The 72,089-nt window shown below is 38.9% G+C and overlaps 1 long non-coding RNA gene and 1 other non-coding gene across 2 annotated transcripts; one reads left to right on the top strand and one right to left on the bottom strand.

Moving 5' to 3' along the window:
* The first annotated feature begins 32,381 nt into the window (after window positions 1-32,381).
* Window positions 32,382-46,163, top strand: LOC143684265 (uncharacterized). The gene is made up of 3 exons (XR_013175944.1): window positions 32,382-32,518; window positions 45,609-45,735; window positions 46,096-46,163. It is a non-coding gene; the product is annotated as an uncharacterized LOC143684265 (long non-coding RNA).
* Window positions 46,164-48,312: 2,149 nt separating this feature from the next.
* LOC143652487 (U6 spliceosomal RNA) lies at window positions 48,313-48,419 on the bottom strand. The gene has a single exon (XR_013160719.1). It is a non-coding gene; the product is annotated as a U6 spliceosomal RNA (small nuclear RNA).
* Between the last annotated feature and the right edge of the window lie 23,670 nt (window positions 48,420-72,089).

The raw sequence follows: 72,089 nt of genomic DNA, 5'->3' as shown, positions 1-72,089 counted from the left end.
TCAGAGGAAGCACGACGCTGCCAATGCCTTGATTTTCGACTTGTGTCCCTCCAGAACTGAGAGATGATAAATTCCTGGTGTTTTATCTTTGTTATGATAAAGTTGTTCTTATCTTTGGAGGGTTTTTCTTCATAAAAATTGAAATGATCTAAGAAATATAGTGTATTTCTTACACTATACATATTGTGTCCACATAAGGTGCTCTTAAAGCATCAGGTTGGAGATAAATTAACTTTTCTTTAAGCTGCTAATACATCCTTATGGTAATAATAAATCACTTGAAAGAAATTATCTGTTATTTTTATAAGATAGTACTCTCTGCACCTTGGCTTGCACTGAAGTGAAAACAATTACTGGGAAACAAAATGGAACACTTCTATAAAAATTTAATAATTCTAAATTTGTATGTACCTAGTAAAATATTCCCCAGAGAAATATATTTCCAGAGGATTGGAGCCTTAAATTTAAAATGAAATCTTTAAAACATTTTGAAGAATATCTTTTATAATTTGGGGGAAGGAAGGCTATATTAAATAAGTCACAAAAGGGCTAAATTGTAAAAAAAAAATATGGACAAATTTGATTACATTAAAATTAAAAACTTCTTGTTATCAAAGATGCTATAGGGAAAGTGAAAAGGCAAAGCACAAACTGGAAGACGATATTTGCAAGATGTATCACTGAAATAGGCTCAATATTCAGAATACATAAAGAATGCCAACCCAACACAGCAATAAAAAGATACAAATAACTCAAGGGGAAAAGGCAGATATTTTATGCAAGAGGAGATAAATATAATAAAAATTAAGAAAATATACTTAACCTGATTAGTAATCAGTGCTGTACCAATTAAGACCACAATATAATGATCTTTTAGTCCCATAACACCATCAAAAATAGAAGTTTGGTTACATCAAGCATTATAGAGGAAGCAGAGTAAGGGCATTCTTGAACACAGCAATTGTGAGTATGTATCAGTACACCACTCTGAAAAACACATTTGACAGTGAATTCTAAAGCTTACATGTGCATATGCTATGACCTAGTAATTTCATTTCTAGAATTAGAAAAACTCTTGCATATGTGCAACTGGAGGTTGCAGCAAGAACATTCACAGCAGTGCAATAGCTAATAGCTCAAACATGGAAACCATGCACATTTCCATCAAACAAAGGGCAGCTCAGTGACATGATATATTTGCACAATAAAGTATAAGGCAGTGGTGAAGTTCAGCTTTTGCAGCAACTGAATGAACTGAAAAAAACAAAAAGCTAAGTCAAAAAAGCCAGTACAGAATATTATATATAGTATGATACCCTTTTAATAAAACTCAAAACTAAACAATATGTGTTTAGGACTATATGTATAGGAGACAAATTATTAAAGATCTCAAGGGAATGATAAACACAGAATATAGAACAGTTGTTTCCTTGGAGATTGAGGGAATATAGGTTACAAAAGGAGGAAAAAGTCAATGGATCAATATTAATAATAGCTTAATATTAAATGGAGGATGGGTTCATGGGTGGTTAGTGTTATGCTATCATATGTTACACGTCTTACATACAGGCTACATATATTCTGTTGTATGCATCAAATATCACATATTTTAAAAGTAAAATGAACCTAGTCACCATTTCTTTGCAATCTGCTGTCAAATGTAAAATAAAATAAAACACAATGCAAGACAAAAAAATCCCCTATTTTGCATTTAAAAAGACTAATTAGTCTTTAGAAAATGAATTCAGTCAATGGTTTTGGATGGAAGCCTTATATAAGACAACAAAAGAGTGCTAAAAAAAGCAGAAAGAAAAGAAAAAGGAAGAGAAGGGAGGAAGGGAAGAAGTGGGATAGGAAGAGAGAAGAGAAGAGAAAAACACAAACTCTAAATGTTGAAGTGATAAATGATGCCTTTTGGCTCATTTTTGTCCTACATGCTTCCCTCAAATGATAAGGGGAGATTCAGGTTGGATTAGAAGCATTCTTGGCATATGCTATTCTGAATGTATTTTTTCATCTTGAAGTTACTGTGCATGAAGCCAGGAGCAATTACTTTTCAAGTGGATATACTGTCACCACCTTTCAAGGTGTCATTGTCCTGCATTTCATCAGAACTACTCGAGCCAGCTAGAGGTTCATATGCCAGACATTACAAAATAAATAGAGAATTGGAATTCTTTCCATCAGCAAAGATGCAAAATTGAATTCTGACTAAAGGGGCACTCTCCCTCTTTATGGGCAAAGCATGCATTACAAGTTTTCTGGTGTAGCTGGAAAGACTCATTTAATAAGGGTCTTTTGCTCTTTATATTTTATTGGTAGTCCAAATGACTTTTTTTAATCTCAAAAATGTGAGCTAATTTCCAACTAAATTTCTTTGGGTACAGAAATAACCGTGTTAACTTTTTTTTTTTTTTTTTTTTTTTTTACTTTCCAGTGCTTTTGATTAATAGCTAGTGGTCAAAAGCTTGATTTACTAGGTCTCATGGTAGATCAGCTGGGCCCAAGGGCAACCAGCCTGAACTGGTGGCTTCACAGTCAAGAGTGTTTCTGGTGTGTGGACACCTGAGTGCTGTCACATAGAAACACTTTGATTCATTACTCACAGAGAATTCAAATGAACTTTCAGTAATTTACATATTTATAGATATTGTCTCTTTCTACCCCCACCTCTATCTTGGTCAAAGAAGTTTGTCTCCAAGGGGATTGTTGAACATATGATTCTTAAAAGGATCTTAAATGCCCCTGAGAATGCCAAACTCCCAGCAAGTCTCAAATTGAAAACCGGCTCCAATACATCAGCCACTTTCCATAAATACCTGTTTCAAAAATAAAATTATTGTACCATCACCTTTGTGGGCTTTAGCTGAGGTGCAGTGTTCACAATTGAATACATGAAAGCAATTATCAAACTATACACTATTCATGTTGCTTTGAAAGTTGAACAACTGTCCTACTTTACACACACGCACACACAAATACACCACTTAATCTATTTAAAATCTGTCCTAGCTTCTAAATCTCTCAGACCTTAGGGAAATAAAACTAAGGCCATAGCTATATAATTGCAAAGACCCAACTGTGTCCTATTAACCCAGACATTTCATGAGCTAATTCAGGGTCCATGTGTCCACAAACTTCAATGTGTTTAAGATTTATAATTAAATTTCAAAACTGAAAACTCATCTTGCCTGACTTATTTAAGGACCCATGAGTCTTTAAATAAGTGCTTGGATATCACACAGATTCTCATGGACAGACTCTACCTTTCTTAAATCTAGTCTTTTCTTTGTATTATGCCAGTTTGCAGGAAAGAATATGGCATTGCTTTCTAAAGACACATGCCAGTCTAAAACTCAAGAAATTAGTAAAATCCTGACAGTGCATTTGAAGAAATTTCCTTGGATTTCTTTATGTCCCTGAAGAACCAAGTCCAAAAATGCAGACAATTTCTATTTATGAATATCTGTAATTTGAAAATGCTCACCGTGGAGAGGATGTGGAGAAACTGGAACTCTAGTGCATTGTTGGTGAGAATGTAAAATGGTGCAGCATTTCTATTTATGAATATCTGTAATTTGAAAATGCTCACTGTGGAGAGGATGTGGAGAAACTGGAACTCTAGTTCATTGTTGGTGAGAATGTAAAATGGTGCAACCACTGTGGAAAGTAATATGATGGTATCCCAAACTGTTACATATAAAATTACCATATAATCCAGCAAATCTACTTCTAGGTTTATACCCAAAGAAAGTGAAAAAAGGGCCTTAAACAGATATGTACACCAATTATAGCAGCATTATTTCCAATAGCCAATAGGTGAAAAGAACCCAAATGTCCATCAACAAATGACTGGATAAACAAAAGTGGTATCTACACACAGTGGATTATTACTTGGCCACGAAGTATGAGACATGCCACAATATTGAAGAATCTTGAAAACATTATGCTCAGAGAAATAAGCACAGCACATATTATATGATATCACTTGTAAGAGATGACTAGCAAGAGCCCATTCTCAGAGAAAGAAAGTAGTTTGAAGACCAAGGGAGGATGGGTTAAGGGAAGAAAGGGGAATATTTTTTTTTGGAAAAAAAGTGTCCTCCCTGAGACACTGTTTATAAGTCTGAAACAATGAAGGGATAAATGACATGCTAGTTCAAGTACTCTGAGAAACAGATGCTAAGGCAGGATTAAACACATACAAAAATTTTAAGAAGATACCTATGGAAGAAAACGGAGAGGGAGCCAGGAAAAGTTGAAAGAGCTGTCAGGCTCCAAGGCCTATCTGCCTTTGACAGAAAGTGAGCAGAAGGTAAGTTAGGGCAAAATCATCATGGAAGTCTAAGGAAGTTTCAGGGAGGGCACTGGGGAGTCTTTGAGACAAAATCAGCCATGCAAACAATCTTGTGTCTCTGAAATGGGCCTGCCTTAGCATAATCCACATGGTGCTCAAGCATTGGTTAGAAGCAGCCCACAGGGAGGTGTGTCCTCAGTGAAAATGCATATTAGATTTCAGAGCACAGCAACTGGGGCCCTTGGAATTCAACTTTATGCCATAAACGTCTTCACATGCTATTAACCAGACTGAATAATTAAATATTTGGGGAAGATGGCTTCTTTATAAGTCAACTTGATGCTTTGAAATGCTGCATAACAAACATCTCCAAAATCTCAGTTGCATGCAAAAAAAGCATTTATTTCTCATCCATGGATCTTCAGGTGTCTCAACTGGACTCAGACTTAGGTTGCTTCCATATTTTATCACTCCAGGACACAAGCTGAAGAGGAAGCACTATATAGGGCATGCTCTTCTCATGGCAGAAGGAAAAATATGAAAAAGGACAAATCAATTCATGTAGGCACAATTAAAGCCTCTGTTCACATCACATCTGCTCACAGTCCATCACCAAAGTGAGTCACTGCACCAAGCCCAAAGTCAACGGGGCAAAGAAGCATAATCCACTTGCTCTACTGGGAAGCTTTGCAGAACCAAATGGTAAAGGGTATGCATATATAGTTCTAGTACAATGAGGGAATAAAGGAGTGGAGATAATTTTCTATTCCAAACTAACGCTGTTCCCAGTAGAGTAGAGAAAACAGCATGGAGTTGTAAGAAGTAGTAGTAGGAACAAACTGGCAGGTTTTATTAACTATCTATGCAATGTATGTGTGTGCGCGCGCGCACACACACACACACACACACACACACACACACACCCTTCTACAGCTGGAGCATATGGAAAAGCTAGAAGAATACAGAGAGAGCAAAATAGCATGTATCACATGGAATCACATGTCAGTACCTTGAATAAAAATAAACCAGAAAAGCTGTTAAGTCTCATCTATTTTTCCTCTCTTCTTATGCAGAGCATAAGAGGAAGAAAGAGTAATCCACGGAAAATGTTGATCAAGACAAATATTTATTTTGAGAATAAGTCATAGCTTTAAGTCCTTCCACTGCTAAATGAGAAAAAAGATAAAGAGCAAGTGAATTAACCCCAACTCCAGAAGTTATAAAGGGAGCAATATGTTAAACTAAGGAAAGCAAAAGAATGACATAAAAAATAAAGGGCAATGATCAATAAATTATAAACATAAAATTATAATAAAATACATATTTTATATATATAAAATATACATTTAAATATGTACCAGTATACAGATATATAATTATATATTATTATAATTACTATATATACATATGTATGTATATTTGTCTCCACAAAATAAGTATACCAAATATATCATGAGCAAAGGAAAATGTATAATTTGCAGGAGAAATGTAGAAAATTGTGAGGTTAATTAGTAGGTCTTTATGCTAATAAATTGGAAACTTGAATGAAATGGATGATTTCCTAGGAAAATTTAAAGTCTAAATAATGCAATAATCACATGGAAAATGCAGTAAATAGCTAACCACCTGCCCCAAAGGGAAAGCAAGCATGGTTTCATAATTAATAATATCAAGTATAAAAAAAAAAAAGCAGAAACTTCCATTCACTTTGTATAATTTTAGAAAAAAGAAAAAGAATCAAAGTTTCTAGGGAATTAAAAAAATGCAAGTTATTATTGAAACCAAATGCTAAAATAACAGAGAGAGGTGGGGAATAGGGATCAATTTAAACTACTCTGGGAAAAAAACAATGGCCAACTGAAATTATACTCAATGAAGAGGTGCAGTATAGATAGAAAAACAGCAATCACAGTGCTCAGATGAGGTTAATGTTAAAAACGGAGGATGTTTAAATTTCTCAAGATCAAATAACAGACTAGCTATATTAATAGGTCAAATAAAAAGAAAAGAACACAATTATCATCATATCTACCAAAAGGCATATAATACAATTAAAACATATCTATATTTGAGATATTTCAACACTATTTAGATATTTATATCTATATTTATTATAGATAAAATATATCTATAAAATGCATAACGGTTTTAATAAAATAGCAATAGAATAACACTATTAAAAAGCAATTTCCATATGTTCATATATGTATGCTTATATATGCCTATATATGGATATGTTTATATATGTATTTATAGCAACAAATAATACCCAGCATTTTGATTAATATTTAAAACCTAGGCGCATTCCCATTTAAACTTAGAACAAAGGAAGAACAATTGCAATCATCGCTATTCTTTATAATTGTTCTAAGAATATGAGATATAAACACTAGAAACAGAAAGGAAACAATTATATTATCTGCAAATTATGTGATTATATATTCGGGAAACCTTAGGAAAAGCAACTGCAATTAGAATTAGTGGGAGAATTCAGCAGTTGGGACAATCACGAAATAATCAAATACAGTGTCTTAAATAATGATAATCCTTTAGAAATTGTAATAGAGCAAATTATTGCATTCACAATGGCAATATTGTAAATACTAACAATGATATTTCAAAAATGTAACATTTGAAGGAAAAAGTATCAATAAATGAAAAGGTATAAAGAAATATTTAAATCTCTTTGTGTAGGAGATAGGATTAACATAAGACCTGCGGAACTACTTGGGAGTAGATGGCTTTAGGGTGGTGGCGGCAGTAAACTGTGGAGACTGTTATGTAGAGCAGTCTGGGAGGAAGAGAATGTTTACCCCAAATGGTTATGTTAAGTATGAAGGAAGAGGGCACTGAAAAATAAACTCTGTTCTTTCAAGAAATGGATGCATGCCTTTTGTCACCCTGCAGTATTTAAGCAGGATCTGGATAAGAATAAAGTTGTCTGAAATCCGTCTGATGTAAACTTAAGCTTCAGACCCCCTGAGCCAGTCTGTGTGTCTTTCTTTCTTTCTCTCTCTCATTCCCTCTCTCTTTCTTTCTTTCTTTCTTTCTTTTTCTTTCTCTCTCTCTCTCTCTCTCTTTCTTTCTTTCTCATCATTCCTTAATATCCTTCGAGCTCCATTTCATAGGAAGCAACATCTATGCAAAGATTTGTCAAAAGAATTGCATAAATGGAATATTATATTTTATATGGCTAGATGATCAAATATTATAAGTAAGTCAATTACCCTAAAATTGAGCAACACATTTGATGCATTTCATAAAGAAAATATCAAAAAGATTTTTTCTTTCTTTTTTTTAGAATCTGACAAATTTGTTTTTAAGATTATGTGGAAAAAAAAATGCAAACATGTCTAAGAAAAAACCTGACCAAAGGAGAAAAACAAAGAATTTGGTTTACCAAATATTAAAAGACATTTTATAGCTAAAACAGTTAAAAGACTATGGTACTTGCAATGGATAAACAGATAAGAGGGAACAAAATTCAGAATCCTATTACAGATCAAAGCCTAATGGAAGAGGTAAAGTAAAATAAAGCAGAAAATTCTAGATGGATGAAACCTAAGGAATTATTCAATATATTATGGACCCAGTAGCCTTTTGAGGGAAAAATTTAAAAGTTGGATCATTTCCTCACTCTTGATTTCAAGTCTGGAATGAATAAAAAACTTTTGAAGTGTAGATAAAAAAATGGATTCAATAAATTACGGGTAAATATATATATATATATTTGTGGATGTGGTAAGGCTTTCTAATATAACTCAATACTAGACATAATTAGATGAATAAATCATTTTAATGGAATATTTTAAAATCTGACACTTAAGTGGGAGAAAACAGTAACAATAATCTAAATAAGGTTATTACCTTAAACAGAAAATTTGAAAAAAATCTTAGCAGAAAATACAGGCAAATTATTAAACTCTTTAATTTACAAAAGTGGGCATAAAGGGTCATTCCAACAAGAAAAATAGATAATGAACAAAATTATCTCCTCAAAAATGAAGCAAGACAAATGAACAACAATCATGAGAAAAAATGTTTGCCTTACCCAGAAACAAAAGAAATGCAAGTTATATTTACAAAAATTAGTTAATTTTTACTTAATCAATTTGCAAAAGAGATAAAGTATTGTTGGTGATCATAAAGAAACTGCTGCTACAATATACTATTTGGTTGTGCAAATTGGTACATCTCTTCTAGAGGAGAATTTGGAAAAATGAACAAAATTCAAAATGTTTGTCCTCATTGATGCAATAATTCCGCCTCTAGAAATGCATCTGGATAAAATAATACAACTATTTTAAGACTAAATAAAGTTGAAATAAGATACATTGTCCATAATAGAAAAAGGAAAAATCAAAAATGAGAAAAAGTCGATGTCCATGAATTCATCCCCTTCATTTTATTAGATAACGTACCTCAAATGATCTATTTTGTTTTCCTCTTGGTTTTGTCTGGAGGGGCTCAGAATTTTTGTGGGCATAGTTTTTCTCAGCCTAAATGAACTCATAAAATCATCACTTGCTGTTAATGATTTTTCAGCATCTATGCTTTTATATAAATGACTTTAGTTCATTTTAGGAATTAGAGATGCATAATTAAACGTGCTAATCTCACGAAGTGACTGGTATTTATGCTTTGCACTATTTTGGCTGCCTTATTTGTTAATGGACATTTCAAGGCTGTCCGAGAATGTAAGCTTTAGGCGTTCATTGTTTCAATGGGGAAAACCAACAAAATCCCTGTCCAAAACCACCAATTTATGCTCAGAGATTTCAGTACGACACACTACGCTGATGGGGACCTACATATACATATATATTGCCCTCCAAATATTCTGTAAGTCTGTTTTCAAAACAGGATTATAAATTCTTCAAGCTGGGATCAGTGGCTTTGAATGTCTCGCCCAATTCCAAATGCAGTAATTTCATTAAGAGTAAGGCCTTGGTCAATACTCCCTGCATGGGCTGAACAAAGGCCTGTACTGAACCACAAGCACCCAGCATTAAACTATTCTTGGACTGTAAAGTGGTTATCTTTGGAGATTGAATTATTTAATCTCTAGACCTAATTTGAACATGCACCCTGAAAGTTGCCCATTTCTTCCATTTCTAGCTTAAATCAGGAAAATAAGTGTATTAAAGGACTGTCTATTTTGCAGTGGACACTGCAGGTAAGGGCTGGAAGGCTGATCCAAGACACTATATATATATATATGTATTCCTAAACTTTTTTTTGGCTTTACCAATACTCTTGTTATGTATACATGGCAAAGGAAAGCAAATCTCAGAGAGGGTATAAGCCTTTTCCTGCTTCACACGTGGTAAATTGTGCAGATGAGACAATAATGCAGTTGTTTAAATGCAAATGCCAAGCCTCATTCTATTTGGAACTCATGCCTCAATTAGAACTCTGCCTAGGGCAGAGTTGGTTTAAAAGGAGTCCCCAACAGGTGTTTGTCCTAGTCCAGGCCTCTGTTCCTGTGATCCTCTCTAAATCCAACATGGCAATGGTTCTCTCTGGTCTTGTGCTCATGAAAGTCATTGTTCTTATGTCTTTTCTCCAAGACATACTCCACCAAGCCCCCTTTGATAATTTAAAGAATTGTGCAATTCCAGACACTTTCATTTACACTCTTGAAGCAAATTGTCACAATTTACATCCAGATACTTAGGAGCAATCTGGGACAGAGTACAGATCAGGCACCTTGTCTCCTGTGACAGCAGCTCCAGGTAAGGACCTATGTACTCATTCCTCAGCAGACCCAGCTGCCTTCTCAGAAAACAATGAACAATACACCTGCACAGTGGATGCCCTTATTGTGCTCCTGGTTACACAAATATGACCCTTGACCTAAAGACTGTCTATGCTTCACTCCAGAATGGGGGAAGAACTTTTTTCCAACTGGACTTTTTTTGCCAGACACTTCATCCGGATCTTCAACTCTGCTCCAAATTGCAGTATGACCGTCTTTCACAGACTTATCAAAGATAAACCCAAATAGAGCCATGCATACCTTGGTTTTCTCCTGAATGAAGCTGAATACAAAGATATGCTGTCTTAGTTTGCCAAAGCTGCTATGGCAAATACTACACAATGGGTTGGCTTAAACAATGAGAATTTATTGGCTCATGGTTCTAGAAGCCAGAAGTCCCAAACCAAGGCATCAGCATGACTTCGCTTTCCCATATGAAGTTGTTAGTGTTCTGGTATTGACTTGCCACAGTCCTTGGTGTTTCTTATCTTGCATCTCTGCCTCTTCTCACAAGGCAATCTCTCTCTCCTTGTCTTAGTTTTCTTACTGCCAAAACAAATGCCATACAGTGGGTTAGCTTAATTACAGGAGCTGGTTGGTTCATGGTTCAGAGGCTAGAAAGCTTGCTTCTTCCTGTATATTCTGACTGCTGGTAATTTTGGGTTTCCTTAGCTTTTCTATCACATGGTCATGCACATAGCAGGATCTTCTCCTTTCTCTTCTGGGTTCCATTGACTTCAGCTTCTTGATGCTCCCTGTGGCTTCTTCTTCTGTGTCCAATGTCTTTTGCTTATAAGGACTTCAACTATATTGTAATAAGGCAACTTAAATTCAGTTTGAGCACAACTTAACTGATAACAGCTTCAAAGGTCCTATTTATAAATGAATTCACAGCTACAGAATCAGAGGTTGGGACATGAAAATCCCTTTTGCTGGGGCATAATTACATCCCCAACACCTTGTGTCTTCTCTTCCAGTTTCTGCTGACTCTTATGGGTTTCTGGTCTCTCTTCATAAGGCCTCCAGTAACTTGGAATAAAGCTTGACCACACCTAAATAGGATCTTAGAAGTTCCCATTCACAAATGAGTCCACATCTTAACTGATAATACATTTTCAAAGGTTCCTGTTTACAATTGAACTCACACTCTAGGAATGTGGATTAAGAGTAAGAATGTGCCTTTCATTGGGGTACATGATTCAATCTACTACATATGTATTGAGCATGCATGTCACAGTAGAATTCCTGCCATCTTGTTCCTAATTAGCCCAATGGCATCTCCCATGCGAGATATCATTCACTCTCGGAGCTGACCTCTTCAGGGAAGAAAAAGAATGGACAATTGTCAGTGGGAAAAAGTGGCCATGGGATTTTTACCCTTCCTCTATCTATAGATGAAAAAAGACAAAAAGAAAATCTACTCTTCAGATTTCTCCAGTGCAGCGAAGTGCAGCTATAACTTGGATTAGTAAAGTTCCTTGTAAAATCGTATGGAGAGAAAGTCAAGGGGAAAAAGGCACAACTTTTCAATTTTTCTGTCATCTATAGCTCACAGGTCCCCATTTCTATTCCTAACATTAGTCTTCCCTCCTTCTATTTGTCAAGAGCCCTAGGAGTAGAGAATCATGAACAAGCAATGCCTGCTCTCACCTCCTAGTCTTTGCAACAGCTGTTCCCCTTCTCCAGAATGTTCTGCCCTCCGATATTGGCTAAGCTAACTTCTTCTCTTCTTTCAAGCATTTGCTCAAATTCACCTCCTCAAAAAAGCCATTTTAAATTCTGCGCACTCCCCTTCATCTTGTACTTAATTCTTCTTCATCAAGCTCTATTCCCTTCCTCACCCCTCTCCCCACTTTGAAATTACCACTTTCGAATATACTATAGAGGTTATTTATTTTGTTCATTGTCGATTGTTTTCCCCACAATAGAATCCTCTTAATGAACAGGCTCTTTGTTAATTTTGTTCTCTTTAATGATTGCTAACCAGCATGTCTACACAACCTTCCTACAAATCAGACAAGAATTTCATGGTATAACAGTCTTCATGTGTTCATCAACAATATTTATTAAGCATCTATTATGTATCAGCTGAGGACACAGCAGTGGATTAAAAACACAGACTCACTTCCATATGTATCTTATTTATACTCTCATGGTAGAAAGTAAAAAATGTATATAATATAAATGATAAGAGCCATGAGAACAGATAAAGTAGGATGGGGGACAGAGAGAGGTGGGGTGGAAGTGGTATTTGAAATTGGGTAATCAGGTAGTCCTCTCTGATGAGGTGAGATTAGCTAAGAATAAAGTTAAATGAAGGAATAAGCCACACAGATACCTTAAGAGTGTTCAATGGTGAGAAATAGCATGTGCAGATGCCCTGGAACAGAAATGTGCTTGGTACTCTGAGGTAAAAGAAAGGAGGCTTGGCTAGAGTAAGCAAAGCAGAGAGTGTCAACAAAGCAGTATGTATGGAGAGCAATCAATAATACATGCATGGCCGTTGAGAACTATAGAAGTTATTCTAAAAGTAATGTGATGACTTTGCAGGGTTTTGAGCCGGAAGGTGGCATGACCAGATTCATTTTTTAAAGAAATCCCATTTTCTCTAACTGCGCATGGCAGTTTTTGATGTTGACCTATATCTTGCCAAGTTGTCCCGTGGTTCATACCGTCATTATTTAGTGAACGCTCATAGGAGAATGCCTCTTGATAGCCTGCAATTTGGTATCTTTTGGTGCCATTGGCTCCTTAGATATACTTAATTTTTAAAAATAATTTTTAATTGAGATATAAACATCTAAAGTGCACAATCAATGGTTCACAGTAACATCGTAAAGCTGTACACGCATCACAATTTATTTTTGAACATTTTCATTACTGCAAAAACAGTAGAAATAAAAGTAGAAAAGAACATTCCAAAACATCCCCAAATCTCCATATCCACTATTGTTTGCTTATTTTTTTTGTCTAGCCTTTTTTTGTTTTTTGGCTTTTTCTTTTCCTCCCTCATCTGTCCACACACTAAAGGGACTGTGTGGATAAAGGGAGTGTCAGTTACACGATTTTCACACTGACACGTTCATACCTTAGAAGCTCTATAGTTATTAAATCATCTTCAAGAATAAAGGCTATTGGATTACAGTTCAACAGTTTCAAATATTTCCCTCTTGCTACTATAATACATTAAAAACTGAAAAGGGATATCTAGATACTGTGTAAGAATAACTTCCCGAAAGACCTCTCAACACTATTTGAAATCTCTCAGCCACTGAAACATTATTTTGTTTCATTTCCCTTTCCATTTTTGGTCAAAAAGGCTTTCTCATTCCCATGATGCCAGGGCCAGGCTCATCCCTGGGATTCATGGCCCTTGAAGGGGGGAGGGCAGTGAGTTTACCTGCCAAGTTGGCTTAGAGAGACAGGCCACATCTGAGCAACACAAGAAGTTCTCTGGAAGTGACTCTTAGATGTAATCATAAGTAGGCTTAGCTTCTCTGTTGTAGGAATAAGTTTCATAAGGGAAAGCCCCAAGATTGAAGGCCTGGCCCATCAAATTGGCAGTCCCCAATGCTTGCAAGAATATCAAATCTTCTCCAGATGGGGAAGTTTAATATTTTCACTTCTTTCCACAGTCCCTCAAGGGGACTTTGCAAATTTCTGCCTGACTTATTCTGGGATGTATCAGGGAATCTCACCAACCTGTACAAACCACTGAAGTTTCACTGCCTATTCATGGTCCTATGTAATTATGTTGTTCAAATAAACTGATCATAAAAGTTAAATTAGATAGTGTGCTACTGAAAACATAAATTTTATACCAAAAAAACATCCCTTCCTTTGGTCTCCACAGGAGTTGAAGGTTTAAAATACAGGCAATGTCATCCTTTACCCTTTACTTTGATTTACCCTAGTCCTAAACAAATTAGCTTCATTCATATCTCTAAATGAAATCTGATTATTTTTTCAGTGTTTTTAACAGTTGCTGTATTGGGTAATGCTGACTTTCATAGCTACAGATTTCATCTCTGAGCCCCAGGTATCACACCTGAGTGTGATACCCAAATACCCAAAGTCCCAGAGAATGACCAGATTATACACAAAGAGCTCAGCATCTCAGAATTTAGAAATAACAGTTACAACTCCAGAAAAGATGTGACTCCTGTAAGAGTTCACAATCTAGGAAACTTTGCAATAGGCCTTTACCTGATAACCTATGCTCTCGAGTTCAATTCTTAGAGTTTCCACATTATAGTTATTCCGTATTAGTGAGGCATTATAATATTTGTCTTCTTGTTTCTGGTTTATTTCACACAGTAGGTGTCTTCAAGTTACATTCACCTAGTTGCATGCTTCATGATTTCGTTCTTTCTAGTAGCTGCTCAATAGTCCATTGTACATATATACCACATGTCCCCCTTCTAGTCTTCAGTCTCAAAATCTCTTGCAGTTTTCTTAAATCTTAGGTCACCTCCATCCATTGCAATTCACGAACACTGCCACCATAAATATCGGTGTGCAAATATCCATTTGTGTCCCCAGTCTCCTCCAAGCATATACCTAGTCATGGGATTGCTGGATCATAGCAATTCTCTCCTTGCCTCCTGAGAAATTGCCAAACTGCCTCCCAGAACAATTGCACAGGTCTACATTTTCACTAACAGTGTGCCTCTTTCTCCATATCCTCTACAGTATTTGTCATTTTCTGTCTTTTTTTAAGATACACTTAATTTCGAGCCACATTCAGATTCAACCAAAAAGAATCAAGAAACTACCACATTCAGGAACAAATCTTAATTAAGTTTCATAAACTTGTGAAGTAGACAACATGATTGCCTTTTGCAGATAAGAACACTGGGATTCACAAAAGTCAAATGAGCTACTCAAAGTTTGCACAGCTAATAAGTGACAGAGATGGCATTGAACTCAAATCCTTTTATTTCTATACCCTATTCTTTTTACACAAAACTTGTATTGCTCTCCCTTTTTTATAGTTTGAGCTGGGGTACTAAGTAACAATAAAGATTCATTCATTATGTGTAAAGAAAGATTTTATAAAACTTAACAGTAGCTAACTTTTCTTGCCTAATTTAGCTATTTACATGTGTTTTAGCTTCTGAATGATAGAAATATCTAGCAAAAGCATTTGTGTCATTTTATATTCACTGCTATACATTTGGTGTGAGTTAAGGATTGTAAAGAAAAGAGTTATGGGCCCCATCAGGCTAAGAAAAGCAACTCGGGACCTTCCGGGGCGGTTATCTGCCTCTCGCAACCCCCATGACTCCTTGCACCAGAAATGCTTGTTGTGAAAATGATCGTTATCTGCTTCTTGCATGAAGCAACACCTGCGACCCATGCTCGACCCCCACCCCCCTCCTCCTCCCCCTTAAAAGCTTCCCCAAACCCAGGCTTGGGGCTCTCTGTTCCCGCGTGTTCAGTGAGCCCCACGCATGTGTGGTAAATAAACCCCTTGCGTGTTGCATGAGAGAACGTCTCTTGGAGTCTTCCTTTGCGTGGCAAAACTCTCGAATTCTTACATATGCATAGTACTAAGTGACTTAGACACAGCAGTTCAATTAGCCCCAAAACAGCCTTATGAGTATGTGTTATGATCCACACTTTATAACTGGAGACATTGAAGCATAACACGTGGTAACACAACATGTGGTAAATGAAGTGACATCATCAGCACCACCTAGTACCTTGTAAAAGATGAAGAATCTGGACTCTCAATCCATGGAACATTCAGTGGTTATATGTACTACTTCCTTTCCACTTTCACTGTATCACTGGACAAGCAACTTAAGTTCTCTTTACAAATGGAGATTCTGAGTTAGTAGTTCTGCTAATATTTCATTGGTCAAAGCAGGTCACATGGCCACACCCAATATCACTGGACTTGGAATACATTTCTCTGTACATAGAGGGAAAAAGAGAGGAGGGAATAATTGCTGAATAATAGACAAAACTATCACAGAGGTTGTGAATGAATTGTGGCCATTTTATTCAACCAACTGCTATTCTTAAATAAGATATACCAAAGGTCTTTTCAATAGTTTTCTGGGGTTCCCTACCAAATTTAACAGATTGTCAAAGGGAACTTTCTAAAAACAGGTTCGGTGCCATCCATGGTAGGAATTCTAACAAACACAACTTTCTACATTTTATATCCCCAGGCAGGCATTAGAATTCCTTATAAAATAGCACCTAGGACTGCTGCTCTGATGGCCCCTCATTAATCCATATCTGTCCCTATTTTAAGGTCTCTGGCCAACAGATTAATGGCTCTGCATTAAGTCAGTTGGACTCCAGGCCACCCACTCTCTCTATGAGGCATGTTAACTTAGTGAAAATTTATTGAACTGTAAACTTAACCCTGTCAAGAAACAGAATAGTGTAAGCATGCATGCTCCCTAATATGGGCCTCTAAAGGTAGCCCTGCCCTCACTTTCACTGACACAGATTAATTTACCAATTTGTGTATTTTACATAAATGGAGTCATGCAGAAGTCTTTTTGTTTGGCTTCTTTCACGCAACTCTAAAGTTTCTGAGATTCATCCAGTTGTAGATCTTTAGTTTCCACTGTGTGTAGTATATATTTGTCTGTTCTACTATTGATGAACATTTTTATGGCTTCTTGTTTTTAGTCATAATGAACAATGCTGCTACAAACATTCTACTATGTGCCTTTTGCTGAACACACGTGTACATTTCTTTTGGATATATACTCAAAATTTCATTGCTAGGTCATAGGATCTTTTTATGTTCAGCTTTAGTAGATATTTGATGCTTCTATTCTGGGTCTATTTTTAAGCTTGGTTGGAAGGTGGTGGTTCTAGTTTGCTAGCTGCTGGAATGCGATATACCAGAAACAGAATGACTTTTAAAAAAGGGGAATTTAATAAGTTGCTAGTTTACAGTTCTAAGGCCGAGAAAATGTCTCAATTAAAACAAGTCTATGGAAATGTCCAATCTAAGACATCCAGAGAAAGATACCTTGGTTCCAGCAGGCTGATGAAATTCAGTTTCTCTCTCAAGTGAGAAGGCACATGGTGAACACAGTCAGGGTTTCTCTCCCAAGTGGAAGGCACATGCCAAACATAGTCAGGGCTTCTCTCTCATCAGGAAGGGCACATGGCAAACATGGCATCATCTGCTAGCTACTTCTCCTGGCTTCCTGTTTCATGAAGCTCCCCGGGAGGCATTTTCCTTCTTCATCTCTAAAGGTCGCTGGCTGGTGGACTCTGCTTCTCGTGGCTAGGTCATTCTCTGCTCTCTCAGAAATGTCTCTCTGAATCTCCCAAAATGTTTCCTCTTTTGTAGGACTTCAGAAACTAATCAAGACCCACCACAGTGGGTGGAGACACATCTCCCCTAATCCAGTTTAACAACCACTCTTGATTGAGTTATATCTCCTGGGAGATGATCTAATTACATACAGTATTAAATAGGGATTATTCTGCCTTTACAAAATGGGATTTAGATTAAAACATGGCTTTTCTAGGGGACATACATCCTTTCAAACCAGCACAGTGGTGTAGACTTAGTCAGAGGTGCATGTGGCTACATTTCATTTATTACCGTGTGAATTTCCAGTTAAAACTTAAGAAGGCTATTTTTCTCTGGGTCTAAGCTATTCTTTGGTTACACATAAAGCTGTCTGGAAAGCAGCATTAACTTCTCTTTCACGCTGGGGCTCTGTGCAATTTACTCATAAATTGGTAAGAGATGGAAGACCTTGTCCTTAGCACTGTTATGCATAGGGAAAATGTTCTAACATACCGTCACCGAATATACTCCTGGGAGTAGAAAATGGGTTTGGAAGGTTATTATCCTTTTAGAGTCCCACAGGATTCTCCAGTGAGAGATGGGTCTTGTTCGAAGGATATGTTTATGGGATGAGCATTCTGCCAGGATGAGAGGTGGCATTACCTTCCGTCTTCTATTTGCACACCTGCCTCTCTGTGGAGGGAGTCACAGAGGGGAAGAACAGGAGGGAGAAAGAAGAGGCCCTTACTTCTATCCTGATGCCATACTCACTGTTCCTCATGGCTCCAAGGTAAAGTACCTGTCTATCACCTGTGAAGTTCAAAGATATTTTTTGCTCAATGTCTGTTTGAGAGTCACAATCAATAGGTTTATCCAAGAAACTCTCCAGAGAAGAGAGGACAAATGATGAATCGGACACCTACCTTCAAAGTGTGTTTCTATCAGATGGAAATGACCAAAGGAAGGAAAAAGCAAAACACACAGAGGAAACTTTCATCACAGCACCTTCCTTAATAACAGGTTGACTTTCATACTCTTTCTTGTTGTGTGTCTTTGCCCCTAAGTGAGAACAAAAGAAACCTGAAAAGCTTTCTTCACAGAGTTTTCACTTTGGTAGAGAAGACATGGAAATATGCTAGAAACAGTATGAAAATAAGGTACAAATTATGAAGCAAAGGGATTCATAATAAAATGAGGGCATGAATATCTTTGACCTTATGAACATTACCTCAACTGAGTGGTGGCCAATTTGGCATGGAAATCGCTCAATGGCATAGTGGCATCCTAAAATGCATGTTTAAAAAATATGTACTGAAATATTTAGTTATGCTTTTCAATGTAACTCTTTTCTCATCCTAACAGAGAAAATAGACTCTCTGGGAGTAGTAGTTTAGGGCTCCAGAAGGATTTGGTTGGCACACTCAAATGGGGAAATTGAGGAACCTTCAGGGAATATGTTCAAGAAATCGTAAGTAGGATTAAAGGGGACCAACGATGTTAGGAAGAACCTGGATTGACTCTATCACTTCAAGAGTAGAATGGGCAGAGGGAGGAATAGCCACCAGAACCCAGGAAGAGAGAAAGGCGACTTGCTTCCTGAGAGCTATGGCCTTAAGTGGAAAATTCTAGCCGCCTTGCAATAGCCTGGCAGGAAGGAGCCCAGTCCCACTTTCCCACCTCCCTCCAATCTCCCACTGGCATTTCCCATTGGCTAAATCCAACAGGAGGCCAGGGAGCAAAGCAGTCTATTGACTCAGTCCATGGATACAAGTTCTCCTTCCCCAAGGTGAAAAAAGGCCAGAGAGGAAAGCAGAAGAACATTCTGCACATGGATAGATATATTTATCAAGCAAATAAAACTCTTTCTTTAGATCATGTTGATTCTGTTTTTTAAATACATACCTATTCTATTGTTATTTAATGTTCATTAAATATTTATGGCTCATTAAGCATTCATTAATTAGGGTCTAATTCTCTGCAAACTCCTTTCTCCAACTGAAATCAGCAGTTTTTTTTTTTCTCAGCTGCCTTTATGTGGCCGAAAGGGATTATTTTTAAGCAAATGTTAGAGGGTTATGTAAATCTCTGAAAAAAATATCAACAATCAGCTTCATAAGGCAAACACAAAATTTCTGGTAACATCTATAATTATATTAGGGTATTACAAAGGAAGCTATATCTTCTAGTCCCTTACCTATATTTAGGAACTAAAATACCTGGTTGTATTCCTTTCAGTGCCAGCAATTCATTTAGGAATTCATGCGACTATTTATTCTATGGCTCAATAGAAAAGATTGCTTACCATAGCAACCTCTGCATTAGCATTCAGCTTCCTGTTTACAGAGCACCTATCTAGGAGGAACACATAGTGTGCAAAATGAGCTCAATTTTTAAATGTAATTTTAAGGGGGACTGCTATATTAAAAAACATAACGAAACTGGAGATTAGCAATTGTCTAAGGCTTGTTTGCAATTATTAAATCTGCATATTCTTCACAATCAAAGCATTCTGCTTCTCTTGTACTTTTATACCAAGTTGGGTGAGAAAGGATTAAATTTTATGTACAGTCCATACCCAGCATAGGGAGCTTGTTTCTCTTGGTGAGTCTTGACTTCGGTCAGTTTCATCCCACTATTCTTAGATTTGTCTCTTCTTTCTTCTATTAGAAAAAGGCAAATTCCTGGTCCTGCCACTCAAAATCTCAAAGTGAAAATATTTAATCTAATTTTCAAGTGTATTTCCTTGATGCCAATCAAGTGTCGGAAACAGGAGTGATTGTTTCCACCTCAGGTTGTAAAGGGAGGTAGTATTTTAATTAGGAAAGAAAAAAATTGACTTATGCTCAGAAATAATAGTCACAGTGTGTGCCACTGAGCTCAGAATGGATTGAGGCCAGGAAGTCATGATTTATGTATCAGAGATCAGGACATTTGGATCCTTTCTTTGAGTTTCACTGGTCTAAAAGTAGCTTGTTTGTACTAGTGTTATATGCCCCAAGCTAAATATAATACTGAAAACAACCCTGGAATTTTTAGTGACTTTGACATTCTGTTTCAGCTCCAGGACACTTCTTACTCTTGAGATACAATGGCCAAGCAGAAAAAAAAAAGAAAAGAAAAGAAAATTGCTGGGCTCAGAGACATCAAGGGACCTGGCGGAGAGGTCAAGAAAAGTGCGCAAGATGTTGTATCCAGAGTAGTGCCTGGAGAATGAGTTTGGATTTGGGTCTTGCTCATCTTTGTTATTATCTTGAGACTTGCTTGGGTTCCACAAATCAGGCTAGAGGCTGAGTGAGAATATCATTGATGAATGAAGTAGGAGCAAATCTGCTAGGCTTTGCACATACATTTTATTCTGGCCACTTTTTTCCCCTGAGATGTTTAGGGCTTTACATTCAAATTAAACTCCCATCCACTGGCCTTGATCAAAAATGAGAATCTGTGTCCTTGGCAGACACATCATTGACATTAATTTTTATGAAGGCTTGGCCTAGTGAGAATGGCTTCTTTCTTCCTTTGATGACTTCAGCATGGTTGAGGACTGCCTGGGAGAGAATCAGGAAGGTGCAGCCAGCTGGGCAAATGGTATGGAGTGAGCTCACAAATGGATTGATTGGACCAGTCCTTCCAAAAGTTATCAAGGTTTTGTAGCATCAAATAATAGAACAGAAGTGAAAGGTAATTGAAATATTAGCATTATCAATATTATTTCCAACTGCAATCATGGTCATAACATTCTAATTTACAAGCTTCTTTAGACCAATGGTATTCAAACTTCACCTGAAGAGCTAGTAAGCCACAAGACTCAGAAGCTCCCCTCCCAAGGATTTAGCCTTAGGTGGGACCTGAGAGTCTGCATTTCTAACAAGGTGCAGGTGATGCTGGCATACTGGTTGAGGACCACACGTTTGAGTAGCACTGAGGCAGAGGTCTGCAAACCAGTGGTCAGCCCCAGGAATCTGGGTTTTAATAAGCCTCTTGGTGATGCTGAGGCTCAGTAAAGCCTGTGAAGAGCTGTTTTAAACTACTGGGTTCTCAACCTGAGCCAACGTTGGATCCACCGTAAAAGTTGCTTAAAGAATGTTGATCCAAAAAAAAAAAAAAATTAAAAAAAAAATGTTGATGCCTGGGTCTCATCTGCAGAGCCTGATGAAATTTGGCCTGACATCGGGATTATTTGAAGCTCCCCAGATGATTATAATACACAGCCAAGGTTGAAACTATTTTTAGAACATCCCTTTATTTCTAGTTTTCAAGGCCTGACTCTCTGCAATTTGTACTTTTCAGTGTGTTGCTATGGAAGGAAAAGAGATAAATAAAAATTCTAGCATCGGATAGGAAACAAACTTCACCAGCCTTGTGTGAAATCCATCCCAGCTTACCTTACACACTATAGAGAGTATCGGTCATGAAGGGCTCAATACAAAAGTGCTTGGAATGAGTCAGCTGGAAGATGTAGAAATTTGGGCAAAGAGCAAGTTCTATAAATTTGTAGAAGTGAAACCTATTCAGTTACCTCCAAAAGGCCAAATGTGCTATTTAAAGTGCTCCAATAGAGCATTCAATTTCACAGCTGTCTATAGCTTAGAGGCCAAATTCTCATTCCCTAAAGTTAGGAAACAGAATTAAGGGCACTACCCAAACCACATATACCACTGAGTTATTAATTAAGCCCCAAAGACCTCAAGGACTCCTGACCAGTCCTCCTAGATATATTATTCTTTGCCAACTGATGCAAAGAGATCTCTGCTGACCTTCCTCACACTTGACTCAGATCTCTAAGTCTGGATATTAAAGAGATTTCAACATTTTAAATTCCAGAAAATATATTCTTCCAAAACTAACCCTATATCCTTTTGTTATTTTACCAATATTTTAACTTTTTTCCTATCTTAATTCAGACTCCTATATACACATGCTAAACAAAAATTAAACTAGGTTCCTTTCATTTGGGAAATCCAGATTAAATTTCAGGGAGGAAATGTGGGTGTTATGCCCATCAGAGCAATTGGGTAGAGTCAGAAACACAGCATTTGCCTAATTATGTGACCTTGAGAAAGTTATTTAACTTCTCCAAGCCTCAATTTCCTGAACTATAAAATGATAGATAGTCTCCCATGTTCCCTTCGGACTTTTATAATATGAAGGAGTCTTAGTAGAAAAGGAGAATCTACTGAATTCTATATATCACAATCAACTGTAAGTCTATCATGCTAGTTTTCAGACTTCAAATGAAACACTGAGTGGGTTGTGCCTCTTTTCAATGACAGCCTCAGTAACCCCCTTCCCCCTTTGTCCCTGATCTTTGATCAGAGAAGCTCTGATTTTCTGATAAAATTGACAAATCTTTCAATGGCCCTTGTTCAGTTCTCCTGACTATATGTATCTTTGCCAATGGACACTAGTATACTCATTCTTCTTGACCTTGTCAATAATTGTATCAGTGTCTAGGTTGGGACCATGTGAGCCTAACAGTCTGTCAAATCATTGCAGAGAATAAGCTCAGTCAAACCTGGAATTGGAATTAATGGTAAGGATTGATAGTGAAGGATTTAGACTTAAATGATTGAGTGGAAAATGTTGTCCATGTTGCCTAAAAGTGTGCCAAAGGGAAGGAAGCAAGGCAGGGGAAGGCTATGGTTCTGGAATTCTGGAATGCTGGGCTTGAATTTTGATCTTCAATTAACCAGTTATGAGAACTTGGAAAAATACTTGAGTTGCTTCATGTATGAAGGGTGCCTAGACCAGTGCTTTTTGAACTTTCATGCGCATTTGAATTTCCTAAGGATGATGGCAAAATACGATCTCTGATTCAATAGGTCTGAATTGGGGTCTAGAACTTGAGCTTCCAAGGTCTCCCAGGTAATGACAATGCTGCCCATCTGAAGACCATAGACTGAGTAGCAAGTGGCCAGATGATACCCCTCAAACTACCGTCCAGCTCTAGAATTAAGCTAAACCATTTAATGAATTATAAATGACTGTTACACCATTTTGATGAACTCTTAAGGTTCTGATGCTACATATGATGCTGAAGTCAAAATTATATAACTTATCACATGAACATGGACGGGTACCTGAATCAATTCTCTATAAATTTCCTTCTCCATATTGGAGAGAAAATGCCAATCATTGATGTAAGAGATTTTAGACTGATGCTCCGTTTCTCCCCAACCATTATTCTCTACCTGTTGGGATAACAGGACTATCCTAACACTTCTCCAAAACTGAAAACAAAAAGCAAAATTGTATGATGAGCATTCAGAATTGGTGTATCAGTCAGAGAACTGTGCTTTTTGTTTTTCACTAAAATTCTGATACTTAAACAACAGATTATGTCAATGTTTTTAATTGCCATATCAGCTATTTTAAAAAACTGGTTGTAATGTGGTTTAATTAATTTTCATCCTGGCAGTGAATATATATTCCAGCTAGCACCTCTGTAGTTTAGTTTTGACATAGAATATCAATGTATATTTGCATGGGATTAATGAGAAACTCTAAGTAGAAATCCTAGCTTGAGTTGTGTGAAACAGTAAAGAAATCTTTGTAGTGTGTCTGACCATGCATGGGTTGGTTTGTACACCCCAAGGAATGTTCATAAAATTAACGAATATGATGGAGAGAATATAAGTGTGCATGGCAATTTGGCATTCCACTGTTTTATTTTTAACTGGATAGTTTCATGAGGTTTCAGGGTATTCAGGTTTTTACTCAGGAATGTCGTGTCTGTGATAAGATGTGGCCTCCCGGCGGTAGCAATAAAAACAAACCGCGCATCTCTCTTTTTGAGGAAGTCATTTTCAGATTTCATCCCCCAAAGACCAACATCAGCAGCCAAGGAAAAGATACAGCTTCCTTGTGGTGTGTGCATAGAACAACTTCACTCTGATGAAATGGAAAGTGGGGAGCAGGGGCTTTTTTTTTTGCACCAGGGAACAGAGAAATAGGGGAGAATTTCATTTACAATGAACATCCATCAACGCCTTCCTGTTAGGTGTTAAAAAAACTTTCTCCTTAGAATATAAAGTTATTGAAGGTAACAAAACCAAAACTTTATTTTTCTCATAAACTCACTGAGCAAAAAAAGTAAAAGAAATTCTGAGCGCTTGTTATCATCTTGTAATGTAATAATTCTACTAAAATATGAGCTCACTCGAATATTACATGTAATATGGTGTTAAATTAGTGACCAAAGCAAAGGATGGAACACATGGAGTTGAAACCTGACTTTGAACTACTTAAAGTCTCTGGACCTCAGTTTCTTTCCTATGAAATAAACTGGTATTCTGATACTCATCGAGGTCCTTACCAGCCTTACCATTCCTTGATCACCTTTCCAATGATATGGTTTCTTCATGTTGGCTTGCATATCCCAGGTATGCTCACAGGTAGGCTGTGTTTTACGTTTTACATTTTTATATTTTTACATTTGTCATAATTTGGTTATTCCCTTTGAAAAAGCCCTGCATATAGTTCAGTTCCTTTCCTCTCTGACTTTTAGCCATTAGCACTTAATAAATCTCTGGTGGTGCAGGATGTAGACTAGGGACTCATTAGAGGGGACCAACAGGCTAAAAATATGTGCATCTGCTTATCTATTTTGTGTCAGAGGGTTTTTTTTTAAGTAGGGACATGAGTTTTGCAGGGAAGTTAAGTTGACCACAGAAAATTGTTTGTTAGGAGATACTTCTTGGCTGTCAGCCATTGGTACAGGGAGCTACTCAATGGTGAAATGAAATCCAGTGGTGTGCTGTGTTCAGAAGGCCTTGTGACATCCCACATATATGTATTTTCCCAGCCCTATGTTCACTGATGTCATATTGGTGGCTCAAAATTGGCTACATTAGGAATACATACACCGTGGAAAGGAGCAAATTCTGCAAATCAGGACTTCTTATCACTTTCATTCCAGAGTCAATCATTAAACATTTACAAGCATTCAACTGTTTGTTAAACACGCACACACAGACACACATACAATATACATGCACACATACATGTACGCACACACAAACACACACTCAGAATTTGTATATATTTTTTTGTCAAACAAAGATTGGGACTAGAATATCCCTTTCCCAGATACCTTTCTTTTGTTATTTATTCCCCAATCTAGGGCGTCCATGCAATTAATTCCTTTTTTTTTCAAGGGAGGTATTACTTTAATTTTATTTAACTTTTTTAAAAAGTTGATGTATGCATAACAACATACATTTGTACATAAAAATGCACAGATGGTAAGAGCACAGCTCGATGAACTTTTACAAACTAACACATCTGTGTAAAGCACCACTCATTTCAAGGATAGTATTGCAGGCACCAAGAACCTCATGCCTCTCCCAATCATTACCCTTCAAAAAGTAGCCTCTATTTTGACTTCGGTGTCTTTAACTGATACTGTATATAGCTATGCTAACTTTCACAGCTGCACACTCCATTTCTGGGTTTAGATGTCACAGAATTACTCAAAGTTCCAGGGAAATACCTGCTGATACGCATATAGCTCAGTGTCTCATAATCTAGAAATACACCTTCAGAGTCAGTGTGGCTGCCATAAACTGCCATAAGAGTTTATAATCCAGGCTCCCATTTTCTTATAAGTGTTTTCTGAAAGAGACCTTATCATATTTGTCCTTTTGCTTCTGGGTTATTTTGTACGAATATTGTCTTGAAGGTTCGTTCAGTTTGTTGCATGCTTCTCGACATTCTTCCTTTTTGTGACTGCACCATATTCCACTATATAAATGTGTCACAGTTTGCCATTCTGTTTCTCAGTCATTGTACCCTTTGTCTCCCTCCATCTATTAGGCATCATGGAGAATCTCCAAAATAAACAAACCATGTCTTACAGTATCCTCACTTGGTTGTACAATCAGTGGCACTCTCAATTTTAAACAATATTCATTGTTCCTTAGTGACAAAGAACTAACAAACACAGCCTCACCAAATATCAAATCAAAACTACCCCTATTGCTGTTCCTCACCCTATCAGGGATAGTGCTGTGGTGCTCTTGATGTCTTCCTATTAACTATTGACCATAGCATCTTGCAATTCATTTTTTAAAACATATAAAATGTATCATTATTTCATATAACTATTAAAGGAATACATAATCATAATGTATTAAAATGGTAAAATGAAAAGGAAAGAGCAATCACTAATATTTACACAATTCAAATAAATTAATAATTAACATATTTCTTCTTTATACAATTCTGTGAGACTAATTTGCCTAACAATTCCTCTATGATTTCTTCCCAATTCTCCACTATTATAAATAACACTGTGATGAACAACTTGATATGGCAAAAGGGGTGTGGGGTAGAAATTTAAGGTGTTGTTTTCTTTGGACCCTGAACTTCCTAAATTATTGGCAAGATGAGGGAGAAGGATGGAATGAGCAGTTTAACCATGGCCAAGGAAAATTTGGCTCTCCGTGGAGCAGTCTGGAGAACATGGTGATTTATGGAAGTCCTGTAAAATGCTAACTGAATGGTGCAGATGGGTGTGTTGAGATTTGCTGCCAGGTGGTTTTGAAGAAAGCGTGCCAGGCTTTAATCAACCCTATCATTGGGATCAGATGAAGTGCCAGCTATTTTTTTTTTTTTTCTCATATACAGTTCTGGATCTGATTGAGGACACCTGTTAGGAATATTTATCATCTGATGCCGAGTGAAGCAAGCAACACTGTCTTGGAGAGTTTGGTGACAGCAAAGGTAGAGCCTTGTGCGGGTGGGTGAGGCTATGAGTTTCTGGGAACTCTTGCTCGCCAAATCCACCTCCAGATTGCTGGGCGGGCATGTTCCTGAACCTACTCCTGGGCAACAAATCAAGCCAACTCTTCTGGTACATTGTGTTCCCTGATAGCTCTGCTTTGAATATATTTATGTGTATATCTCCACCTGTTCTGCTCATCCAAGTGAAACTTTTGTTATTGAATGCATTTGGGTCTGAATTTATTAAATTCTTCAACTAATTCAATTGGCCAGATATTTACTGTGCAAATGCTCTTGCCCCCATATAAAGCAGGATATTTTAGCTTCTAGAAGATGAGCAAGACTCTGTCCCCATTTTTCAGACTGACAGTCTAATAGAGGAGATGAGAAGTATTAAAATACCCTGGTACAAGGTGCATGAGATAGTGGATATCATGTAGATAGCCACCAAGAGATGCTAAGAGTGAAAAAAAGGATAAATCCTGGGTGAGGTGATCTGGGAAGCAATGAGTCATGGGAGCAGTCACATGGGTACTCTTTCAACTGGTGAACATCAAATAAAGGAGTTCTAGAGAGAAGGAGTTGTAGAAACACACAAGCAAGAGGATAATGACAGTTACTCACAATTTCATGGTGCTTTTTGATAAAGGACTTCTACATATTTTATTCCACTTAATAGAGGTAGGGTGGAGAACATACTTATGTGGATTGATACGTTTCTGGTCTTGGTGTGCATTCTTGTTGGTGTAGACCCATTATAAATAAAATCTTCAAGATGTCACTTTAGTTAAGTTGTGGGTTAAGGTTGGGCTTTAATAGGATTTTTGGAACCCTTTATAAACACAGTTGAATTCGGACATAGAGAAAGCAACAGGTAGAAGCAGGAAATGAACAGAACCCAGAGGAGAAAGTGAAAGAGGCCTCCATGTGCTTTGCTAAGAACCAAGGTTCACCAGCAGCCAACCTCAGTATGCCATAGTCTTTGGGGAGAAAGCATTGCCTTGCTGATGCTTCAGTTTTGGACTTTTCCTGGTCTCAAAAGCATGAGCCTAAATTCCTGTTGTTTAAACCAACCCACTGTATAGTATTCGTTTTATTTGTTTTAGCTGTCAAGAAACCCAGGCAACCTTTAACCAGCTGAGCATGGGACTGAGGGATAGTGGTGACAGTGTTTCTGTCCCACAGAGGCTATCTTTGTTTGGGTTTCCACAAAAGCAGATTTCAAGATAAAGACTGAAAATAATCTACCTAGGAAATGATAGTAGGAAGTAGAGTGAGGGGTGGTTAGTAGGGTGAGGAAGGGAGAAAGCAAATAAAGGAAGTATGAATGACCTGATTACTCCCTGGGGATGAACTCACCTTGGGCATTAATTAAGGGTGTGACAAAAAAAATTCAATAATCAAGATAAGCAGTATTTTAAAGCAATGTTTTAAAGAAAATTAAAAAAACTAATGGCAAAAATACATGACAGACAAATTATCAAAATTTTAAATAGAGTCAGGATTTGAGGATGTACTGCCAAGCCATACTAAAACCTGAGGCAAAAGGAACAACATGTAAAAATATATTTTTATGTATTTTTAAATGGTTAAATTTTCTAGAACATTAAAGCAACTGAAAAATATTGAGAAATTGAAATGTAGGTATATTAAAACTCACAGTATTATTTTAAATTTAAACATTTTATCACATCAAAAGCAGATTTTGTTCATTTCCTGGTGCCTGCCATGCAAAACCAACAACAACAACAACAACAGATTTTTATATAATTTCGACAGTTTTACTTTCCTGAGTTTGAAAATTCATCAACAATATTTTCGTTAAAATCATTAACCATTAAAAATACATGAAAATATGTCCATAGGCGCACATATATTTCCATTTGACTGGTAAGTCACTGGGTACCCCCACTGGCATAATTCCTCCAGGGATGCTGGGAGAGTATGGAGAACACACCTCGGAATTCACTGAGAAGATGAGAAACTGCTCCTCATTGGTGCAAGGCTCTTCCTCGGGACTTTAACTCTTTGGCTTTCCCAGCATGTTCCTGGGGCCAGCGAAGATCTATGGGAAAGGTGCTATCCTATTGGTGTCTTCTACTGAAAGCTTTGGTGGGCAAATAAGGGCCACAGGTTTTGTATTGTAGGCTCTGTAGGAGTATTGAAGGTTTCGGAGAAGGTGCGGAATAATCATCAGAATTTTGGTCTAGAGATTTTTTTTTCTAGAATGATCATGAACAATGGTTTGGGAAATGAGGAAAGTTGGAAGCCAGAAGGCCTATTTAGAGGCAACTGCAATCATTCAGTTGGGAGATAATATGTGCTTGTGCTCAGAGTGTGTCTATAGGGCTAGAAAGAAGAAGGAAGAGGCAAGAAAATACTACAGAGCTGGAATCACCATGTTTTGGACTCAAAATGGGTGTGTTGGAAAAGGGAAAGGAGGATGTGGAGATGATGGGGCCACGGTTTCCAGTCAATGACTGAGATAATAGTGATTCTATTTTCAGAGTTGAGAGAATGGAAGGAGGAGCAAATTCAGTGAGAGAAGTGTTTGGATTGTCTGGGGGCCGAGATGCAGGGTAGACTCATAAGTCCATGAGTATAAACAATGATTTTGGGGACTAGAAAATGTCAGGACTCTTTTTCCTGCTTTGAATTTGGTAGAACTTAATCTTTGAGGAGAAGACTTGGAGACAGCACTGGATGGAAGGAGGAAGATGGTCTATTATGGCTTCTCAGAGTATGGTCTGGGCGCAAGGGCTGACTCATGACCTGCTTCATACCCATCCACAGGATAAATATAGATCATGAGTGTAACCATGTAAGGATCTTTATAGTAACTTGACACTGCTGCAGAACAAAGCAGCATTTCATTTATTTCAGTAACTCATTTAACTTTTATTTTGCATATGTATCAGACAGTGACAGATTGGATTAAAAATTAAGGAACAGAAACAAAAAATGGTTCTAAGATCATTGAGAAGTACTGATAAAAGAGAATACAAAAACTGCCCCCTTGCCCAGCCCCAGGCTTACAAAGAAGAGTTCTTCAAGCTGAAGGCATAGAAGAGGGATTCTAAGGAGTATGAGGGCATGACATTCTGTTTGAAGATTTTGATGACAAAGCACAGCACACTGCTGAGGAGAAATGTTCTAGTCATGGAAGAAGACCTGACGGACACGCAGGGTAATGTTGGCTTTTGAGAGATGGCTTGGGAGGAGGTCACTGTAGGGTTTTCTGGGGACCAAGGGCTCAGAGGAGAACAGCACACCTTGCAACAGCAAGAGCTGCCTGTAAGTGACTTCTGAGCAGTGACAGTATAAAATTACAGAAATGTCTATCTGTTTATTCATATAAGTCATATATATCCCAAGCCAATTCTTGGAGGGCTTGGTTCGGGGCAGCCTGAAGACCAAAAAACACATCAGGCACAGAGTTAGACATGAATTTTATTTGGCCTTTGGAGAATTTTCCCAGTGGCAGCCATCAAGAAATGGAAACTAATGCTCCTCAAGTGGGTGCAGGGGGTGCAAGGGCTTATAGGGGTTTAGGGGAAGGGTTTTAGCAGGGTTTCATGACACGAGAGTTTGGAGTTTTGTTTCATGACACAAGAGTTTGGAGAAGAGTTTTAGCAGGGTTTCATGACACAAGAGTTTGGAGTTTTTTTTATCAAATGTGATCAAGGGACAGGAGTTTTAATGCTATACACTCTTCCACTACCACCCCCAAGACATTTGATGACCTTTAATTTCTGTACCTGCCTTTGTTAGCAGCTATGTGCAGCAAGTTATTCTCAATATGGAGGAGGGAGGAAAGTAACTGAGTGAACTAAAAGAGAATGATCAGGGCAAGAAATAAATGACTTTAGATCAAATGTTTGGGAAGGCATCTCTGAGAATGTGATATTTAAGTCAAGAATTGGAAGGAAAAAAATAGGTATCCCACGAAGAGTGGGGAGAGGGCATTCCAGACAGGTGGAACAGCACAAGCAAATGACCAGAGGAAAGGATCTTGTCCTGTTAAAAAAAAAAAAAAAAACCAACGAGGTTGGAGCAGAGAAGAGAATAATGTGAACAGAAGTTGCAAATCAGAAGTTTTGAAAAAGCTTTATTTTTTTTCCTAGGTGTTATGGGAAGCCATGGGGCTTTGTAGAATGAAATTTTATGATTTCACTTATAGAATGAAATGCTATGGTCTCCATTTAAGAGTTTACTCTGGTAAATTGAATTATGTACCCCGACAAATACATGTTCTTAATCTTAATCTGCATCCTTGTGAGTGTGAACCTATTGTATTATCATGCAATTTTCCCCAAACTTTATTATTTTGTACCCATGTCCTCTTCCACTAAAACAAGAAGTTCCAAGTGCCTAAAGATATCCCCACTTGGATGACCCATTAGTAAAAGAACCTAAATATTCACAAAGGTCAACAGCCAGTGTGAGATGATTTATATCCACTAATATCCAAACCAATATCCTTCGTCACTTTTGCCCCAGCAGCACTCTCCCATCTGATTTCCAGCTTTCACTCTATCTCTACCACCCATTTTTCCTGGTGTCTGTGTTAGTTTTCCAGCTTCTATCACAAATGCCACACAATGAGTTGAGTTAAACAACAGGAATTTATTGTCCATGGCTTTGAGGCTAGAAGTCCAAAATCAAGATACTGGTAAGGCTTGCTTTTCCCCGAAGATTGTAGCATTCTGGTGCTAGCTGTAGGCAATCCTTGGGGCCCCTTGGCTTGTAGTTCTTTCTCCCATCACATGGTGACGTCCTCTTGTTTCTCACTTCTGTGATTTCCAGGTTCTCTTTATTAAGCCTCTAGTAATCTGGATGAAGGCCCACCCTGCTTCCCTTGGTCATAATTTAACCAAAAATAACAATTCAAAAGGTGGTGGTGAAAGCTATAAAATCAGGTACAGGTAACAGAATCTCAAGACCTAACTTTAGAGGAAAGAGAGATAAATAAGGTCAAGAAGACTGGCCAGAAATACAGAGAAAGGAGTTGAAATGTGTAATATTCCAAACTATGAAAATGGAACCAGTTTCAAGAAACAAGCGTTGTCTAGGAGACTAAATGTGGCTGAGTCAATAAGGGAAAAGAACAGGGCCAAGATTCTGTCCATCATCCACCTTACAGAAGGCAGGAGAGGAGTAGAACTGTGAGGATGGATGGAGAGGACAAGTAGGAATGTGTAGTAGCTGAATGTATTCTTTTCATTGCAACATCTGGAGGGGGTGAAAAGAGAAGATAGAATAACATAAGGTCATGGTTGAAAGTGCAAGACTTTACTGATTTATTTGTTTTGGTTTGGTTTTTCAGAACAAGAGAGGCTTGAACTTATTACCTGAGAGCAAGTTTCCTGTCAACAGAAAAAGAGATGGAAAAATACAAATGATGAAGGGTGGAGTCTCCCAGATAACACCCTCCCAGATAAGATCAGTTGAGATAGAATCAACACTACAGGTGTGGAATAGTTTTGGAGACCAGGAAAGAGTGATTAGTAGAGAAGTTGGCTTGGGTTCTAGCTTTCCTCAGTTCTATGCCAGATGCCTTAGCTTGAGCCATTTACTTAGCTTCTCCTGATTTCAGATAGACCGTCTATAAAATGTTGTATGCCTTAACTGAGATAATACAACGCCAAATTCATTGTATTTCCTGGCACATGTTAAATAGTTAATGAGTTGTAGAAATGTATATGTATATACATTTATACATATATATATATATATATATATATATATACAAGCTCAAAATCGAGCTTGGAAAATAGAAGGTGCTCTATAAAATTATGTTTCCTTCTCACTCTCACACACTAATTTTTCTGAGACAGGAGAAAAAAGGGCAGTTGTATACTGATATAGTTTAAATTCTGAAGTAAAAACTGAAACTAGAAGGGACAATGGTTAAATGAATTATCTTTGGTCATGATGTTGGAATTCAGCTTGCCTGCTCAAAAGGAAGTTGGTGAAGGGTGAAATGAACAGAAAAATTCAAACATTAGGTCATATTAAAGGCCAAATTTAGAGATTTAACCCTCTCTCACTTACACAGTTGGGCCCACCCTTCATTTAGGATCTTCTAGGTATGCTGGAATGCTGAGAAGGAGGTTATCCACATGGATTAAGTTTAATAGTCACTGAACAAAGTTTCAGGGGCCAGTTTGAAAAACCAGTTGCTGTTGAAAGGAAGTCCTCAGGAGATGACAATCAAGATAATGGAGTGAGATGCTTCAGGGCTCTGTGCCCTCACAGAAGCTTTGACCAACAGCAGAAACAATTGGCAGAGAAATCTTTTAAAAGCTCCAGAAAAGAGTCAAAAGAGTCAGGGTGGGCACTGAATCTAGAAAAAGACCACTTAAAGGCTATAGGATCTCATGGCTTGTTGTGGATGCAACTTATGCTTGCAGTGCAATACCTGGTCCTACGTCTGGATGGAGCAGAGTAATCTTGTGCATATACTGTAAGCATATATGTCTGGCCTAATCTGTCAGGTGGTGGTATAAGGGATACACTGTTTCATAAATTGAACTGCATATAGAAGGCCGCATGAGTTTTCCTAGTTGTAGGAGAGCAGGCAATTCATGCTGCCTGGGCTAAGGGATTGCTGGTATTGGACATACAGTTCAGTGCCCAGGACTGTGAGGAAACAATCCCCTAGGGAGGAGCGGACATTTGTTTCCATATAGATGGGGGAATTCCTAAGGCCACACATGCATGCCCAGGATTAACAATCATGTAAAGAAAGAATCAGGGAGACTCCTACACTTTGGCAAATTTATTGTATGGATAATCCCCAAAGAAGAGCACTCACATGGATTAATCTATGATGAATGGGAAAAGTTGTTTTCATTTTTCCTTCTCCTTCTCCTTCTCCTTTTTCTTTTCTTTTCTATTTTTGTTGGCTCCTGGCATTCAAGGAAATCTTTGTCATAATACTAGATTGAAAAAAGCTTAAGGAACAGACACATCAGAGTCTAACTTACAGCAATGGAGCAATAACATACTAAGATATCAACATGTCCATGTTTCAACAAAAAATTACAAAACATATAAAGAAACGGAAAGTGATGGTCCAGGCAAAGGAAAAGATTAAAGTTTTAAAAACCATCAATAAGGAATATTAGACCAGGAACATTCTTGGCAAAGACTTTTAAAAAATGGTCCTAAATATATTCAAAGAGCTAAAGGAAAATATAGACACAGAGCTAAAGGAAATCAGGTGAACAAAGATGAATACAAAGAGAACATCAATATAGAGATGGACATTTTTAAAAGGAGCCAAACAGAGCTGAAAACTATAGCAACAGAAATTAAAAATTCCCTAGAGGTGTTCAACAGTAGATTGGAGCTGGCAGAAGAAAGAATCAGGGAGTTTAAAAATAAGAAAATTGAAACCATTTGGTCTGAGGAACGGAAAAAAGAAAGAATGAAGAAAAGTGAACAGAGCCTGAGGAACCTGTGGGACACCATCAAGAGTACCCACATATGCATTGTGTGAGCCTCAGAAGGAGAAGAAAGTGAGGCAGAGAGATGATTCAAAGAAATAATGGCAGAGAACTTCTCCCAAATTTAATGAAAGGCATGGAAATACACATCAAAGATGCTCAGCAAATTTCAAACAGGATAAACCCAGATAGACCCACACTGCACCATACTATAATCAAATTGTCAACTACCAAAGGTAAAAGAGAGAATCTGAAATCTTCAAGAAAGAAGCAACATGTTATATTCAAAGGAGCCTCAATAAGATTTAATGTGGAGTTCTCATTGGAAACCATGAAGGCAAGAAAGCAAAAAATTGCCATCTAACTATTTTGCATCTAGTAAAACCTTTCAGAAATGAGGAAGGAATTAAGACATTTTGAAAAAAAAATCTTTCAAAACTGAGGGAGGAATTAAGACATTCCCAGATAAACAAAAGCTGAGAGATGTGATCACCACAAGACTAGCTGCACACGAAATGGTAAAGGGATTTCTGCAGGTTGAAAGGAATGAACACTAGGCAACTGTCAGAAGCCACATGAAGAAATAAAGATTCCTGATAAAGGTAACAACAAGTGTAAATATAAATGCCAGTACTCTTGTCGTTTTGATTTGTAACTCCTCCAGAAGTTACTTTTATTTACTTCTTCCAGGATCTAAAAGGGAAATGCATAAATTTAATGATAAATTATATATCCTTTAGACTCATAATAAATAAGTATATGATATGTGACAAGAGCTACGTAACGATAAGAGGACAGAGGGGTATAGGAACATAGTTTATATAAACAATTAGAGTTGTTAGTATCAAAACAAACAAGGTTGTTAGAGATTTAAGAGGTTAAATTTAACCCCTTGGTAACCATGAAGAAAATATCAAGCTACCAGGAGTAGAGGACAGGGGAAGGGGTGAGTTAAGCAAACCGAGTGTAGGGTATGTGTTTGACATGAGGGAAAGTGCTGGAAGGTGGTGAGGGCACTGCGACATTGTGCATGTGATTAATCCCACTGAATGCTGTGCTTGGGAGAGGTGGGGATGGGAAAATTGATATTGTCCTACATGTTTCCTCAATTAAAGAAAAGAAAGAGAAACTAAAGAGACAATGACAAAGAAATGCAATACATGGTACTGGACAGGATCTAAAAACAGAGGAGAAAAAGCTTAAAAGGGCATTATGGACATAAGAAAAATTGCAATTCAGTATGTAAGCTTTATATTAATGTTACATTTTTTTGAACTTGATAAGTGCATTTAAGGTGAATATATAAGTGAATATCCTTGTTTGTAGGGAATATACCTGAAAGTGTTATGTGTTCAAGGGGTATGATGTGTGCAACTCTCAAATGTTCAGAAGATGGATGGTAGATGATAAATAGACAGACAGACAGACAGATGATAGGCAGATAGTTAGATAGATAGATGATAGAATGATATGGGAAAGGTGGCAAAATGTTAAAATTGGTGGACATGTTACCTGTTGGAATTCTTTGATTGGAGTTTGTCTTATTTTTGCAACTGTCCTTTAAATTCGAAATTATTTCAAAATAAAATGATTTTTTAAAAGAACCAATGCACTTCTCTAGAAGAGGAAACACACAGTGCGAACTTCAATGCACTAGACCCTTTGTAGCACCTGACTCTTCTCCCACACAGCCAGGGAGACAAGAAATGGTAGAGGTGAGAGGTTGCTCAAGGGGAGACTGGACCATCACTGAACTTAGCCTCCATTCTTTCTGTAGATTCACTGTCCTCTCCTCTGAACCTCCACTCTGCCTAACTTCCCTTGCTCTGATAAATCCTTCCTATTAAAGGAGAAGGGAAGATTTTTCTCCTAAAGCTTAGGCCTCTGCTCTAGGTTTTTGAAAATAAACACACTCATATACATATACGCACACCCCAGAATTGAATCTCAGTATTATTTTTTAATTTCTGAATTTCTGCTGTGTCATCCTTTCCCGGAAGCAATGAATATACAATGAGTAGCTGACTGGACAGAGGGAAGACAGAAAGGTAAAAGGAATCAATAAGAAAAAATAATACATATATATATAAAGCTTAATACTTCACATGCATTCTCTCTCCATATATGCATAAATAAGTTTATAGACTACAGAGGCTCTTTATGATACAACCCAATAAGTTATAAGTAATTGGTGTGGTTTTGGGTGCTTAAAGTGAAAAATTCCAAAGCTATCTCTTAATCTATCAGGGGCACCAAGTGACCTGCTGCATCTTAGTAGTCCCTGGATGGTCACTGAAATCAGAACATCACAATTTCCTCCCCTCTAGTTTCCAGAGGCCCTGGAATTTGCTCAGGCTATCATAACAATAATTGCTGCAATTCATTGAGCACTGATGATATGACTTTCCCAGTGCTAAGGACAGCATGTTTTGTTTTGTTTTTTTTTTACCCATAAGCAATATTCCCCATGTAAGCCTGCAGAGTAAAGTGTTATTTGCCCCACTTTAGAAATAAGGAAATTGAAGCTCACAAAGTTTAATTAATTTGTTCAAGTTTTTTCAGGCAGAAAGTGGCAGGGCTGATAAACAGACTCAAGTCTGTCTGATTCCAGAGGCCCAGGTCTTTCTACTTTATTATTGGATTAGTTTGTGTCCCCTCAGAAGTAGAACCCGTGACACAGATTTGAGTATAGGAAGTTTATTTCAGAGGTAATACCACAGATCAGGCAAGAGGGACAAAGGAGGGGGAGGGAAGGAGGAAAAGCCAACACGAGGGTGCACTTTGTTGAGGTCACTGATGTGGGCGATTTAAATTTGCTCCTTCCCAGGAATTCCTAAAGCATATAGAATGACTCACAGAAGTGTCCACCTGAGAATCAACTGGGAGAAATATTTATACTTCAGCTCTCATCCTCCATTGTTTGCAGTTTGTCCCTAGGGTATTGCCAGCTCTGCACTTGAGGAAATGCCTTCACGCCACTTGAGTGGAACTTTCCTTGCTTCTAGAGCATCAGGGAAAGTCCCAAAGGGCACAATTGAGATGAGACACATTGGGTATGAAATGAACTGAAGTCTCTAAGGATCTGTTTGCTGCAGCCACATCTGGGATCAGAGGTGATGTTAAGAGGATGTGAGGTGAGGTACCAAGGGCTTTGGATATAGTCATATTTCCCCAGACCCAGCCCTTCCAGCTTTGGAGAGAGGGTAAAGCTTAAGCATGCCCAGTCTTGCCCAAGTGACAATCTGTTCTCACCAAGTTCAATGTTGAGCAGGAAGGGAATATAAAGTGCATGGATGGGAAAGGTTTCTTTACTCACTGGAAGTAGCTGATAGAGCAAGGTGCACCTGAGTTTGCTGCTGAAATACATTCCATTTTCTAAAGGACAATAAGATGGAGGGAAAATTGGTTATATAATGATGAGTATGGTGCTGACATCAAATAAGATGAATAAAGGCACAGCTTTGAGCCAAGAACCGTGAAGTGACTGAGATTTCACCCCACTTGCCCACTACCATGTTGGTCTGCTACAGTCTCATGGATCTGGCAGAAGACAGGAAACTCCTGCATCAGACATCAGAATAAGAACATTATTACTCATGGCACAGCAAACAGCATGAACATCAGCATTTGTGTTAGCTTGCCTTACCCTCAAGTCCCCTGGAGTGACAAGGGTGAGCCAAGACAAATACCTGTGTCTGCAGTAAGTTGCATTACAGGAGAGAAATCTTGGCTCAGAGAGCATGAATATTGAATGATGGGCAGGTATAGCTTCCTTTTGCTCAGAAAGAAGACACTATTTTTATTATCCTGGAAAAGAGGGATGCCTGCCCTTTTTCCAAAAGGAGATACTACCTTTATCCTCCAAGGATTTACGCAAACCCAACTTTGCTTCAAAGAGAGATACTATTTCTGGCTGCTCAGCATATAAACATCCTTGAAAAGATAATTTGGAGCAAAGAACAGTTAGTGCCTCACTCTTACGTATGTAGAAATGTGAGAGATTCATGAAGAATTTTCTTTCAACTCTGACTGTCATGGAGAAGCAACAGGGCTGACCTTTGCTTGAGCCATATATAGATGTTTTCTTGTCCTAGCAAGGCATATAAGCTTTGGTGTATAGGGACATATTTCCTAACCTTGGAGGGGAAGAGCTCTATAGGATGTACCTGAAATGCAGTTTTAAATGGAGAAACAAAGAGAATGAGAGAGAGAGGAGAGGAGAGAGTTGAGAGAAGGGAGAACAGAGAGAAAGAGAGAGAGAGAGAAATACAGAGAGACAAATGGAAGGGTCAGGGAGGGAGACAAGGAAAGAGACTCAGGCAGAAAAAAAAAAGTAAAAAAAAAAGCACATGGAGATATGGAAAACATGGATGGGTGGATGGAGGCCAGAAAGAGAGAACAACAAATATTTGCATGGAATGCATAAGTCAGTGAGTGATAAATCAATGATTATATGAATAGAGAGATTGAAAGAGTTAGAGAAAAAGAGGAAATAACTGATAAAGAGACAGGCAACAACAGGAGACAGAAACCCACAAAAGGTGAAAAAGAGTAAGAGAAAGACAGATGAACAGAGTAAAAGAGAATAAGAGAGAGATAGGTATGGATACCAAGAGGAAGAACATAGTTGAATGGGCTGATGGAGAAAGAGAGAGAAAAGAGTAGGAGAAATGGACAAATGGATGGGTAAGTATATAGATGAAAGAGATCTAATTAAAGAAAGAAGAAGCAATAAGATGAGAAGCTTGGACTCCATTCAGACCAAGTGGTTCTGTTCTGTAGCTGTCTGACCATATGGCTTTGGACAAGCAACATTCTTCAACTGTCAAATGAGAATGATAATCATAATAACACTGACCTCACAGGATCATTTTAAGTATGAAATGAAATAATCATCATAAAAAGATTAGCATGTTGGCAGACCTATGAAAATGCAATGATTACAACAAAAGATATATTGTTACACCAACCAAGATGCTCATCCTTGTGAATCTTATACCCTTCAACATTTTCAGCACTGCATTAAATTTTTGTTTCCCATTGGAACCAACGCTGAGTCTGGCAGATGTGTCAAACCCCGATAAAGCCAACGCTGCCTTCCAACACTCAAATAGCAATTTTATGCAAACAGGATCTTCTCATTATGTTATTCTTCTGCAATCCATAATTACCTCTTCTGAATGAATCCGAGGTTTTCTTCATCTCCATGAAATGAGGTCACACTACTTATACAGTAAATTAAAGGCAAATTGAGCAGATGATATGTATAAAATAAGAAACAGACAGTTTTTAGAGCCACTGACACAGTGCTAAAAGAGTTGGTTTTCAATCCAAACCAAGTATTTATAAAATTTGCTTCAGCCTCCCAACATTCAGATGGAAACCCACACTCTGTAAAGAGTTAGCATTTATGATGAAAAATTGCTCCTTGAGTCTTATGATTCCAGTTTTATATAAAAGCACACAATATTTTACAGTTCCTTCTTGCTAAGGAAAAAAGATATTCTTGCCCAAGTTATTTTGGGATGTCACATTATGGCGAAATATTTCCAAATAAAGTGGCATGGAAAGCAAAATCTAAAATGTTTGGCTACATCAAAATGCAACTAATGATGCTTTTTCTGGCCTGCTTCTTTAATTTTTCTTTATGTACCCAAGCATTTACATTTCAAAGGGTAGTTATATTTTCTAGGACACACTTAATTCAATTAGTTACTTGCTTTAATGAGGGTGGAATGAAAAATAGTCATCCTGATTTAGGCAAAAAATATGTTGCTTTTTTAAAAAATTTTTTAATGTTCTTTCATCTCTCTCGTCTCCTACTCCTGGTCAGCCTTATGAGTAAACAATTTAACAGATGGTCATTTGAAAAGCAGCATAATAATGCATGTGAAAATACTAAAAAAAATGCCTTTTTGTCTCTTTTCTTTCAAATAGCTATCTTAACTAGTCAGAAATTCCACCATTAGATAGTCTATCACTCAACTTATATGCTCCTTCCTTTATAGAGACTCTTTTAAGATGCCAAATCTTCTGAGAAGGAAAGCTGGATAATGTTTGGGATAAAGTCATTTTACTTGGCTCATTTCCTTCTTTAACTGAACAATATTTAAGTATTCAAATTCAACAAACATGATCTGGCACCTAGTTGAGATGGGAGGCCTGTCATTCATTAGTTAATTGTTTGTTCTGTTAGATGTAGAGCAAGATGCACTAGGTATGCAGTATAAACTTTGTCCTCATGGAACATGCAACCTATTGAGTGAGGTAGTTGGAATTTAGGTAATCACAGATTGAAGATCTAAAAATTATAATGACCACAATAAAGAGGAGTTAGAAGAAGCTAGGATAGCCTGAATGGATTCTGTAGAAAGGTGAAGACCACCAAAAATCAACTTAGCTAGAGATATTGTGCTACCCAGGACAGCAAAGCCACATTTAACCAGCCAGATATCCTAAACAAGAGGCAGAAACCTTTTCAGAGAGGTGACAGAGAGTCAGATGGGCCAATGTTCCAGAAAATTAAGATCTGAGAATGAATTTTCGGAAACATAGGTACCAAGTTATGGTTTTTTCAGACCAAAGAGAATAGCTCTGAGTCATGGTGTTTTCCTGCTCCCTCAGCCAAATGCAATCTGTCCTTCAGTATGCTTACAACCCCTATTCTGAGACTCTCCTGGCATTTACAACATGCAGTGCCTAGTAATACTGCAGTTTGGGTTATGACATGTCCCTTTCTGAACATCAAGCTCCTTGAGCTCCAGGTCTGAGCTTAATAAGTACCAGGTGTAATGAATGACAGCAATAGCTCTTATTTGTCAAATGAGGAAACAGGGTCAGTATGGTTCAATGATTTAGCTAATGCCACACTTCCGATATATAGTTATTTCCAAACCTTGACCCAAGTTTTTTAGAGCAAAAACCCATGCTCAAAACCTTCTGTTTTAGTTTGTCAATACTGCCAGAATGTAATATACCAGAAGTTAAGAGGTTTTTATACAGGGAATGTATTTCAGTTATTAAGTTGAATGTTAGAGACATGTAATATCTCTATGATGTAATATGATGAATGTAATAGAGACATAAAAATATCCAAACTAAGGCAACCAGGGACAGATACCTTGACTCAAGGAAAGCCAATGTCTGTCATGTGGAAGGCACATGGCTGGCATCTACAGGTCCTTGTTCCTGGTTCTGTTGCTTCCAGCTTCTGGTGCCAGTGGTTTCCTCTCTAAGCATCTGTGAGCCTTCATTAGCTCCTCTGGGACACAACTCTGGGTTCTGGCATGCTTAACATCTCATGGGAAGGCATGTGGTGACATCTGCTAGCCTCTGCATCTCCAAACATCTGTGCCTAGGCATCCGCTCCAAGCAACTTCAAATGTCTGCATGTCCACTGGCTCTGAAACAACTTGTCTCCTGAGACTTCTGCATTTCCAAATATCTGTGTCTGCATCTGCATCTGAGGTTTCTCCAAAATGTTCCCCCTTTTAACAGACTCCTGTAAACTAATCAAGACTCACTTGGAATGGGCAGCAACACTTCTCCATCTAATCAAAAGACCACTCCCACAATTGGGTGTGTCAAATCTCTATGGAAATAATCTAATCAAAAGCTCCCACCTGAAATTGACTGTATCAGTCTCCATGGAAACAATCCAATCAAAGTTTCCATCCTAAATGATAGACCTTGCCCACAAGATTGTATTGGGAAAAGGATACATCTTTTCTGGGGTGCGTAGCTGTTTCAAACTAGCACACCTCCTCTCACCAAACAATGACATCAGAAACATATCATTCATACTATTTGAACTTGTTTAAGATGACTTTAAACTCTTATCCCAATGGCTATGCTGAAAATAATGAACAAACCCCAAATCTTGGTTGTTTAAAGGACCAAAGGTTTATTGCACATGTATGTCATATGTCAATTCGCAGGTCATCAGCAGGTTTTGATCACTTTTGTTACACATGGAGGGGCTGCCATTGCAAAAATTGCTTCTTACAAGGCCAGAGGGAAAATAGAACTCTAAAAATCTTACAATTACATGCTCTAGCCTGGAAGAGACAGTGTCACTTGATATCTAACTTATTAGTCAGAAATAGTCATACACCCTAACCTGTCTGCTTGAAAATGGAAAATCAGAACATTTAACTCCCACAAACCATATGATTTCTTCCATCTAGTCATTTACTCACCAATTATTTATTGGGTGCTTATTATGGTCCAGGTTCTATGGACACAACTGTATATTAGTCAGCTATTATTGCTGGGATGCAACATATCAGAAACAGAGAGTCATTTATAAGGGGGAGATTATTAAGTTGTAGTTCCAGTTTTAGGCTGTGAAAATGTCCAAATTAAAGCAAATCTATAGAAATGTATGAATTAAGGCACCAACAAGACGTTACCTTCACTCAAGAAAGACCAATGAAGTCCAGAGTTTCTCTCTCAACTAGAAAGGCACGTGATGACATCTGATAACTTTCTCTCCAGGCTTCTCATTTCATGAAGCTCCTTCAGAGGCATATCCTTTTATCACCAAAGGTCTCTGGCTGCATGGGCTCTCCTGGTTTTTGTGGCTCTCCAAAAAGGGCTGTCTCCAAAATGTTTCCTCTTTTAAAGGATTCCAGTAAACTAATCAAGACCCACCTGGAATGGGTGGCATCACATCTCCCTGTAATGAAAGGCCAATACCCACAACTGGGTGAGTCATATCTCCATGGAGATAACCTAATCAAGTTGCCAGCCTATAGTACTGAATAGGGATTAAAAGATACACAAGATGGATCAGGATTAAAACATGACTTTTCTAGGATATGTAATCCTTTCAAACTAGCACAGACCCATTATGTTTGAGCTTCCCATTAGTCATTCAAATGGAGAGGTCAAGCAAGCTATTAAGTGAGATTGGTAAAAGGAGAGTTTTAGCTGGAGAGATAAATTTGGAAGCCGCTAGCATTTTTATATGCTCAAGGCCATGAGACTCGATGAAATCACTAAAGGAGTGGCTTTCGATAAAATAAACGATAAAGGTCATGGCATGAGCCTGGGCACTTCTAATTAGGAGTCAAGAAAATAGTGAGGAACCAGAAACAGAGACAGAATAAACAGCTAGAGTATTGGAGAAAAACAATGAGAATTTGACTTTATAGAAATCAAGTGAAGAAAGATTTTCAAGTTTTTCAACTGTGTCAAATGTGACTTAACCGTCAAGGGATTTAAGAACAGATAAGTGGCTTTAGATTTAGCAGTGTGGAGGTCGTTGATGATCTGAAAGCAGATTAATTGGAATGGGAGTACAAAGCTTGGTCAGATTGAGTCCAAGAGAATGGAGCAGGAAAAATGGGTGACAGTGATTATAGACCACCCTTTCAAGGAGTTTTATGAAAGGATGTAGTAAAAAATGTTTTATTTGCTGGAGGTTGATCAAAGAATAAGGCAGAATCATAGAGAGGAAAAACATCACCATGAGATTCATTAGGACAGGAAAAGATAAATGACATAGAAAAAAGGGAAATGATGCTAGAATGACACTTCGAGTGACGTGAGGGGAATGTTCTGTGCACAAGGGGAAGGATGAGCTGATAACATGAACTTTTCACTCACACAATAAAGAATAACTGAGAACAGAAGCAAGCAGATGAGAGATGATCCTTTGGAGTTGCTGGAAGTCTCATTTGCATGTTTCCATTCTCTCAGTGAGGAAGGAAACATTCATGCATTTCCCAAGTTTGTGCTATTACTTCCAACTGAGGTAGCCCCAATGAAATCCCTTCTTAAAGGCATGCTAGTGCTGTAGAGCCAAACATAACATATGTGAAAATCATCCTGGGGAGAGAAGAGAGTCCTAGCAGAGGTAACTAACTATATCCAAAGAAAAAGTAACCGTCAGATGCCTTTATGTCTTGGGACAGGTGGAATTTTGAAAAAGCAGATTCCCACCTGCTTGGCCCAGTGCTTGGATTAGCATTCTTCTGCTGCTAGACGATGTGGCCATAGGCAGAAGGAATGTTTGCTTAAGGAACCTCTGGTGGATATCTATGCCAAAGAGCACAGGTTGCTTCACAAGCTCCTTCTTGAGAGTTGCTAGAACCCAATTGTTGGGGATTGAATCATGTCCCTCACAGAACATATATTCTGCTTTCCTGTGGGGTTGAACCCATTTGTAAATAGGAACTTTTGAAGGTACTATTATTAGTTAGGATATGGACAAATTGAATTAGGGTGAGTCTTCAAGACTGGAAGCCTTATAAAGAGGAAATACGGAAGCAGTCATTCAGCAGAAACCCAAAACCAGAAGAAGCCAAAGCGGAGAGGGATTGCCATGTGACAGAGAACAACCACCACCAGAATGCTGTCATCCTTGTTGACATCTTGATTTTGGGCTTCAAGCCTTCAAAACCATGAGACAATAAATGCTTGTGGTTGTTGAAGCCTACCTCTAGTGCAGGATCTGTCATGGCAGATCTAGAAAGCTAAGACACCAATCCATGGCTGAGTACTATTCTGAAGATCTCCAGCAGCCGGTTTGCTCTGACTTTGAATGACCGCTGTGTGTTCCTAGGTTCACATATCTATTTCTTCCCCCATATTTTCATACTCACATCCTGTAATCGTCAAGTAGCTCAGATGCCAAATCTTCGGAAGATTTTTTTTTTATGCCAGTTAATTAAAAATCAAATAATCACACTTATCTCCTTTCTGCATCATTAGATCTTTAAGGGCAGAAACTGTCCTATTCTTCGCAGCATCCCTTGAAGACTCACTGTATATAGAATAGGCATTTAATAAATTAACGAATAGATAACCTTTCCACTTTCCCTTCAGGCATAGTTAAAATTTGGTTAAGAAAAGACTGCATGGACAAAGTGTCAAAGGCTAACAGCAAGTCTGTTTAGAAGAATAGCAAATGTTAACTAATTTAATAAAAGCTGTCTTTTAGTTTAAAAGCCTGGATCTTAATTATTTTTATGACAGTTTATGTTTAATTTTACCTGTCTCAGTCTTGGCTCTAAATGACAGATTTCTATTTTAATTATGCTACCATGATTACTGTATTATGTATTGAGGCCCATGATTAATCTTTTTTTTTTTTTCTTCTCTTAGCTCTCATGGAATTGGAAGTGAGCAGCTGTTGAGTATTACCAAGTTCTCCTGGAAATGGCACTGCTACACGGTCAAATAATTAGTGCCTGCTAAATGGCTGAGGCTCACGTGACTTTCCACAGCCTGGGTATATAAGGGACATTAAACAGGGAAGAAAAAGTCTCTGGGCAGACACACATGAGTGTGACTTCCCAGGCTTTGGAAATATTTATTCTCTGCCATTGCCTGTTTGGCAGGAGATGATTCACTCTGAAACAGTTCATTTTTGTGGCTTAGCAAAACACCCCCAAAACGTTGTGGCTTAAAGACACAACCATTTGTGGGCTCATGATTCTGCAGTTTGGTGATGAGGGCTGGGCTCAGTTGGGTGGTCCTTCTAGTCTTGGCTGGGTCACTCATGTGCCAGTGTTTAGCAGCCAGGTCGGCTTGGGACTGGCTATTTCAGGATGATATCCATGTAGCTCTCATATCTTTTATCATCTAACAGGCTAGCCAGGGCAGAGTTCCAGGAAACAACACCAAGATGGACATGCCATTACTTACGTCACATTCCATTGGCCAAAGTAAGTCATGAGACCAGAGAGATTCAAGGGGAGGGGAAATAGATTCTACCCCTTGATGTCAGGAGCTGGAAAAGCATATTGCAATGTCCTAGAAACAGAGAGGTTGTTTTTGCAATCTGTCTATCACACCAATTAAAATCCAATATTTAAAAAACTTAAATGTCCAAATAAGCCCATTAGTTGGGTCTCCACATGTTGATAACCCCAAATCAATGTGGACTTTGTGCTAGGGCCTAGTTTTGCTACATAGGATGAATATACCAATCATTGGGGAGGAGAAATGGGCTATGACTTCTGAACTGAGAGCTCTTTCAGTGGAAGTTTTGTTGCCATTTTGAAGGAAATATGGTCAGTCGATGCCCCAGAAAACTGTGAGTGGTCTGAGGTATGTCTTCCTTTATCAGCATTTCTTTTCCCCTTTGGATAAGTGATATTCCAAATCATCATTGCCCTGCCTTCAGCTCAGCTAACTTGGACATAGCAATTATGATGCTAGATCACAGTTAAAGTGCCAAAAATTAAAATCTTAATAGTAATTGCATTTTTAGAGGGTTCCAAACTTTTGAAGAGACAAAGACATAAAACTGTAATGGTGGAGGGACAGGCAGTGGGCTATGGGGCTCATGCTTTTGAACAGAATACTCCACTTGCCTCCTGAATAATATCACTACTGGTACTTTTATTTTCCTAGGTGTAGAACTGTTCCTTATTGTAGTCTTGAATTCAGATGATTAGATTGCTGTACAAGGCATCTTTCACATACATCAATGAAAGGCGATGTTAGAGGTGACAGTGTCCCTGTGTCAGCACTGATGGCACCAGCTGTGGCATCCAGCTTAGATGTTGTGTTCTTGGTTGGGTTTCTTTCTGTGCATCTTCCTTGATCTTTGTCATGTTCACAAGCTGGATTCTCCAGCCTTCCTGAAGATCTTGGAGATATTTGATGGTAAAATCCCTCTTGCTTACAACCCCCTTGTTAATAAATCCCTCTTCTGCTAAGATAACCAGAATAAATTTCAGTTATTTGAACCAAGACCCCCTGTTGATTCATTTAAAAATGCTTTCTTCTAGTTCTCCCAAATTAAATTCTTAATTCTCAAAGTATTTAGTTTGTGGAGACCAAGCTGGGAATTAAAGACACATTTACATAGGTTCACACTAAAATGTAAATGACTGAAGTGATTTTTTAAATTTTATATGAAGGGGTAGTACCCCACTCAGATTCTCTTTACATGGAAGATAAACCTCTTCCCAGATGTTCCTAAGGTCTCACAGCTGCCCCCACCCCATGCTCCCCAACCTCACTATTGAAGAATTACCCTCAGACCTTGGAAAAATTCTACATAGGAGATTTTACCTTTCCTAACTTTCAGTACCCTTGAAGAAGCTCATGGTCAATAACTGATATGGGGCAGAAAGGCTAACCCCCATGCTCAAGGAGGGATGACTTGAGTGCTTCAGAGCCCTCAGGGATCAGGCCATGGACTCTGGTGGAGACCACATCCTGCTCATTTCCTTCCCTTGCCCTTTTATGCTCCCTTCTCCTCCTGAATGCCCTTCTTCAATAAACCCTGTCTCAGATTCTGCTTCCAGAAAGCCAGACTGAAACCACAGGTTTGCACCAGGAAGGCAGATACATATTAGTTGATGATTTTAGCTGTTGTGACAATTAACTCACAAATGTCAGTAGCTTAAAACAATAAAATTATTCCTGCTCATTTAGTCCTGTATGGTTTTGTAAGCATCAGGCAGTCATTCAAAGAGCCAGGCTCCTTCCATCTTGTGGCTCTTCTCTCCTCCTCTCTTCAGAGGAAAAACAGACCTGTGTTTGGGCAGGTTTTATGGGCCAGGTGTGGGAATGGCAACCTCACTTCTGCCTATATTCTATCAACGTGAATTCAGACAAAAACTTCCCTAAATACAACTGAGACTGGAAAATAGGGTCTGGCCATATGTCCAGGTAAGAGAAGAGAATGTGGAGGTGGAGTTCCAGTCCTGAATATAGAAGGGACAGTGGGGATGGGGGAGGGCAGTGGAGCTAGCAAGTTGTGGTACTTAAGAACAGACACATAAAAGAACACTATTTGCCTCTAGTTCAGGTAACTATATTGACCAAACAGGGCTCTTTTTTTTTTTCTTTTAAAAATATGGAACGTTTCACAAATTTGCGTGTCATCCTTGTGCAGGGGTCATGCTAATCTTCTCTGTATTGTTTCAATTTTAGTATACGTGCCGCTGAAGCAAGCACTAAACAGGCCTCTTTTGATGGTTAAAGGTGGTGTTCTTAATAATGAAGCCAGGACCCGAGGGACTAACTGGTACTACTCTGGGAAAATGAGAATGTAGGCTCATTCTAGTTGTTGTGACTCATAGGCAAATAAGAAATGGCTGGTTCATAGCATGTGGATAATAAAAACATTTAAAATTTCTTCCTAAGCCACACGTCTAGGGCAAGGGAAAGAGGAAGAGGAGACAGAGCTGACACCCTTCACAAGGAATATCTGAACTGCCTCCCTCCCCCAGCCTCACACTCAGTCTCAGGAGAGCTGGAGCCTCTGAAGTTCTAAGCTATCATCTTGGCCACTCCCCACCTGAGGCTCTTCCCTGCTTCCTCTTCTGTATGGATTTCCCACAGCAGAGGGAAGCTGTGGATTTCTACCTGTTGTGGGATCTTTCCTGATTCTCCTTAGCACTCTCACCTGAAAACCTAGGGGAGCGCAGCAGGTCTCTGCAGCCCTTGCCTCCTCTGATTCTAGAATACTAAGAGGCTCAGCTGGAACAAAGAGACAGACCCTAGTCCTGCGAAAAGCTGGGGACCTGGAGTGGGAAGAAGCAGACAGGGACCCAATGTGAGTGAGAGAGTGAGTGAAGCTGTTGGGGTGTTGACTGCATGAGACACGGGGTCAGGGTAAACCAGGAACTAACCACTCCCAGCCTGTCCCCCATCCTCAAACACCCCCCAAAATGACACCCTGCCTAAGTTGCAGAGGAAAAGAAAGGTGGGTGTGGGGCCTTCAGCGGGCCATAATCTCTGCCAGCATGCTCCAATGTCTATTGATCTGCACAGTGGTTGTTAAGGGGTACAGATCCCCTCCTCAGGGCGATACCCCCGTCCCCCAGGCCTCGGGAATGTCAGCCGCTGACTAGACCCACAAGGCACCCTCGCTGGAGCTTGGCCTTGGCCTTGGAGCATTGCCTCAACCAAAATTATCCCCCCCTCCTCCAGGTCAGTCAGTACTGATCAATGCAGGGACACAAGGCCTGCCCCCCATCTCCATCAGGACATCTCAGGAGGCCACCCCAGCCCCAGGGTGCCCCAAGGGGTCAGCCGAGGCTCTGTTGGAAGCACAGTGGGGGCTGTCTTTTCTCTCTGCCCTGTCCTGCTTCCTCACTTCCCTACAAGTGTATCTGCCAAAAGACCCCCTCCAGGAAAGTCTCTGTGTGCACCCCCTGACTCAGAGTCTGTCTCCAGGGGAACTGAACAAAGACAACCTAAAAAATGAAAATCTAAATAAAATGTTTGTGCTGGGATCATGAAGCTTCATGGCAAATCCTGAAGCCTGCATTTCTAGTCCCCGAGATGGAATTTCTCTCTTCACCTCTTCCTAACAGATGTCCTCTCACATAATACCAGGGAGAAATCTGGAGATGAGGAGCTGAGGGGCTGGGAAGGCCCCACAGCCTTCTTATCAGATGCTAACTCTGCTCCTACATTTCCTTTCCCTCTGCCTTCTGTTATTGCTAATTCAAGATATTAGAATAGATTTTTTTCCTTTGCTAAGGCCTGTGGCATGCTCCATCATTTTCTCCCCTCATGATTTCTTTTATTTCCTTGACCTATCTGGGACTTTCTTAGGTTTAAAGAAGACGTTAGATATGTGCATGCATGTGTGTGTGGGTGTTTGTTTGTGTCCTGATTTTGTATAGCAGATGCCTTGTCTTTTGGGGACTTAGAACTCAGAGCTGGTAGGCAGACAAAACCAGGGACATGGCTTCCTGTCTCCCTCCTGCCCCAGCCCCCAGCCCCACCACCTTCGAGTTAGCCAGGGCTGCCCTGGATAGGACCTTGACATTCTCTGAAACCTGAGCACTGTCTTGGTTTCCTAGGGCTGCTGTAACAAAGGACCACAAACCAAGTGTCATAAAAGAGAAATTTAGTGTCTCATAGTTCTCAAGTCCAGAAGTCTGACGGGAGACTGCGTACCCTCTGATGTCTGTAGGGTGCAGGTGGCTTAAATCAGCCTCTGCCTCCATCTCATGGCTCTCTTGTCTCTCTGTCTGGGTCCAAATTTCCTCTCTTTCTCAGTTTGCCAGTCATATGGGGCTAGAACCCACCCTAATCCACTGACTTCACCTTAATAACATTTCCAAAGATGAGCAGGTGCCTGAGGCTGGGGACAGGATGTACACACATCTTCTGGGGAAGCATAATTCAATCCTTAACAGGCATCTTCTCTCCAACACTGAGCCCTTCTTTAAAGTTGGGAGACCTGGGACCCTGACCACAAACTGAAAACCTATATCCTTTCCCAGACTGCTACAGGCACAAAATCCACAGGCAACTTTCTGGGGATGGAATTTTCGAGGGTGTTTCATATTACTGGAGAAGAAAGTTACTGATTCCCTGTACACAGCAAACCGAACACCCCCATAGTATGAGGATTTAAGGCACACGCACACACACACACACACACACATTGTCTTCCATGGCCCACTGCACAACTGTCAACTCTGTGGTTTCAAAGCTTCCTTTTTTAGAGTCTATTTCTGGCATCACATCATATCATCTTCATTCAGGGTATACGTCAGATTTCACAAGAGCAATGTTTCTGAAGAAGTGCACACACATCCCTTCTTCACGCGACGCTGGTGTTCTTGAATATCCCACCCTCCGTAGAGTTATGGACAGGGGATTCTGAACCCAGGCCGTGGTCCCCATGCTCTTCTCACATCCCCACGACCCAGTGTGGCTCACCCTGTGGTTGTTTAATCATGTCAGTTTGTCCCTTTCTTGTCGGGTGCGAATTTTCATTCTCTCTGCAGCTTCTCTGTCCAAGTCTGCAGAGGTGGGCGAGGCTGGTCCACCATGGTCCCGGCTCCACTCCATTCTGCTTTCGCTCTTAGAGTTTCTTCGAGGCACTGTGTCCCTTCCCCAAATCCCTGTCCCCCAAAGATGACCATCTTTACGTGTGGTCTCTCTGCTATTATTGCTCCCTCGGGAGAAAAGAGTCGCGCCTTCTTCCGTAGCCCCCTCGGCTCTCTGGAAGGGTTGATCTCTGTGGTGGGTCACGTCTTTCCTTCGTGGTGCTTCTCAAGCTCTGCCTTCCCCTTCCTCTGCCCCGTGAACTCTATCAGGCTTAAAGAGTTTCAAAACCATAGTGAGCACCAGTGAACTCTTACTTCAAGGATTTCCACCAAATAGCTGGACTCTCTAGGACACGGTGTCTTTGTGATTCATGCTGACCCTTCACCGCTGGCAGAGTGACCTACACAAGGTGGCCAGTTGTTGAACTGATTGACTTGACAACCCTACAGGGAATTATTTCACAAAGCAAAAACAAGAATGGTAAGCTCTATGACCCATGCGATTATAAACGTGTGTTTTCACATTGGAATATTTTCTTAAGCATGGTAACTCCAAATGGACATAGGAAACTCTAGCCTCGATCTCCTTCTTAGGGGATTGGCTATGGATTTGTCAGTGGAGAAAATGGGTTTTCTTTGGGAAACAACATTGGGTCAAGGGCATGAACCTGTTCTTACATCACAGACAAAATGGAAGGGTCATTCCCTGAGCTCTAGGTAACAAGCTGCCATCCTCATGTTTCCTGATGCTTACAAACTCTTCTGAAGATTTTAATTTTCATTTTGTTTCCAGGGCTCCTGGGTCAATATGCTAATTGGAACACTATTTACATTTTGTATTTGTATTCTTTTTTTTTTTTTTTTTAACATGGGCAGGCACCGGGAATCGAACCCGGGTCCTCTGGCATGGCAGGCAAGCATCCTTGCCTGCTGAGCCACCATGGCCTGCCCTGTATTGGTATTCTTGACTCCATAGAGGCAGAATTAAAATTAAACACGGTTGGTTCTCCAACCTTTCACTAGTTTAGTATGGTTTTCAAGTTCTCCAGAAAATTCCATTCTTTCTCATTGTTCTCAGATTCTTTGATCCTGCAGAAGAGATCATGGGGTTTAGCAATTACGAGTTTGATTTTTATCTGAATTTTTTAGACTACAGCAGCTAGGTCATTTTCACTGGACCTTGACCTGGAGTTCACATGCTCTGATTGAGGGGAAAGGATGGGACAAGGGTCGGGGGCCATCCGTGAACTTGTAAGAGAGAAAAATAGAGCATCTTTACTTTATTGGAATTTAGCATTCCCTTCAATTATGTATGTAGGCAAGAAATTGCAGTAATATTAGCAATATCTGGGCCTTTGGCATCAATAGGCAGCACAGCTATTTTAGTATCACAATACAGTTTTGCAGCTAACTTAAAATGTCACTTAAACTAATCACTATATTTAAATTATATTATTAGATATGCCACTAGATCTTATATTTAATATGCTAATCAAGAAGCACAAATATTATCTCACAAATTTATGTTTTTAATATTTAGATTACTAAATTTCAGTATAATATTTTTCTACATTAAAAAAACTTTGCAGTTCTATGCATTTCATGCCATGCATTTAAAAACATTAGCTGGAGGAAGGGTCCATCATCTCATCCGATTGCCAGAGAGGCTAAAAACTTGAGACTCATGTATTATTTGGCAATGCCCCCCTCCCTGCATTATTTTTTTGTTGTTGGCTCTTACTTAACTGCACCCCAAGCCTGCCCTTCTCTCCTGTACAAGACCCTTGTGGCAATGTCAGTTATTTGCTGAGCAGCGCCTTTGCCCAATATGCATTATGACATTTGAAACTCAGCAAATGATATCTCAGATGAAGACAGAGCTCACTCAGATTTGCCTGATGCTTTGAAAAAGAGTCACTGTATTTTAAAATGAGGGCGAGATTTAAAATATATGGACAGCCTGACCACTTTGTAGGTTTCTAAAAAAGATGTGTAATTGGGCCTCTAAATATCCCAAATCTTTAGGACAGGTTCTAAATATAGAATCACCTTTTCACTTCCATCACAAGGACGGAAGCCACTTTAAAGAGTGTGTCAGCTGTGGATGGAATATCAATTGGAATCGTTCTGGATTCAGCGTGTTTGCTGCTTGCTGGGGGCCAAAGCTGGGGCTGGGGAGCACTGGGCACACTGTGGAGCTTAGAGGGGCCATGCCCTACTTGGAGTGGGCATTGAACAAATGTAAGGGTTTGATACACTCATCAGCTCGATTCATGGAGGTTCAATGTAATTGTACTCTGCTTTTCCAGTTAGTATTCAATTTCAACACTGCAGCAGTGACAGTCAAATTTTAGTCTAAGGAAGAAAACAACACAACTCTTCTTTTGATGCCCAAACAGTTTGGAGAGACGGATGGTTTCCCTTGCTGCGAGGATATGGATGCTGCCATCACTCCAGCCCACCAGCTGTCAGATCCTTATCAGGTCTCCCTCAGTTCTGCCAACGGCTTCTGAAACTTACTGTCTCAGTTGCTGAGTCATCGCTGAGCGGAGGCGTCAAATCCTCTAAAAATCAGCCTCTGGGACCTTGAATATTTAGTCAGCATATTTTGGGAAATAGATCCCAGCCAAGTGCAGGTCTTAGGCACAATGCAAAAGTAGGCAACATCTGTGGCTGCAAACCCCGCATCTGCTGTTTGAGGGTCTCTAAACTTAGCCTCCCCCTTCCTCCAGCATTCCATGTGCAATGCTGCTGTCATCTTCCCCTATGGCCCGTATGCTTGTTTACACTAAGTTAGCAGGGCAACATGCCCTTCATCACAGGATTGCTGTCAGCTGGAGGAAGCAACTATTTTAAAAGGATGAAATTCTTAAAGTGAATTGTCAATGGTGGTTTGCCAATTAAATTTCCAGCCTCCTTTCCTTGCCCCCATCTCCAATCCTTGACAAAGCCCTGCCCACTTGCCCTCTAAATTTCCTTTGAAGCTGCACTGTTTTCTTTATGCCATCCCACAACCTGCTCAAGCTCTCATTACTTTCCTTCTAGAGCTGACTGTCTTATATGGTAACCACTAGACACATATAGCTATTTAAATGTCAATATGTTGTGATTAAAAACAAAAACAATTTAAAGTATATTTTTCATTGGTACAAGCAACATTTTTCGTGCTTAATAGCTATATGTGGTCAGTAGATACTGTATTACAGATATAAAATATTCTGATACAGTGTAATGGCCCCTTCAACAGCTCGCTTGGGCAACTAATCTTACATACTCTCTTCCCCCTTCCCCTTTCACTCTGTTGCCTGAATGTTCATTTCAAAATGAAGGTCAGATCCCACCTTATAGGGAATCTGACTCATCTCAAGGTACCACAGTTCTAGACTAACTTCAACCCAACCTCCTCTGGCTCTCTTTTCCTCTATCACCTGGTCTCTCTTACCAACTTTGCTCACTCTTGCCTCAAGCCTCTGCAAACCCAGCCCCTTCACTCCATCTTCTAGGTAACTACAAAATTCATTCCATACTGCATCTCAGGCATCACTTTCTCAGGGAAGTTCAATTAATATTTCTTGAATGAATGAATGAATGAACCACTATAAACAAACAAACAAAAAATTGCCAGACAGAGAACTTCAGGGATTACAGCATCTAGGGAGAGGAAGCCATTAACTACCATGAGAAAAATCATCACTCTTAGGAAGTGTTTAGAACTAGAGCCATTGCGGGAATGAGAGGAGAATGGCCAGAGGTCTGGGGAAGACAGCCTCCTTGGCTGCCAGCATACCAGCCTGCTTGGATCTGGCATTAAGACCACTGGACCTCTGTGTGCCCACCTTTAATGAGAAGGTGGATGTTGAAGGCTGAATTCCAAGGTGGCCCCAGGATGCCTGCCCCCAGGTACACTTGCTCTGAATCACCCTCTTCCCTTAAGAGTGGGCAGGACCTGCGACTATAATGGGGTGTCACCCCCATGGTTTGACTCTGTTATATGGCAAAGGTGAAGAGATTTAACAAATGCAACTAAAGTCACTAAATAGTTGACATATTTCCTTTTTGCTTACAGTTTCATTGAGAACTCACTCATTTAAAGTATATGAATCAGAAGTTTCTATTACAGTCATAGATATGTGCAACCATATCCACTGTCAATTTTAGAACATTTTCATCACCTTAGAAAGAAACCTCATACTCTTTAACTATTACTTGCATTTCCCCAGGCCTAAGCAACTACTAATATATTCCCTATCTTTATAGATTTGCTTATTCTGGATATTTCAAATGAATGGATCATATAATATATGAAACTTTTGTAATTCACTTTTTTTACTTTGCATATTTTTTTCAAGGTGTAGCATGTGTCAGTACTTCATTCCTTCTTATGGCTGTGGATATAACACACTTTGTCCATCCATGTGTCAGTCGATTGGCATTTAGGTTGTTTCCACCCTCCAAATCAGTTGACTTTGAGTTCATGAAAAAAAAAACACACATATATATATATATATATATATATTATACTAGGTGGGCCTGACCTAATCAGGTGAACTCCTAAGTGAGGGCCTAGAGGTTAGAAACAGAAGAAGTTAGATAGACACACTGCTAGTGGCATGGAAGGAAGCCAACTGGCATGTTTTGGAGGATGCCATCATATTTTAGAAGCTGAGGGCTTCAATCCTATTATAGACACAAAGAATTGCCAACAACTTGAAAGAGTTTGGAAGAGAACTTTGAGCTCAAGATGAGAAATTAGCACAGTCAAGACCTTGATTTCAGCTCTACAAGGCCCTGAGCAGAGGGTCTGGAGCTAAGCTGTGCCCTGACTCCCGACTCATAGAAACTGTGAGATAATACATTGTGGAAGTTGAGCTGTTAGTTTGTGGTTAATTTTTACAGAGTACTAGAAAAGTAATACAGTGGGATTCCAGCAATTCCGAACTTTTATGGACCCCTTGAGAAGTCTGGTGAAGCCTATGAACTTCTGCTCAGAATTAGTTTTTAAATGCTTAAAATAAAATACTTAGAGTTGCAAAGGAAATTGATAGTATTGAAATAGAATAATAAACACAGTAAAATATGTCTATTATAGTAACATGTATTTTTGTTAATGCATTAAATAATAAGCTCTAGAGGTAGCGCTAAGAATTACAGTAATATTAAAGAAATAATGAGTACAAACTACATTAAGATAACTGCAGCATGGTAATGCAATATAAAAACACCTGCCATTTCTATGGGTATCAAACTAAGAAGACTGTTGGTACTCTTAACGATTGGTTGCATAATTGAGGAAAGAGCTACATTTCAGATAGAAGTTAGTAAAAATAAAGACTTTTTTCCATCCAAGTATATGGATCGCTATATTCTATCGAGGTTAAAAACACTAGATGAGAAATTTCTCAGCTTTCTTCCAACCTCCATGTCGTGTGAGCTGACTTAGCTCTTCTCAGCCTCACCAGAGGCTCCATCAGATGGAACCTCTGACATTGGTGTCTTGTTCACACACTCTGGAGGGCCTGCTCTCTTGTTTATCCCTAGCTCATTCTCCTTTAATTACATGGATTACTTGATTTCCATGTGTGATTCATGTCTTTTTGATTATGCAGAATTAATTTTAACAGAACACAGCTGCACCAAGATAAACTCTGGATGTATCTGTCTGGGTTTTTAAATGCCTATGTCCAAAAGGTCCCCAAGAGAGAAGATGACACTCTCAACTCTAATGGCAAAGGTAGAGTTCCAAGCCTAAACCCTTCTGTAGCCTATACTGGCTCCAGCCCTGCTCCCTTCTCTATTTTTGCAGTGTGGTCCCGAAGCTTGTGCATGTGAAAACCTGCTCTTCATCCAGCTCTCTGCACTGTCAGAGTTATAAATGTGTATCCCCTGCTTTGGGGAGCCTTGTAAATCGATGTAATGCATATTTCCAAATAATTTCTTTACTCTTCATCTTTTTCAAAAATTTGAAAGCATGTGGTTTTAAGATTTGAGAAGCACTTAAGAGCTTATGATACATTCCTTCCCTCTCTTGTCCCAACTCCTGTTTCTATTTTCTTTTCCTCTGTTGGTTTCCTCCTTAACTTGACATAATACATCTATTATTTCTTAATTTATTATGTTTACATGAAGTCTGTTGACTCACTACTATAAAAGTTGAGGATTTAGCTTACTTTGCTCCCCATTTCCTATGGATGCTAGTTTTATTGCTTTAGTTCTATCGTTTGCCTTTATCATACATCTATGTATATCAACTTAAGCATCACATCTGCCTGCCCTTTCGTCGTTTTGCTTTCATTTTCCATCAGACACATATTTGTCTTCACATTGCCAAACTTAGTCTTATTTACTTTTTTTCTTAAATCACTCTCAAGTCTTCCATATTTTCTCTATAGATTAACTTTAAATATGGAAATTAGCAAAGAGCTTTTATTTACCTTTATCAAAATATTGTTCTATGTAGGGCCATTTGAGGGCCAGGCCCACTGATCCACTATCCTAATCTGGAAGTGGAAGAAACTGCCAACAATTAATGTCAGATGATTCCCATTTTGTTTATGCCGTTGAGTAATTGAACTTGTGACCAGTTCATCCTTTGCTTAACATTTTGCTGAATATTAGGTATGGAGGAGATTTTGTTTTGTTTATACCTCTTTGTGTTATCAGTTATCTCTTTTTATTTTTTCTGTCTTCCTGACAATTTCTGTCTCCATTCCCCAATTTCAGGGACCCTCCCCAGACAAACTAAGTCAGGATTTCTGTGGATGGGACTATAGCATAGGCTTAGTTTAAATCAAATTATTCCTAAATAAAGACAAAATTGGACCAGATATACTTGAGGGAGGAATAACTACTGTTGCAGCTATAGACCGAGACTAACATACATCACTTTCTACCTCTAGAATGGACTAGCACTTTGAGGAAGTTTATTTTAACATTTTCTGTGGATTTATTTTGGGGTGAGCTTTAGCTCCAGTGACAGTGGTAGAGCATTTGACACAGGCCTAGCCTATCAATGTAGTTTTATCTTCCTTTGGAGAGCAGCTACAAATGACAATTCCTAGTCCCATTGTCCAGGTTTCACAATATTTGGAAATAAATACTTGGCAAAAATAAAAACAGTGGAGTTTAGTCTCTAGCATCCAAGAATACAGGGTCTGCCATTTTGACTCAATGCTGCAATGCCCTTTTCTTCAGGTGATTCCTGAATATCCCTGAATTACTTTCGGTAAGAAACTTTTTAGAACCTGAATCCATAGTCTTGGTTCCCAGACTAATAATGGCTTTCATTCCTAAACTCGTTGAATTCCTAATGCTGAGATAGAGACTTTCCACTATTCAGATTCGAACACCACTGTCTGTTTTATAAGTGAGCTCCAGGCTGAAGTGAAACAGAACTGTTAATGGATTTTTTATGAATATAAAAAATTTATGAAAAATTTTTTTTCAAGTATGACAAATACTCATAGGAGGTTGGTTTGGGTTTTCTTGCCTTAGAATTATTCCCCCTCTGATCCTCTCTCCCTTTACCCTACAAAGAACATCATAAAACCTCTATGCCTTTGTACATTATGGAAAGTCAATTTGATAAGAATGCCTTTATGCCTATAACTTGTCAGGGGTAAATTGAGTAGAAAATTAGGCGGTACCCTGGTAAAGCCTAATGTTAATATGGAAATTCTCATTAAAAGCCCTAAGAAGCTGCAGATGTTTGAGTAAATTCTATTGATTGCTTTGGCCTGACCTCTTTTTACTGCCCTCTTACACACTGCACTGAAATCGGCCAACTGATCTCACCTCCTGTTCTCAGTTTCAGACCAGGAGGCTTTTTCAGAATTCTCGGCCGAGGCATTAACTCGTTTTCTCCCACCTTCTTTGGCTTCTGCCCCCACCCCCATCCTGCTGCCAACCTCAGCTTTCTGTGCAATGCTGTGAGCTGGGGGATGCTGCAAGTTTCTCTTTCCATAAATAGGACATACCATTCGGGTCACTCAAGCAGCTCATTTTCAATAAATTGAATCAACTTATGCCTATTAGCTGCTTGTCCTTGAACTATGATAACGTGGGATGTTCAGTATCACTTACAGAAGAAATTATGATGGTGACAAAATTTGCTGAGTGCTCCAAGACCAATTTTTTTTTTTTAGAAACTTACTTGAGTAGGACTGGGGAAGAGACCGTCTATTGCTCTTAATAAAGTTGTACGTTTACTGTTAATGGTGTGCTATTATGTCCTTGGAGAATAGCTTCAGGGAGTTAGAATGTTTGGGAACATTTTTCAATGGAGTTTTCAACTTTTGTGAAATGAGTGAGGAGGTACCATGAAACGAAGTCAAGGAATGCTACTCATTCCTGATGACTGACATGGGGGATGCCCAATCCCTTCCCAGGAGACAGTTATAGGGATGAAATCACAACACAGTCAGCAAATCAAGTGAGTTAATAAGCCTAATTCATATACTGACATTATCTGAGAAAAAGCATAGAGATTGTTTTATTAAGGAAAGGCTTAAATTCAATTGAAGTAGTTATCTACTAGCTTCCCTTCTCTGATAATGGATTTGTTCTGGCAATTTCCCATCCTATAGTTTTAAATGCAGGCTGAGACTTCATTTATTTGATTGGGAATCTGCCTTCACTGTTATTGTGAAGGGCCAATATTTCTAGTTCTCTCTGGGTGCAGGTATCTGGGAGGATACGATTTCCAGCCCCCGCGAAGCCAGGCATGGCCGTAGGAAGACTGGTTTGACCAATAAGAAGTGAACATAAATACTGTGTGTGATTTCTAGGCTGGAGCACTTAAGTGCTGATACTTGACAACCGAGTCCTTTCTTCCCTGCTCCAGGGGCCGTGAAAACAGAGGGTGACACGGAGAAATAACCCGATGGATGATTTGGGATAAGTGAGAAATAACCTTGTATTCTGCCAAGTCCTTGAATGCCTGGGTTTGCTTTTACTGCAGCATAAGCCAGCCTCTCCTTCCGGAAACAGTCTTCAGGTTCAAATTCTTCAGAACGAGGTCTTTTAGAGACACTCTTTCATTATTTCCAGGGCTTTTGTTTTGATTAGTCTTGATGGAAGCTCTTAGTTACTTTTCAAAGTGGATTGCCACTTGGAAAGATGTGAGCTGGAGGGTCCAGCTGTTGACCTGCCAGCGGCAGACAAGCCCATGCTCCATGAGTTTCTGTAATTAATGCAGAAGAGCCATTCAATATAATCAAAATCAGACTTAACGTAAGGCCCTCTTGGGATTTCTGCTCATGATTATTGAAAGAAAAGAATGCCTCATTTAACTGGCATGTATTAATTGCTCTTGGCTACTCATACTAGCTCACCTCCACACAGAGACTAGCTTACAGGAATAACCTTGATATGAATAGCTGGTACAGGAAGGCCTGAATGTGTCCCCAGTTTCAGGAGTACAGATCTCTTCTTAGAAATACTGAGACTCCAAAAGGCTGATGCCAAGTCTATTTCCTATGAGTCCAAATGAACATCCAGATGGGATAAAATTGCCCACTTCTGCCATGGCTCGTGTCTGGATTATTACTTATGAAAGTTCTTAAATTTACCAAAGGAGTTGAGTTATTGTAATAATCCCTACATTTGGAATTCTCTGAAAAGACCCTACATTTTTGATTCCTGGACTTTTCTTCACTGGTATCTTGAGGAAGCTATCTTGAGGTTGCTAGTCTCTTTTTAAGTTAAAAGACACTCTTGCCTGATAATTATTAGCTTGAAATTGCAATTTTGTAAGTTTAAATGGTGAACATCAGCAGTTTCACATGGTTCAAACTTTATTTGCTGTAGGTGGAGATTTTAAAGAAGAAGTATTTAAAAGAATTTCCTAATATGTAGAAACTAGCTGCTCTTTAATTGTCACTTTATTTTCTGTTCAGCCATAAAGGAAACAGATAAGCTATAGAAAGGAGCATCCTCAAGACACTGTAAAGAAGTGACGTGAGGACCTGGTACATCACTTGCCTCTCCTGGCCCTGCTCCCAGATGAGGGTAATGGGAGAGAAGAACAAAGGAAAGAGGAAATGAAGCTGTGCATCTGACATCCAGCTAGCCTCAGGCTAGCAGTTATTCTGAGGGACCTCAGCCTCCCAATAATTATTACATGAAGATAAGGTCTTCCTACTTTTAAAATTTCTCTTTAGAGAAGGACTTTATACCTGACACATCAAAGGTGTAAGGCACTTCTTAGACACTGGTTGAAGACACTGATGAAATGACTATAAACCCCCTCACCCCCGCCCAAAATACTCAGAAAATACAGCCACCACCACTACAAAACCTCAAGATTCTGCAGTTCTCCTTTAGCCATATATCTATGGAGAAATGAGAAGAGCATTTAGGTGGGAACAAAAGGGACATGAGACTTGATGATACCTGCTTTTCTTCCTTGCCCCACTCTGCTTCAAGCACTTGAAATGGTTTGTTAATGCCTCCCCACCCTGCCATCATGTGGATAGAACCCTCCCATTTAACTGAGGAGGAGATTAAAGTTAACAGGAGAGGTAGAGCCCACCCCAAGTGGAAGAGTCACCAAGCCAAGGCTGGCTAACTCCCAAAGTCATGCTTCTTCCAAAATGATACACCAACCCCCTACATGAACACAGGAAAGCAGCTGGATTTTGTGAGGACCCAGGAAAGCAAGGGTTCTAGGTGGGGGTCGGAGCTCACCCATCCACAGCCTTGCTGACAATGCCTCCTGCTCCTCTCTGTGAGTTTTTCTCCAGGCTTTTTTCACATTAGTTAAGCCACATGCCTGCTGGTCCCCAAGTATGCTAGTTTGAAAATATTATGCACCTCAGAAAAGCCATGTTTTAATCTTGACTCATCTGTGGAGGCAGCTGTTTCTTTTAATCCTAATTCAATACTGTACAACATTCACTTTTGTTTAGGTTATCTCCATGGAGATGCAACATGCCCAGTTGTGGGTGTGACCTTTTAATTACATGGAGGTATGACTCCACCCATTCCAGGTAGGTATTGAAGAGTCAGAAATGACAGAGCTGACAGAGAGAGAGAGCCAATAGAAACTCCTAGAGCTGAGAAAGAGAGCAGGGACACCGATGTTTGGAGCTGTTTGGAGCCCAGCAGACGTTGCTGTGTGGCTTCCCATGAGATGTTAAGCAAGCCAGAACTTGGAGAGCACCAAGGGGAGCCAACCAAGGAAAGCCAACCCAAGAGAAGCAAAGTGAGGAACCCCCGCAGGACCAGAGGCTGAAAGCATTGGAGCCCAGGAGCAAGGAACCAACAGACAGCAGCTGCATGACTTCCTAACTGACAGAGGTGTTCCAGATGCATTGGCCTTTCTTGAATCAAGTTATCATTCCCTGGAAGCTTTAGTTTGGACATTTTCATAGGCTTAGAGTGGTAAGCTTGTAACTTATTAAGCTCTCTTTTTAAAAAGCCATTCCAATTCTGGTATGTTGCATTCCAGGAGCTTGCAAACTAACACACCAAGGAAATATTGTGGACAAGGGTGGTAGGGTGGAATGGAAATAGTGACTGTCCTCACCCTGCCATCCCACTGCCCAACTAGAATAAGGTATAGTTGGAAGAGAAATGCCATTTGCAAATAAAGACACAGTATGTTATAGGGGAATGGACAGTTTTAGGGGTCAGACATCTCTGTCACTTGATGTTGGTGAGATATTTGGCATATGAAAATGGAGATGAACAGCTCCATTTGTAGGGGTCAGACATCTCTGTCACTTGATGTCGGTGAGATATTTGGCATATGAAAATGGAGATGAACAGCACCATTTGTAGGACTCCTCTAAAGTAGCAATTCTCTCTTTTATTTAATTCTTTCTTTTTTCTGTATGCTGTATGATGGGGTCACATTCCATTCTTTTTTGATGTGAATATCCCATTATTGCAACACTATTTGTCAAATTTTTTTGCTTGTTTTTTGTTTGTTTGTTTGCTTGTTTACATGTTTGCTTGTTAGGGGAAGTGCATGGTCCGGGAATCAAACTCGGGTCTCCCACATCACAGGCAAGAATTCTACCACTGAACTACCCTTGCACCCTCTCTTTTTTATTCTTTTTGTTTAATCTTAGGACCTCTTTTACACTTACATAATTGTTGATCTCAAAGAACTTTTTCTTTGTTAGACATAGGTTACATCTATTGATATTTACCATACTAGAAATCAAACCAAGATAGTTTAATATTTGTTTAAGTCATTTACAAATTGTATTACAGCTATTACATGTTAACAAAAATAACGTATCTAGCTTAAGAAAAATAGCTATTCATTTCAAATGAACAAATAAACAAATAAAAAACCTGAGAAGAGTAGCACTGCTTTGCATCTTTGTAAATTTCTTGGTCTGCCTTAGTCTAAAACAACTGAATTCTCTTATCTGCTACTGCATGCAATCTATTGTGAGATATTGTTTTGTTTGACATGTATAAAGAAAACCCAACTACACAAAAATATGTAGCAGGAAAAGGGGTTCTGGGACCACAGTTTGAGAACCACTGTTTGAAAGACTAAAAGAGCTAATAAATGAAAAGCACTTATTATAGTACCAGCACACACTGAGCTGATGCTCACTAATTGGTATAAGAAAATGTCATTTCCAAACTTTACTGTAGCTATATGCCTAAGTCTAAGAAATGTATCCCAGAAGAATGCACACACATACACACACTGCCATAGAAGTAGAATGACCCAATCACAGGAGAGGGGTCATTTGAAATATTTTAAGAGAATGACAAACACAAACAAAAAGATCTGGGAGAATTCAGGATAAGGTGGGCAATGTGGGGTTATTAAGATTCTAGAAACAAGTAGAGTTTTCAAAATGTTCACCAGGGCAAATGGGAAGAGCCTGGAAAAAGGGATTCTCCTGAATGGGGTCCCTAAACCTCAACCACAGAATAGAAAATGAGTTGAGTCTTTATTTTTTCAATTCTCCAACACATGGTCCTAAATTAATACCATTCTAGTTGCATGGGAGGGAAGGTACAGCATCAGCATTCAACATTAAGCTTTCAGCTGAACTCTCTCCCCAGAACCCCATGGAGAGAAGCTGTGACACTTCCCACTTTTGTGTCATTAGCATCAACTCAATGCTTCCCTCAAGGTTTTCAGAGTTTGAATTGTAAAAGTATCCTATAAGATATTTAATAAAAGATGTGATTTGTTATTTATTATTTGTTTGTTTTGAGTACTTTCTTGACTTGGGCATACTTTAAAAAGCTAACCAATATTTCATTGATACTTTTTTCCCCATTAAAAATCTAGATGTAGTTTACATGCAGTAAATTCTAATGCACGTTTCTGTAGGGTTTTGTCAAATGTTAGAGTTGTGTGACTACCACCACAATCAAGGTGCTGAACAGTTCTATTACCTGCTGCTGTCCCCCTTCCCCCCCCAAAAAAACCCTCTCTTTTGCCCTTTGCAGTCAACTCTTCTCCTAACTCCAGTCCTTGGCAAACACTGATCTGTTCTCTGTTCCTGTAGTTTTGTGTTTTAGAGAAAGTCATATAAATAGAATCACGGCCTTTTGAGTTTGGCTTCTTCTGCATAGCATAGTGGATTTGATATCTATCCATATTTCTGGTTTTATCAGTACTTGCCCCTTTTTATTGCTGAGTAGAATTCCATTGAGGGGAGGTACCATACTGTGTTTGATGTACCATACTCCCTCTTTGGGGGAGGGACGTTGAATTGTTTCCAGTTTTTGGTAGTTACAAGTAAAACTGCTCTAAACATTTGCATAAATTGTGTGTGAATGTGTGTAAACATAGGTTTTTATTTCACCTGGGTAAATACCTGAGTGAGATTGCTGGGTCATATGGTAAGTGTGTGTGTTCCTTTTGTAAGATATTGCAAAATGGATTTCTAAAGTGGCTGTGCCATTTTGAATTACCATAATCAATGTGAGAGTTTCAGTCACTTGACATCTTTGCCAGCTCTTGGTATTGTCACGGCTCTGCCCCATCATTCTAATAGGTATCTTGACTTCCCCTTTTTTTTTTTTTGATGTCTCCATTGTCTCTTTAAAAAAGTAAGTAACAAAATAAAGAGTATAAAAGTAACTTGGGCAAGACCACTATAGAAACAATTAATAGAGTGACTAAACTAATGAGAAAATGCCAAACACCTAAAATTCTCCCTGTGCAGATCCAGGACATTTGCTGAGTGTGGTGTGCATAACTTGATTCTAGGGTTAACAGTCAGTTTTTTTTTTGCATGGGCAGGCACTGGGAATCGAATCCGGGTCTCTGGCATGGCTGGCGAGAGCTCTGCTTGCTGAGCCACTATGGCCTGCCCTAGTAGTCAGCTTTTAAAATTTTCTAATGAAGTAGTAACATCTTATTTTTATTTAATTTAATTTTGAGTGTGGGGCGGGTTATCCAAAGGCTAAAGGATATGCTGGAATTAACAAGCAAATGTGAAAACAATTCTAAGTGTCCTACAGTAGCTATTCTGATGTTACATAAGCTCCCATTAAGTTCATATTTGTTTTATTTTCCTAAATTCTTAATGGCTTGTAGTGCAAAACAATTGAAATTTTTATGATGTCTATATGCCCTTTAGTTCTTTAAAAATGTTAAATAAGAATTTCTAAACATTTCCTTTTTAAAACAACATTATTGAGATATAATTAACATACCATAAAATTCACACACTTAAATTGTACAATTCAGTGGGTTTTAGTAGAGATGCAGAGTTGTAAATATGCCACAGTCCAATTTTTCTATTTACTTTTTTATTCGAGAATAAACTTGAAATATGTCATTGGTAACAGAGTCCAGCAGGAGTTAGAAACAGGGTAAGATAATGGGTAATTGAAGCTGAAGGGATACAGACTGTGTAACAGGACTAGATACAAAAACTCAAAAATGGACAGCACAATAATACCTAATTGTAAAGTAATCATGTTAAAACACTGAATGAAGCTGCATCTGAGCTATAGGGGTTTTTTTTGTTTTTTTTTACTATTATTACTACTTTTATTTCTTTTCTCTATATTAACATTTTATATCTTTTTCTGTTGTATTGCTAGTTCCTCTAAACCGATGCAAATGTACTAAGAAACGATGATCATGCATCTATGTGATGATGTTAAGAATTACTGAGTGCATATGTAGAATGGTATGATTTCTAAATGTGTTAATTTCTTTTTTTTCTTTCTGTTAATTAAAAAAAAAAAACAGCAAGGACATATTTTCTTGGGGTTCATGGTTATTGATCCTTATTTTGAGTCTCTTTATCATTGCACTCATTTTTAAAAATGGCAAGTAATGAGAAATTTAGAGCAGAAAGGGTTTAATTTTCCCCAGGAGTCAACCTTCCAATAATTTATGTTAAGATTTTTTTTGCAGTTAAATTGGTGGATGATATTAAGTTAAATATATTGTTAAAATTTTATGTGAGACTTAAAAGCTGTGAAGCTTATTTTTAATAACACAGTAATTAAGTTAAATTAAGTTAATTAAAAACTCTTCTTCGAGGTAAGCAAATTTAAAAATGAATGGAGAAGCAAAACTGTTAGATTTAAGAAATAGCATAACATATTTTTATTCTGTCATCTTCTTATGATGTGGTTTCTCAAATAACTCCATTGCCTTAAACTTGCTAGGTCAAGCCTGGCTTTCTTTTGTTTGGAAATCTGCATGTAGGCCAGTTTCCATTTAACAATGCTGATATGTATTTTTTCTGTTAATATACTTTTTTAAAATGCCCCCAACTTTGAACAGATGATCAATCTCTGCCAATGACATGGCTCTGCTTTAAGCTGCCACTTTCCCGGATCTTTTCTGTGCACTGATTGAGGAAATCACTCTTCCCTCCTTGGGTTCAGTTCTCCTGCCTCAACTTCAGCCTTTCATCGAGTTCACCAGGTCTTCTTTTATTGGGAGCCGCTTCCACCTCTGACTTTCATGCGTCTCCCGTGTAACTCCATGTCCCGGCAGACCCCTGCCGAGTCCAGATGGGGCAGTCTCCATTTCCTTAGCATGGACTCTTAGGGACCTAACAATTCCATTTGCTTTCAAGATTCTGGTGTGTCCTCTCTCCACACCCCATGCTTCACCTCTCCCTGCCACCAGCCTACTTCAGACATACATCCCACCAGTCCCCAGCCATGGATGTAGATGCTGGAATTGAGGATTGATTTTCCTCTGATATATTTAAAGGAGTCACATGAACTCCAGGTAAGTGATTCCCTGAAAGTAGCCGCCGGGGTGGTTTTGCCAAAATTCACAAAACGAGTGTGCTGGAAGCCCAAGTTCAGTCCCGAGAGGCTTCCAAAATTAGAGAAGAGATCGAGTGAAATATAGGCCAAGACTGGCTGGCTACAGCCAAGGTGCTTTGGTGGAATATTCGCTGCAGAAACAGACATCTCTATGTCTTCACTCTGAACTAACTTTTAATATTGAAGGGTGTCTGGCATAATCCTTGCACTGGCAGATGAGTGCATTGCTGGCACCAGGAATACCTGGCTGCGCAGAGGCACTTGGGCTTTCGCCATCCCAATTAAATATTTTTGAGGCACCTAAAGTACTTTAGTATGAAATATGGCATGGAATATGGGATCCTGCCAATTTGATAATTGAATGGGGTGGGTAATATTTATTTTAACAAAAACAAATCCCTTTTTGACAAGTCTACTTTTTATATTATGAAAGAAAAGTATCATGAGACACCCTTTGGAAGGGGGCTAGCGCCCTTCTTTCTGACTGATGCCTTCAGCTGGTCTTCTACCTTCCCATATGCCTGGCAATGTCACTACCCACAGGGGAAAGGAAGGCGGCCGCTGCAAATTCACCCCCAAGTCCCTTTCCCTGGCTCTTTAAATGAAGACTTGCACAACTCCGAGTACCTGGCACTGGTCCTCAGAAGCAAGGGTGTCAACAACCAAAGGAAGGTCCCTGGCAAGTACAGTGGAAGGAAGAACATTTTTCCACATATCTTTCTTCCTTTATATAGAAGATATTTTTTTAGATAAGGAGAATTCCAAAGAGGATTATCTATTCAGACTATTTTAAAGTAGCATTTACAGTTCAATTTATTCCTTTTAATTAGTCTTTCAATTTAAGCAGTGATATCTGAAGGTATCTGAATATACCTCCTGATAGAGTGTTGCCCAAGACACCTTGAATCATCGTTCATTTATCAAATTCATCTTTGCATGCCAAACTCTGGGGGCTGGGAATTCAGTAGAGAAAAAACGTATAGGCAGGTTTCCTCTGTGTGCAGTAAGAGACAAATGATAAACACATAATCAGACAAACTCAACCAGAACATACTAGCTAGGTCTGTGTGCCATGAAGACTGGGCACTTTAGAAGCAACTTCCCAGATAGTGTCTCAAGTTAGTTCAGCATTCAATAGAAAGCATACGTAGAACAGAAGGAGACTTTGTGGTGTGGAGGCAAAGACCTGGAATAAGGCAAGGCATAATCTAATTCCCTTAGCAAAGGAGTTTCCACCATTTACTTGGTATCCAAGCCTGTTTTTCTACATCTTCACTGTCACCTGGCAGTTGAACAGATATCTTAGGAATGCACTTGGTGTGGGTGCCATTGCAACTTAGAAACCAAATGCATGAAAGTTAGCCACATTTTACAACCTAAGTTTTAACTAGTTTATAAATGATTTGAAGAGTTTCCTGCAGAAAATGTGAAAATCGGAAGAAGACTGCCTCTTCCTTACCACCAAAGACTTTCACATTTGAGAGAGCTGAGAAAAAAGTCATTTTCAAGGCATTTTCAAATATAAGCGTCCAATCCTGAAATACCTGCTCTTTTCTCTACCTCTAGTCAGATCTCTCTGCTGTAATAGACTCTTTTTCCTCCCACAGACAATTAAGAAGGAAGTAATTACTGAAATGTCTCCTCATTCCTTTCTATATTTATTTTTCTCACCTGTAAAATGTTCGGCAGGCATTTCCTCATGCAGGATCATGCCAGGTCCTTCATGCCTTTCTCCCCAACATTATCTAGGATTCATTTCAACTCTGGATCTGCTATTTGGTTCCTACTCAAAGCAATTAGCAGAAAATCAACCATCAATCAGGGGCACACTCCCAGCCATATGCCCGCTGCTCTTATTGTCACACTCATGTTTGCAATGGGTTGAATGGTGACCCCACAAAATACATGTCTGTGTCCTGATCCCTGGAACCTGTGGCTCTGATCTTATTTGAAAGCAGTATGTTGCAGATGCAATTAAGGATCTCGAGATGAAGTCAACATGGATTGTACAGGTGGCCCCTAAATCCAGTGACGAGTGCCCTTATAAGGGATGCACAGAGAAAAACACCGAGGAGAGGAGGAGGCAATGTGACCATGGAGGGAGAGAGTGGAGTGATGTGGTCGTGAGCCCAGGAATACCAACAGCCACCAAAAGCTGGAAGAGGCAAGGGACTAATTCCATCCAGGAGCCTCTGCCAACAACTTGATTTCAAATTTTTGGCCTCGAGAGGAATGAAGGAAGAAATTTATTGTTTTTAGCACCAAGATTGTAGTAATTTGTTATGGCAGCCCTAGGAAACTAGTAAAGTCATTATAGGCTTTAAATTCCATAAAAAGAAGAAGGCCAACTTGATGCCCAGGTATGTGTCATCTATTCACAGAAAGAGCTGAATCCATGTTATTTGATCACACCAGTTTGAGAATGGAGCGAAGTCATAAAAGCATTATAGAAATACCCCTATTTGTATTTGCATGGCCATCTTAAAAGAAAAACAGATATTGCTATCTTTCTCTGTTGGAAGGAAAAAAAGGAACTGAAGTTTTTTGTTAGTTCACTTAGGAACTAACAAAATCAGAAAATTAAATGAGGCCAGTTTATATGCATGCTTTGCCTATAGATGTTTCTCTCTCCCTTCTTAGCGACGTCCTTATACATAAAACTTAATTTCTCACCCCAGCGTTTAGTCCATCTTTGACTGTTTAATCAGTGCACAGATGCCATGTGGATTAGCCATTCCTTTCACGCTGAAAAGAAAGTGACCTTCGAACTGTCTTGCATCTGAGCCACCATAAATTTCTGGCATTGACAGAGAACGGCACAGGCCAACTGTAGTGAAGGATTGTTTATTTCTCCAAACACTGATGAAAGGCTGTTGTCTCATGGTAATTCAGCTTCAAATTTGCTGAGGAAAAAAAAAGAAGATTCCCTCTCACTCCTCAGCCATAAAACAGGGTTGTGGGAAGATGCAAAGACACTAAAAGAAGCATTCATCAAGGTGGAGATGCTATTTCATGAAAACGAAATATGTCGAGCTGATGACACTGCATTGTAAGGAGCTGTTTTCCTTGCTCTCCTCCCTCTGATTGCCATGTCCAGAATGGGCAACATTCTCAGGTGACATCCTTTCAACTGTTATGAACAGTCATGGGTAATAAAATGAGAGGTCCTGCTTCCTCTGTCATTTCTTCCTAGGCAGTATTCAATTCCACTCCCAGCTGTCGCAGAACCCCAGGCTTCTCTGGGATTTGGAAAGGCAGCAGGCTATGGGATTGGACAGATGACACAGCTTAAGAATTATCTTTGGAGATGTAGAATCAAGCCCTTTCCCCTTAGCTAGGCTGTGGTCAAGGGGAGCAGGAAAATAGGATGTTTCTAAATATGCTCCTGGAGAGCCTCCCTTAATATGGTTTATTTAAAAGCCTTTTTATAATCCATGCCTTGGAATCCACTGCTGAGGACAATTGCACAGATGAACAACTTTACAACATTTTGTTCCTATTGGAAAGAAATCCTCCTTAAAGCTAGTGGAACTAGACCCTGAAGGCAGTAGAATTATTCTGAGATATTTCAGGAGTGAATGGCAAGTGTTATACTCTCTAAGCAGAACCAGCCTGGAAAGCCTGGCACTTTTGGAGAGGAAATCACATGCCCAATAACTTTTATTCATTTATTCATTCTATAACTAGGAATGGTGGTGCATCCACTATTTGACCATAACTACCTACATGCTATTAAAGACTAAGAAAAGTTCATTCAAATTTCCATCTTCCATGCTATACAATTTATTAGAGAATAAAGGGCATATTTTCTTGAAAAGTTACAAAAGGATAAAAGAAGTCACAAGGTTGTTTAACGGTTGTCTAATGAATAAAACATATAATAAGTTACGTGTCATAAGCAGGAGAGATGTGATAAGATGGTCAGATAGAGTAGAGAGAACTTGGACTTTTTTTCTGAGTTCAAACCTCTCTTTTACCTCTTCCCAGCTATCAGAATGGGGCTAGTAAGTGAACCTCTGTGAGGTTCAACTTCACTAAAGTATACATGTCAGATCTTCAAGGTGTTTGGAAAATTAGATATAGTGCTTCTGTAATACCTCACATTTAAGAGGTGTTTGAATGTGTTGTTGCTTTCTTATTACTTTTGCATTCCTATGGCCCACACTTTCCTAATAAGGAACATTTAAATGTTTGATCAGATTCTGATGGATTATCTTAAACCTTTAAACATTCGAGGTGGTGAGTGGGGACCTACTGATTAAATAAACAAGGTGCAGTGAGCAGAGGGATCCTATTTTACTGGCGTATAATTCCATCGTATTTCCAGGTGGCCCAATAGACAACCACATTTTTAACCTATCATAGATCTGGTGGCATTCATCAAGGACTACAAATGGAGGCCTTAGGCCTTTTATGGAAAATTTGCCTTCTTAAAATGCAGATTTTTAAATTCAATCATAGTTATAGCCTATGCACTTTGTAATTAGATTAGAAGTGATTTGCAATAAGTCTAAAATAAACCAGAAATTAGTAACTGAAAGGAAGTATAGAAGGAAGAGGAAGCAAAAATACCAGCCTCCTAGATTGATACATTAATTATGATTGAGCA

This window comes from Tamandua tetradactyla, chromosome 1 (genome assembly GCF_023851605.1).
Source record: "Tamandua tetradactyla isolate mTamTet1 chromosome 1, mTamTet1.pri, whole genome shotgun sequence".
NCBI classification, from domain to species: Eukaryota; Metazoa; Chordata; class Mammalia; order Pilosa; family Myrmecophagidae; genus Tamandua; species Tamandua tetradactyla.
The sequence above is the reverse complement of the archived record's forward strand: the minus strand, read 5'-3'. Positions and strand labels throughout refer to the sequence as shown.